The sequence below is a fragment of the Akebia trifoliata genome, chromosome 8, assembly GCF_017979445.1.
Source record: "Akebia trifoliata isolate Shusen 1 chromosome 8, ASM1797944v1, whole genome shotgun sequence".
Lineage (NCBI taxonomy): Eukaryota > Viridiplantae > Streptophyta > Magnoliopsida > Ranunculales > Lardizabalaceae > Akebia > Akebia trifoliata.
Window position 1 is genome coordinate 14,901,963 of NC_141382.1, and position 72,089 is coordinate 14,974,051.

General features: G+C 35.2%; 1 protein-coding gene across 3 annotated transcripts; it reads left to right on the forward strand.

Moving 5' to 3' along the window:
* Nucleotides 1-14,050: 14,050 nt before the first annotated feature.
* Nucleotides 14,051-27,363, forward strand: LOC147396249 (hydroxyproline-rich glycoprotein family protein). Of its 3 annotated transcripts, XM_086450903.1 has the most exons (10): nt 14,051-14,158; nt 14,262-14,311; nt 17,558-17,627; nt 21,632-22,235; nt 23,067-23,483; nt 23,574-23,705; nt 24,707-24,888; nt 24,998-25,109; nt 26,083-26,226; nt 26,984-27,360. In XM_086450903.1, exons 4-10 carry the CDS (start codon nt 21,663-21,665, stop codon nt 27,095-27,097), a joined length of 1,674 nt encoding a protein of 557 aa, XP_086307029.1. In that variant the 5' UTR covers nt 14,051-14,158; nt 14,262-14,311; nt 17,558-17,627; nt 21,632-21,662; the 3' UTR covers nt 27,098-27,360. The 3 variants fall into 3 exon arrangements, with proteins under 3 accessions (XP_086307029.1, XP_086307030.1, XP_086307031.1); XM_086450904.1 differs by lacking the exons at nt 14,051-14,158; nt 14,262-14,311 and having other exon boundaries at nt 17,558-17,661; XM_086450905.1 differs by lacking the exons at nt 14,051-14,158; nt 14,262-14,311; nt 17,558-17,627 and having other exon boundaries at nt 21,215-22,235; nt 23,070-23,483; nt 26,984-27,363.
* The last annotated feature ends 44,726 nt before the right edge of the window (nt 27,364-72,089 follow it).

Sequence of the window (72,089 nt, forward strand, 5' to 3'; positions counted from 1 at the left end):
GTCTCATTTGATTAACTTTAAGATTTTGACTTTAGTCTTACTTGATTAACTTTAATTTTCTTTGGAGAACCCCCCTTTATTATGTTTTTAATTCTTTGGGGCCCTAGATGGAGGGGTCCTTTAATAAATATCTAGGCAACCATCAACAATTTTGCCTGAGAGCCTAATTGATCGATTTTTTTGGTTCAAAATTTTAAATTAATTTTATTAATGTTTCACTTTAAATTATTTAACGTTTTATTTATTAATTTTAGAATTATAAAAAAAAAATTAATTGGAAAATTACCGTTTTGCCCCCTAAAAAGAACTTTTGGGTTTCAAGTCGGTTTTTGATGTTCCAAGATGTTTTAGAATCGAATTTTCGTAAGGAATTCAATAGGAATATTGGTTTGTATCATTTATGAAATTTTTTGTGCGAAATGGTCGTGAACTTTATGAAGGGTATTTTCATAATTTTATCAAATTTTGTGAAAATTGACAAAATAATTTATTTGGTTTCGATTTGTTATTTTATGTGTTTGAATGGATTTTCCTAAGTGTAACGTAGGCTCTAGGGATGTTTTAAGGTTAGGGGTATTTTGATAATTTGGTAATTCTTTTAGTGATTTTTATCATGAAGCTTCTTTTTGTCTGAAACATAATGATTTCTAAGCTTTTGGGGTTATATTTTCCTAGTGTAGCGTGATTTCTATAGTTTTGTCAATTCGAGATACCTCATCCAGATTTCTGAAACATATCTAGTAACAAATAAAGCATTGGAATAAACATCCATCATTGGGAACCGTTGCGATCGGGTTGATGAGTTCATTAATCAAGCAAATGCGTAAATGGGGTGTCTACACTTATGTAGAAAAAAACAAGGTATTAAAGATGCACCGGTAATCATATATGTCATCGACACATTCAATTTGGGATATGAACTTACCAAGGACAAGATAAATGCAAAAAGGCAAGGACACTCCACAGATCTGATGAAAATGAAACCTTATCATAAGACCCTTAATGGATATTTCGTGAAAGTAGGAGAAGTTTTTTCTTTTTATAATTTCCTAGAGCCATTCATTTATCACATCACAGGTATTCATCTGCTAGGGTTTGAAATCTTCTTTGGTATGGACTGGCCTGAAAAGGAAGTAAGTAGAGAAGCTAAAGAAAGAGAAACTGAAGACTGACAACTCAACGTAGACTCTCTCAGTATTGATCAGTTGTTCATTAAAGATCATAGTGTCTTAGTGTTGTCAGTTAGGAAAGAGATCCCGAACCCTCAATCTATAATCAAACCTGCGGTTGACGTTTCTTTCTAATTATCATATAGTGAGTCATGTGCTTCATGTTGAAACTGGTCCTGTCAGTCCTGCTATATCTGTTGAGTCAGATGTGTCTGATGAGTTTGTTATTTCTATTGAGTCATATGAGTCTATTAAGTCTGCAGTGAGTCCTGTTACCCCATCTCTTTATAATGAAATAAAAGAAATTTTTGATTACCTAAGCGCCATAATAATTTAACTGATAATCTGACTTTGGAGGAAGAATCTTTTGATGAAGAACCTCCTTCTGAACTAATTAAATTACTAGAACAAGGAAATAAAGATCGGACTCAACCACTAATGGAGAGGTTATCAACCTTAGAACAAAAGAAAATCCTCAAGAGATTCGCATCGATGTCACCTTATCTCTCGATGAACACAAATGGATAATAGGTTTGCTCAAAAAGTTCAAGGACATGTTCGCATGGTCTTACGAGGACATGTTGGGAGTAAGTACGAACATTGTTCAACATCGGATTCTATTGCATCATGATGCTCGACCACTTAAGCGAAAACTTTAAAGTATGAAGCTAGAATGGACTCTGAAAATCAAAGAAGAAGTTACAAAACAAATTAATGCTGGACTTTTAGAAGTAGTAGAGTACCCTAAGTGGATTGCTAATGTGGTCTCAGTTTTTAAAAATGATGGAAAGGTCAGAATGCGCGTGGATTTTAGAGACCTAAACAAGACAAGTCCAAAAGATAATTTTCCTCTACCACACATAGATGTTCTAGTAGATAGTACGGCATGACACGCTTTACTATTTTTATGGATGGATTTTCAGGGTACAATCAGATAAAGATGGACCCTTGTGATATGCAAAAGACGTCGTTCATTAGACAATGATGAACTTTTTATTACAAAGTCATGCCTTTCAGTTTGAAGAACGTTGGGACCATCTACCAAAGAGCAACTACGACTTTTTTGCATGACATGATATACAAGGAAGTCAAGGTTTATGGCGATGATATGATAATAAAATCAAGAAACGACTAGGACACGTCGTTGCACTAAAAAAAAATTTCACAAGAATTCAAAAGTACTTATTACGTCTCAACCTGTAGAAATACGTATTTGGAATGACTTTTGAAAAAATGTTGGGATTCGTGGTTAGTCAAAGAGGAATTGAAATAAACCCTGGAAAAATTAAAAGCTATCCAAGAAATGGCACCTCCTAAGACTGGAAAACAGATTCGAGGGTTTCTAAGTAGAATGCAGTATGTTAGCAGATTCATTGCTCAGCTCACCAATGTTTGTGAACCCATTTTCAAGTTTTTCAAGAAGAATGAATCGATAGTTTGAAATGAACAATATCAAAAGGCTTTTGATCAAGTCAAGGAATACCTTTTGAACGTGCCTATCTTAGTTCCACCAACCCCGGGTGAACCTCTTCTTCTTTATCTTTTAGTCACAGATGAAGCTATGGGATGTATGCTAGCACAGTATGACAAAGACAATCTCGAAGAAAAGGCCATCTACTACATCAACAAAAAGATGTTGGAGTATTAAAGAAAATATTTAGCCCTCGAAAAAACTTGCCTAACACTAGTGTGGGCTACTCAAAGACTTCAACATTACATGCTCTCTCATTAGTTATCCTATTATCTCGGATGGATCCTCTCAAATATCTCTTCGAAAATAGATATTGATAGGAAGAACCGCACGATGGATGTTGTTGTTATCAGAATTTGACATCACTTACATTACTCAAAAGTCTATTAAGAGAAGAGTTGTGGCAGAATACTTAGTAGATCACCTAATGGTAGAAGGAATAAGACATATAGACCAATTCCTAGATGAGAATATCCTACATGTTGAGAAAGAGCCGTAGAATCAAACATGGTAGTTATACTTTGATGGAGCCGCAAATCAGAATGGATATGGAATAGGGGTAGCTCTATTTTCTCTTAGAGGATGCCACATTCCAATCGTTATTAAGTTAGTCTTCTGTAATGCCAATAATAAAGTTGAATATGAAGCGTGCACCATCGGGCTCAAAGTCGCTCTGAATCTAGGCATCACAGAGATTGAAATATTCAAGGATTCAGTCTTGGTCATACATCAATCCTTGGACTAATGGAAAATTAGAGACGAGAAGTTAAAACCATATCATGAATATCAGTTAAATTTGGTGGGAAAGTTCAAAACCATCCTATTCCAACATCTACCAAGGGAAGATAGCAGATTCGCTGACACTCTGGCCACTCTCTCATCAATGATCCATTTGCCTCCGGACATGGAGTTAAGGCCTATCACTATCTAAGCCTACATATTGTTATCAGATAGACATTACTGCTCGATTCCTTGATGGAAAATCGTGGTATACAGATATCAAAAGAGGTTTGAAAAAATAAGAATTCTCAAAAGAAGCATTGAGGATTCTGCCACAACTCATCCCAATTCATCCTATGTACAAGAAACTTATACAGAAGGTCTTATGATGGGATTCATTTATCATATGTTAATGAAAATCAAGTTGAACAAATAAGGGTTGAACTACATTCAGGAGACTATGACCCTCTCATGAGTGGGAAGATGTTAGCCAGGATAATTATGAGACAAGAATATTACTGGCCTACGATGGAAACAGACTGTCATCGTATGGTCAAGACCTGACATAAATGTCAAATACAATCAATCTCATACATGTGCCCCCGTCCCAATTAGTTGGTCTGACTTCACCATGGCTATTTTCTATTTGGGGAATTTATATTATTGGTAAAGTCACACCTAAGGCATCAAATAGGCATGAGTATATTCTAGTTGCCTTTAACTACTTCACTAAGTAGGTCGAAACTGCCTTTTATGATGTCCTCACTGCATCTCGAGTTGAAAAATTCATTTAAGTAAATATCATCAATCGATACGAGGTACATTCAGAATTGATCTCTGATAACGGGTCATACTTCAAAGATGAAGTCATTATGTTATATTCAAGTTCAAGATCACACATCATAAATCATCTCCTTACCGTCCTCAAAACAATGGAGCAATTGAAACAGCCAATATGACTCTCAAAACAATCATCAGAAAAATTTGTCAATCACACAGGGATTGGTCAGATAAGTTACCATTCGCGTTATGGGTATATCACACTTCAATACGGTCTTTCATAGGAGCTACTCTCTACTCTCTAGTATATGGTATGGAAGCAGTATTACTAGTTGAAATGAAAATCCCGTCTCTCAGGGTCTTGTTGGAAAATCAATTATCAGAGGTAGATTGAGTTCGTCAACGATATGAAGAACTAAACTTGATCGAAGAATAATGACTTAGAGCTCTATACCATGTGCAAATTATCTGAAAAGAGTCGCCTATGCATTTGACAAGAAGGTCAAAGTTCGTCACTTGCAAGTTAGGGATTTGGTACTCAAAGAGAATCAAACACCTATTTTTGACCCTAAAGGGAAGTTTAAACCTAATTGGGAAAGTCTTTTCATCATCAAAGAAATATTGCCTGAAAAATCAAGCGGTACTACATTTAAGGATGCCATATTCGATTGACTCAATTTCCTATTACTCAGTTCAATATCTCATTTCTTAGTCCTTTACAACTTTTTTATGAAAAATATTTTTTTTCTTTCTCAGCCCGATCACCTGATCCCAAAATTTTGAGGTATGTAGGCAACTTGAGAAGTTACTTTAGGCCCGACCATGTCAAAATAAAAAAATATATATTCTCCTACAAAGAATCTAACATAGAAATATTGTCAAAATGGGGAAGAAAATTCAAAGAAATAGAAAAAAAATTTAAAAGAAATGAAATACAAGGGGCATTCGGATTTTTAAGTCTCAAATTTCCTTTTTTTTTATGACTAATCTTAAGCTTACCCACGAAAGTCCTCTTAAGTATCATGCGGAAAAGTCAAGGAAGGTAGCAAAGCATTCTTAGATAGTAACTCCAAAAGTTCAAAAGAAAAGAAATAGAAAAAATGGGGCCTACTAGGTTAAAAACCTAAAAGGACGACTTAGGCAAAAATTAAGGCAAGTTCACAAGGTTGAAAATTCCGAAAGGACGGGCTTGACAACAATTAGAGCAAAGAAAAAAAGCATGTTAAGTTGAAAACTCGAAATGGCGACTTAGGCAAAAATTAAGGCAAGCTCACAATGTTGAAAATCCAAAAAAACGACCTTGACAACAATTAGAGCAAAGAAAATATAAAAAGTAAAAAAATTGTAAGCTCGCTAGATAAAAAACCTAAAAAGACGATCTAGGCAAAAGTTAAAGCACACTCGCTAAATTGAAAACCTGAAAAAGTAATCTAAGCAAAAGTTAGAGCAACCAAAAATCAAAAGAAAATCTCTGCTGAGTTAAAAAGCTAAAAGGTGATCCGAGCCGAAACATCAAGAGTCTGAATGACCATGTGTCAATTCCCAACTTAAACAAGTATCTTCTACGATTAATCTGAAAATTTTTGCTTCCTTAAGTGAACCAAGAGGGAGAAGGGTAGATTCTACGATAAATCTCAAAAGAAAATATTTTGTTCTCTTGAGCCTAATGTAAAATCTTTAATATAAAAAGTCAAAATTAAATGTTGAATCTTTATTGCGTTTGTGGTTATCAAATATTTTAAAATTTCATAACAATGAGACACTTTCTTTTTCTATAGCATATAGTTTTTCCCTTTACACTAAGGGCATTTGATTTTTTCAAACTATGTTCAATTATCTCCAATGCAATGTTTCTTCTCAAACTAAGGGTATTTTGTTCTCAAACTTGATCAATGTTGATCCTAAAGGATAATGGGAACCTCGAATTTAAGATTACCCTCTTGATAGCAATATTTTGAAAACTCCTGAAGTTCAAAGGAAGTTAAAATTTGGGTTTAAAATTCATAAATTTTTTTCAAAATCTTGATATTCAAACAGAAACGTTTCTAATCTTATATTTGGTTTTGCCCATAGAATAACTCATCACCCTTTCACCTAGAATAGTAGATAGGGCATTCATTCTTTCCAAGATTTATTCATCATTTCTCAGATTTATTCATTCTTACTCAGATTCATTCAATTATTTTCTCTCTTATCAGATTTTGCTCAGACCCGTTGAGATTTATCTTAGACTAACTCAGACCTTACTCAGATTTATCATCTTCAATTTTCCATTTTAAAGTTCATCATCCTCTCATCATGAAAGCACAAAATGGAGACGTCTTTTTCAAAATCATCATTACACAAGTGCACACACGTGCAAATTTATTTCATTAGTCAAGGATAATTTTCTAAAATTCAAGGATTTGATGCTGTCATTAAGAGCTCGCGCTTGAGGACATGACAACTTTTAGTTTGGGGAGAGTTTTACCCTGAAAGATCTAAATATCCCGACGAATTATTGAATCAGATTGCAAAATAAATTGTCACTATCACTAGCTTTGGCATTCGGATATCACACTATCTACCCAAAGTAGATTTACTATCTAGCTTACTTTAACCCTCTACCAAAGAGGAGCATCTGTAGACACCCCATTTTCACACTCGTTCGATTAATCAACTCGTCAATCCGATTGCGACGATTCCCAATGATGGATGAATATTATAATATTTTTTATTGTTACTAAATGTGTTTTCAAAATTCATATGAGATATTTCAAACAAGCAAACTTTAGAAACTACGTTACACTAGGAAAATATGACCTAAAATATAGAAATCATCATTCTTCAGACTAAAAGAAGCTTTACAAGAAAAATTACTAAAAAATTATCAAATTATCAAATTACCCTTAACATCAAAACATCCTTAGAGCCTATATTATGCTTAGAAAAATTCTTTCGAACAAATAAAACAAAAAATTAAAATCAAATAAACTATTTCCCTAATCTTCACAAAATTTGACAAAATTACGGAAACACCCTCATAGGATACACAATCATTTCTTGTAAAAAACCCATAAGTAACATAAACTGATACTCACATCAAGTTCCTTACAAAAAATTGATTTCAAAATATCTCAAAACGTCGAAAATCAACATCTCAACGCAAAAACCCTCTTTGACGGTAAAACGATAATTTTTTTATCTTTAAAAATAAAAAATTGAAAGTTAATAATTAAAACATTAATTAACGTAAAGTGTAAGTGGTGGTCTATTTTTTTAAGTAAGGCCCATATGATATTTATTAAAGAACCTTCCATCGAGGGTCCCAAAAAAATTAAAAATACAATTTAATAAAAAACCCTCCATTAGGGGGTTCTCCAAAAACTAAATTTTTTTTCTCATTTTACGTAAGATTCAAAATCCTAATTCAAAACCCTAACCCTAATTAAATAACTTAATCTTATCAAGAAAAGACCTAAAAAACCCTAATTTCTCAAAAAGCTCTATAAAAAGGAGCATTCACCACCTAAATTCGCAGGTCAAGAAAAATCCTAGAAAAGAGAGGCCAAAAATTCTCCTAAGACTTTTCAAAACCATAAATCTGAAGTCCCATGTCCATACCTAATACCCAAATCTTATTTTTCACCTAAAAACACCTAAACATTCTCAAAACACCTCGAAAACCAAAAAATATTCAGATCTCGGAGGAAAATACCTCATCTCAGATATCAGAAGTAGATCTAGTGATGGAGACTAAAGTAGAAAGATTCACACAAGGAACGCTTTCTATCAATTCTGAGGGAATCAACCATTGCGATCACCCAAGTAAAGATATTTTTTTATTTTTTATTTTTAGGTCATTTTTTCGTGCAATGTAAAACTTTTGGAAAAAGTAGAGATCATCGTTCACCGGGTGGAATTGGTGCTTAACACCTTCCAATCTCATAATATGATCTCCAGGCCCATTTTTTTTGTAATTTAGTACTTTTTATTCGGTTAGAGTCATGTTTCAGTTCCTAGATCATAAAACTAGGTGGCGATTTCCAAAAAACCAAAAACGGATCTGCACCCGCAAATCGATGCACTTTTAGTCTGACATTGATATCAAAACCCTCCCCAAGGGTATATTTCCACTTATTACACACATTACTTCTAACATGTACCCACATGCATTTTTAATACTCTTTTTAAGTTTCTTTTTCAAAATATTGACCAAGTTTCAAAGGTAACCACTTTTGGTAGAGAAGATGGGGTATCTAACACTTTCCCGATCTTCTAACTAAATCTCCTTACTTAGATCTTAGGTAGACCATGCCCTTTCCATAAACGAAAAATCACTATAATGATACAATCAAATTTTAAAAATCATTTCAAGTACCCATTCACACCCATTTTCAAAAAAGAATGGTGGGATTCCAATCTATGTAGAAATTAGGTTTTCAATGAAAATCTCTTATCTACAATTATTTTATAAAGTGACATATTTGTGATGTTCAAAAATCTAATCGTATTTGATTATCACCGCCTATTTATGAAGCCTATCAATGTTGCATCCCACACGTTTTTGTCTATTGATTCTTGTGATTTACTAGAATAAGTCTATTATGATTTTCCTAGGAGCATAAAAAATAGTATCATTCAACTTAAATAATTTTAAATAAAAATAAAATAGAGATCGTGAGACATAAATATGTGTAAACTAGTATAGAGGTTTGTAGAAATTTAGAGGAATGTGTGATTTTATTAAAAGAAAGGTAATACAATAGTAAGGGAGAAAAAAATTGAGGTTCAATGATGGAGAGAAGAAAGAAAAAAATGAATTCAGGTCCAATGATGGGGAGAAGAACAAAAAAAGAATTCAAGTTCAACGGTATTGCCAAAGAATAACTAACAAGATTGTGTTGTAATATAACTTAGCCTCTGATATCATATAAAAAATTAAACTTTATTAAGGATTCTTAGATGATATGTGATGTCATACATCATGTTAATGATATAGATATAGTGCATCCCATTCACATTTTTATAATGCATACACCTTATCTCTGTTGTGGACACCGTAATTTATCTAGACCGAACCTGAAAACTATCGAAATCCAATAAAAGAAAACCCAATTCAAGTCTTCAAAGTGGATCAAGTGGGGCCCAACTCTCCAAATCAATTTAATTATTTAATTTAAGCTAGGTCATGGGGTACCCATAGCGTAGAAAAATTTTCTTTAAGGTCATAGGTCACCCACAGCTCTATGTATTTTGCTCACATAACCATCAAGAGATCATCATTTCAAGCAATTTTTTCACTTTGGTATTCTCACCTAAGACCTATTCGATTGAGTTTGTAGAGAACATGTGCCCACAAGATTTCTTAAAGGAAATGACTCCTTAAGCTCTTCTAATTGGTTTATTTTTCAAGAAAATCCTCCCAAATCACTTCAATACCCATGCATTAATTCCTTCCTAATTTTCCTACCAAGGTCTTTTTGTAAACTTCACATTCTTCTATCATTAACTCCAAGTCACCTTTGGTCTTCACTTAAGTTGAATTACTTCTCTAATCTTGATTTGTTGAAACTCATTAAGAGTGTTTTACTTTAGTACCCCTAACCTTACTCATCTCTCAAAGAGGATTCAATATAAATTGACTATGTTCAGGAGGTTATGACAATTTTTCCCACCCAAGATAATGTTCTAAAACCTCAAGGGATTTGACTCTTTTATCCCTAGTTTGTTAGAGAATCTTCCAAAGAGAGTGACTAAAATGTCTAAAAATCAAGCATTAATTTACATGCTATTTGGCCTAGTTATTTTAAGTTCACTCAAAGTCTAGGGTCAAGGATCATTTTAGCCTCCCTCAATAATTTTCGAGCAACTAGTGGACTTTTACTATTCTATCCCTTGATTATTATGATTTCTTAGATTCACAAGTGTGTAAAAGACTATCAAGGCCAATTTGATGAGAGATAAATGAGGTCATTTTATGTGATTTTATTGAGAATATTGGGAACTCTAAGATTTTGAACATGTTTATCCTCAACGGTCTCTTAATAGCCTATAAATAAGACCTCCATCTAAGGCAAAGAGGGTGAGAAAAATTTAAGCTCCAAAACTCTATTAAAAGTCCTTCTCTCTAAATTTTCCAATCCTCCCAAAATTCTGTCTAAATAATTTTTCTCATTTATAAAAACCAAACTAGAAGAAGAAGGCACCAAGGTGGGGTGTTATATTTAAATTTCTATTTTGAAGTTAATTTCCCCTCAAATTCCCTTTTATATCACCTCCATTTTTTTTACGTACATTTAATTCCAAGCAATATAGTTTACTTCCTTTTACTCTTTTGAATTTAGTTGGCAAGGTTGTGTTAAGAGTTAATCCCCTAGTGGGGGGATCCTTACCATCTATAAGTCCAACCTTATTTTATTTTGTTTCTAGTACTAATAAATGGTTCCATGACATGCTTGGGTTGAGAGTTAATCCCCTAATGGGAGGTTCCTTACCACTATAATTCCCTAATGGGAGGATCCTTACCACTATAAGTCCATGAGAACTTTCAATTCCTAATTAGTAGTTTTAAATTCTTTTAATCCTACGTAATTTAATTTCCTAGAATAAACGCTTTCTTTTCTTACTTTTCTTATGTTATAAGAGCTAGAGAGTAAACTCCCTTTGGAAGTAATCTTCTCTTTGGAAGGCCATACATGCATACACTACAATGCACACACACACTTTCAAAGACAGTAAGAGTTGATGCTTGGTTCCTTTGGTCCTATGTCTAACCTTTAAAACCAACAAAAGTAGTCTTCCAAAGGATAAAACTCTCATGCATAAGGTTTTGGCTCTAACAAAGTATTGTCCAACTCATGAACATTACTTATAGATCAAACTGGCAAATAAAGGCTCATAAGGGAGTATATATGTAAGAATTAGAGTTTGGGGATTCAAAATGATGAAATCCAAGTGAATTTTCATAAAAGTCCCAAGCTCATAAAAAAATCCAACAAGCACCTACTTTTAGTAGGGACTTGCTACATTATCTCCTTTTGTCCAATTTACAAAATTAGTCTACAGCTCTTTTCCTTTAATCTCTATAAGATACTCTATCTTCAAAAAATCACAAAAAAATAGTTTTGCACTTCATTTAATGGCCATCTTTCAATGGATGAGAGGGATAATGTGTAACACCTTCCCTGTCCCTTAATTGAACCTCCTTACCTAGTTTTTTAAGCAAACCTTTCTCTTATCCATTGAAAGTAAATCATTACAAGCCTAATGGTATTTCAAAAATCATTTTAATGGTGTTCATTCACGCCCAAACTTTTTGAATGGTGGTAACTACAAACCTTTATAGATGAGATCAAACTCAAAAATGTCTTAAATCCGCACGTACCTACATCTGTTATCAATGACTATCTCTATCAAAAGGTCTAAAGAGTAAGTGATTTCTACTCAAACTTGATGATATTACACAGAACTCTAGTTGGGTTCAAATAAAAGAATACATCTCTAGTAAGACATCAGAAGTGTAGAGGATGCAATTGGGAGATTGATGAAATAGCATCAAGTGGCTTTTGCCTGATAGAGTCTTAAGATAGAGGCATAGCTTCTATTGTTGAGAGTAAGAAATCAAAGGCGTTGGTGCCTTCACATCTGAAGTGAACTTGGCAACCACTTTTCACTATTTTCAAACAACCTTAAATGAGTGCAAGTTACTCATCAACTACCCATGTATACAAGTCAGGCCAACTTCCACATTTCAAGTCTTCCCTATATTAATATCCCTTTGCAGCCTCTCTCTCAACATCAACCTAAGATTATGTGGACAACAAATTAAGGGACAGACATTACGGTTAAACCATTATTAATTAGTGTTATTTCATCTTATAAAAGATACAATTATTGTCTATCGGTTGTCTATGATGATGGCGATCATCATACCGATCTCTCTGCCAACCCATGATCTGACCCACCACCAATCACAAGCCTAATAAAATGTGCTACAACCCATATATTTTACTATCAAGAATATTATGATGGAACCATTGTCACCTACTTTATTAACAGCCTTGAGGAGTCATAAAGTTCTCGAAGTGAAAAAACAAAAAAACAAAAAACACAAAATAAAGGAAATAAAGCCAAAGAGAAGGGAAAGGTTAATGAACAGAAGATGGAGATTGACATGCACCACCACCTACAACCCACTCCTCGAAACACTTGCGGAATTGTTCAAGGAAAAAGTATGAACTCGATATATATTTGTTGGTATAACACAAGGAGGTAATATGAGTACAACTTACTCTTTAGATCATTATTATATATATATTTTGAATGTGGGAGTTGTTGTTAAAGAAAAGAATTAAGTGAAAGGTACTCAATGGATGCTTATTGTCATTGTCTCACATTGTGTTTTATTAGGGTGATTACCCATAATTTTAATTAATATTTACGTTTTTTCAAGAATGGCTCCTTGATCTAATCTTACTCAGGATCTTTCAATTCTAAGGGGACGTTTGGTTTGGATTCTATAGTCCAATTCTTGTCCATAATCTGATTTTATAATCTGATGTTGCGTTTGATTTGGATTATAAAAGTTATTCTCTCATACCTAAAATCAGAAATCAGGTAAAACTAGAAATCAGACAGAACCCATAGCTTATGATTTTGAAATTTGTTTCTCAGGTTTTGCATGAAGTAACATTTTTACCCTTTGGATATATTACAGTTTGCATCACAAGGAGATTTTGATTCTAGATTTTAAAACCAATTTCTAGAAATGGTGCTGCCAAACTAGATTTTGAATTCTTGAAATTAATTTCTATAATTTTATTATAACAACCAGAAATCTAGCATTGGACATCATTACATTTGATCTTGATATATCATACCAAGAAATTCACGACCTAATTACATGAATTTTTGTTAGACTGATGGGCTATTAATTTCTAGCCCTTGGATGAAAGCAATTTTTTTTCTTTTCATCAAAAGGTTTACTCGCACCATTTTGAGATGGGACAAGTCCCCATGGTTGCATGCCCTGACCTCATAGAAGTTCCCAGTTAAACTTGTAATAAGAAAAGTCAAGAGACCATGCAGTTTGAAACAAATATTTAGAGAAAGCAAACTCTTATTGCTAGTTTTTGGTTAGTTGTTGATCAGACTTCTAAGTCTTTGGGGGGAGTTGAAAGCTCATTTCTTCGGAGTTGTCTTTGAAGTGCTCCAAACTACGAAGCTTTAGATCATGAAAATTTTATGATTTTATTATTTAAAAAGATAATAAATTTCCACTTTATCCATTATCAAACAAAATCCTACCCTGTCCATATCCAACATAAAATAGGATCATAAAATTAAAAATGGGTACCACGATCCCATTTAGGGAATCTTTTACATTGATAGGACATACATACATGATCTTGTACTTACATTCGGTGGATGTGAAGGTTAAGTCCCTTGACATCCCCTGGCGCATGTAAGAACAATATATAAGACTTATATATCAAGAATCCTTCTGGACTGACGTTAAATGTTACATCATTTCACACAACATTACTGACGTGGAGGTGCTATATATTCATCGATGCTTTTCTCTCTTATCTCGATGAAAAGCGTCCATGGTTCTGTATACGTCCACGTCAGCAATGTGTGAAACGTTGTAAATTTCAATGTCACTTGAGCATTTTCCATATATTTCAATTGTATTATTTATTTATTTTGAAAAAGACCGTTAAAGATGTTATCGAGTTCATACGAAATGAAAGAAGCTCTCTACCTTCTTCTTTTCTTTTCTTTGTAGAATTATAAATAGAATAACACAAGATACTCTCTCTCCGTCGTCACTCTGAAACTATTTTTTTTTTCTTGTTTCTTTTTTCTTTCTCTCTTTAATTTAAAAGTCAATAACGAAGAAGCTTTCAAGGAATACTTTAGTTTCTTTCGTATCGAAATCGAGCTTTTCTGGGTATCGATTCTTCTTTCATATACAACCTCTTTCACAAAGCAGGGAAGGAAAAAATAATGAAGTTTCTTTCATATATTGATTGAGGTAATTAATAATTAATATATATAGTTGAATTTGCTGTTTCTTTCCGATTAATTCCATTAATTGCTTTAGTTACGAACATCTCTTTGTAATCAATTTGTTTCAGATTCGGTTTTATACGTTTCGAAGACGATTGTGGATCTCTGTTTTGTTCAGGTATATATTCGCCTTCTTATTAATTTCCTTTATTTTTACGAATTTTCTCCTGAGACAACGTGTGGATCGGCTGAGTTTTAGTGAGTTGGCTTGGCTGAGATTTGTCCAAGTCATCTCTTTCTCAAATGAGACAACGTGCGACCTTCAATAATATCAGTTTGGGTGTAATGTTGAACGATACTGAGATGACTCGGGCGGCATCTGCAGATTTGAACGTATACACTTGTGAGATTTATCCATCTAATGTCTTATATATCGTTCTTGAAGATTAAGATAGAATACAATTAGATTATATTAAATCGGTAAGTTTTTCTTGTATTAGAATTTGTTTCTATTAATTATTAAGATTGTTCTGTATTTTCTATATAAATATTCTTAATTATTTGTGTTTCATATTAAATCAATTAAGAGAATCAATCCAATTTTTCTTCCCCCCCCCCCCCCCCCCCCCGACATTTTGTCATGGGCAGTAGTAATAAAAAAAATCTGAACAAGAATTTGATGCACCCATTAATTACTCAAAATGTTTTGTCATTTTCTAATTAAAAATATATGCTTTGTACTGCATTTCTTTGTTTAATTTGCTTACACCATACACACACCAAAATTCAGCTTATATAGTTTGTTATATTTGAGTATTTTAATTGGGTGATGATGAAATGTTACCTATTAGATTTGGAGATTCTATACTTGTAGACCTACCAATTAATTTCCATCTACACTTTATTCCGAAAGACCAACAAACTGATCAGACCATTTTCAGTGGGTAGGTCCACCAAGAGGTGAGCCATGTTGTCACAAGGCTAACACATGACTTATATTGTGCCACTAAAGGACAAGGGATTCACGGTACTCTACTCCATCTACATAGGAATAAGGTAGCGGATCCTCTAATTTTATCCATTTTTGGGGGGAATCAATACTAATATCTTATTGGCTTGTTTGGAGTGATTAAATTAAGTATCCAAACCTCATTCGAAAAACACAATATGTGCCCTTGCCACAGTCCAAATATTTGCACATTATATCCCTCCTTTAATACTCCAACCATCCCATGAATTAGTTATTCCTAAACAAGTCATGAAACGCATAACGAAGTTATCTTATATCAATCTCTTTTCGTCCTATGAACATTAAGGTGTATGAAGTTTCATATTTTACTCTTTGAACAAAGCAATAGAGGCTCCATTTACTTATATTGGTCTAGAGTGGTGTTTTGCTCACAAAATTTTTCATCATTCTTTTTTATATTGGGAGTGCCATCAATACATGTTGGAACATGTGATTGATGGATCCCAGATTTTGTGAACAGTATGAGCAAAAAAAATTCATTGATCTAATTGACTCTAAAATGGGCCAGACCAATGTCAACTCTGAGTCTATTCATATTCAGATCCAGATAAAAATATATTTAAATTCAGACCTAGATCTAGATCCGATTCGAATCATACTGACTAAGACCATATACAAACCTATCAGGTCGTCAAACAGTCGAGTCAAGTTAGGTTGAATTGCATTTCACATTAAAAACACTCCTAGATTCAAAGAAATCTTTTTATATACTGATTAGCTGGGTAATATCAAGTCAAGGGACATTAAATAATATTTGACTTACTTTTTATTTGTACCTACTCCAACCATCCAAGCCTACTAAATTCAATTTTTGGATCATTCGGATTTTAGGTCAAGTCCAACCCATTTTATGCCCTAGTATTGTTGTTGGGGTTTAAATCAATGTACAAAATTTCTCCATTTAGATTTGGAGTTCAATGACCGTCTATTTTCAAAGCCTTGGATCATGTCAAAAAGAGTTCTGTTACATCTGATTTAGGCCATGGCGTAGCAACCTCTCGTGATTATGGAAAAAGCGCTACAGAGGAATGAAGATGCTAGTCCATCTTTACGACTAGTTTAATTTTGAATTTTAGCAATTGGACAATGAAGAAAGCCATCGATCTAGGGGTGGAACTATGTAAAGACAATTTTGGAGGGGGGGGAGGGGTAAAATATTGAGATTTTTTTTCTCAGTCAAACAATGAGTTGACATGTGGCAAAAATGACGTAAGCAATAGAGAGAAAATTTCTCTCTCCTGCCCACATGTTCTTTGCCCACAAATTTTTATTTTAAGATTTTAAATCTTAAAAAGTGTCGTTTGATCCACATGGATTATCACATTAGAAATCTAGTACCATAGGCTTCTAAATTTCATGAAAAAACTCATATTAAAAAAAACAAAATCATTTTTCGAGCTTGATCCAAAGAGATGAAAATGGACGGCTACTAAGGTCCCAAATTTAAAATTAAATTTTAATAATAAATCACCAAAGGTGCTGTTAGTAAAAGTTGGTGTGACAATATAAGCTCTTTATTTTTATATAGGAAAACACTTTCCTTACTAAGGATCATTGAGCTCAATGAATTGCCAAATTGGCAATCTAACACCACAACTCTCTAGATTTCTTGGAAAAACTCAGATCCAATTTGATCCAAGGTTTTTAGAATGGACCACTATTGAATCCCACTGAACTCTCAAATTTAAAATAAAAATTTAAGAATTAAATAACCTTATTTTATTTTTTATTTTAAAATTCATAGAATTTTGTCCTCGACTTCACTATTGCATCAGATCATGTTTTTTATGCAACAAGATGAGCTCAACAACCCTTAGTAAGATTTGAAATCATAATAAGTTAGTACGGCTTGAGACTTCTTGCATGGATGGCAGAGTGAATGCTGCGTAACCTGTATGATAACAATTTTTCACAGTTCCGCCAATCTGCTATGTGCTTCAACAAATAGTAACTTTAAAACTGACCAAGTCAAGTAAATTTTACTTGGCAATTTTAGGGATTTTTTTTTTTCAAAATAAAGGTTATTTTGGTCAAAATGGCATGGGACTAATTATTAGGGTTTGTACTCAGTTTGTCTTCTCCACTTCACTATGAAAGTTTGAATAGCAAAAAAGCTAAGAAACCATTATTTCTCCTTTTTAAGAATTTTTTTCTAAATAATTTTTCTAATTTCATGTTTATACTATTGGTTCAATCCCCCTCTTCCCCTTCCCTCAAGTGAAATTCTCTGGCTCCGCCCTACATTAACAGTTAGATTAATTGCAAATAAATATATAAATAAAAATATCGATTGTATTGCTAAAGCTAACCATAGTTCCACATGCACATTAATGATCTCCCCCTTCCATGCACAAAAATAATATAAGCACTCACGGGAAATAAGTTTTTCTACAGTGGGAGGCTATGCACAATCACCTGGACAAGAATCTAATCTCTGGCTAAAAGTTTGATGGAGCCTACAAAGGTGAATAATTGACTGATTCAGTATCATAGTAATGGTATGACTATGATGACTCCTTCCTTCTATAGTTCTTGTTACTTTATATATGGACTGAATCTCACTTTTCAATAATGAACAGGCATTGAGAATATATGGTAGAGTTGTGAACTTGCTTTTTAGATATCATTCACTTTGGCTATGCTGTGGGCCATGTGATTAATTGAGTGCTAATATGAGCTTTTGCCCTTTTTATTTTCTTGTTCCCCTTCAATGTTTGAGTGCTTAGGTTTTGGAGATTGTGTAGGAGTAAAGAAAAAAAAGCAGCTTTGACTCCATTAAGGTGGTTTAGTGGTAAGGAAAATCCATTAACATTTATTTATAAAATATTAATGGAAATCCACTTTAACTTATTATATTGGTATAGATGGGTCAGGGTCGGTGACTCGTGAAGAATCACTCATGGAAAAAGCACATGATTCATGACATATAAAGACAAAATCCAATTATTAGGATATATCCTCGAGGTAAGTATAATTGAGCTTTATATATATCTCCGTATTCACACATTTGTCATGAAATTTCTCCTTAAGTAATTAGAACTTGACCCATTATATAATGTTATTAATGGAGAAATATGTAGGAATAATGAAGCCTTTTGAAATCAGAGGCAGAAATGATTCTAACCAACGTAAGATGTTGAATGCTAGGGAAATATCTTTGATTTTATGGTGAATTAGAGAGGAATCCATATGGATGCCTTTAAAATCAGAGCAATCATTCCTCTTAGTACATGCGGTAGAGATTAAAACCACTCACTTACCCATCTTTCTCTCTTCTCTTTTTTCTCTCTCTCTCTCTCTCTCTCTCTCTCTTGTTTTTTTTTCCTCCATCACTCTTCTCTTTTTCTCTCTCTCTCTCTTGTTTTTTTTTCCTCCATCAGGAGATAAAGTAGTCTTAGGTACCCTACTTACCATGGTTGAACAATCCAAGGAAGGCCTTTAAATTCCTTTTGTATTTCTTAGACCACTACCAAACTTTTTTTACATTTTTCAAGTGTGGTCACAACTCCGTGTGATTTGTTATTGCTTCAAAACAAAACACAGTTTTTTTTCTTAGAAATAAAATCAGATTTTCTTTCTTTAATTTATTATATGTTGTTGCTTTTTTTTATTGATAATAAATGTCTAAAAATTAGGAGTGAACACTCGTTCGGATAAATCTAATAATCGAACCAATTCAAATCCTTTTGGATTGGATTGGTTCAGATTGAGCATGATTTGCTTCGAGTACGGATTGTAAAAAAGATTGATTGATTTGATTTGATTCTAGATTAGGAGTATAATAGAATAAAACTAATTTTTATTTATTTATTATAATATATATAATCTTAAAAGACAAAAAGTAAAAACATTCAAACAATACTCAAAGTCTCAAATTCCTTTCTTAGTTTTTTTTTTCATCTATTCTCTCTTTTTCAAGTTTTTTTACGTGTTATTTTCTAATTTTTCTTACTTTATTTTTTAATTTTTTCATAATTTTTATTTTTAATGTGTTATGCGTGATACTTTATTTAATATTTATTTTACTTAATTTTAAATTTTAATTATTTTAATTTTGCTAATAAAAATAATAAGTATGAGAACCAATCCGAACCAAAGTTGGTTTGGATTGGTTCGGTTCTAGAGGATAATTGGATTGGCTCGATTCTAAATTTGCAAAATCAATCATATTTGGTTTGATTCTGATTTTTCCACAAATTCGAACCATGTGCACCCCTACTAAAAATCATTGAAAACGGTACAGCATTGCTACCCCTTTTTAGCTGTTAAAACCAATTACAAAAAGAAATGGGGCAGCATCTTTGTTTTTTTTCCATTGCCAACTGTACTAAACAATTATTATTTTTTTGTACACATCTCTTCACCGTTTATTTTGACTTAAAATTAGAACAAGAAAACTAGCTGTTTGGAGAGTATGGTATTGGGGAAGAATGTTTGTTGGTCTCCTGAACAGTGAATGTGTGAAGGAATTGTGCGGACATCAATATATTTCACATTCAATAAGTAGTTTGTTGATGACTCGTGTTTGCTGGGTTAAAAGTGAGAAACACTGAAACCCATGATGTCCACCACCCAACCACGTATCTTTTTTCCTAAATAAAAAGAAAAAAGAAAGTGATTTCTAAGCATTTAATTGCCTGTTTTGATTCTCTGAGAAAATGATTTTCCTCTGTGACCTCTTTTGGAAACCATTTTCTCGTCTGTAGGGAAGTTCTATGTTGTCTTTATTTCCATAACTATCCCCACGCCCAAAACCCACGGCAATCATACACCAAGATATATCCTTGCCGATAAATACATTTTCATCAATTATGAAGATATGACTTTGTCTTAAAAAATGTTATTAGGCCATACAAATCCTCCGTGTGAATGTCATTTTTTTTTTCTATTTGGAGTAATTTGATTTCATGGTCCATGGAGCAGTTGGATTGACGTTTATAGCATGCATATTGCCATCATTCTATTTAGTTGGTTAAGTCATTCTCAACAAATTATAATAATCAAACCAATACATATGACCCACTAATTCATTGATCGGAACTGTTGGTTTGATATGCTTTACACCTAGCTGATCACTTATGCATCACAATCATATTATGTTTGTAAAAAATAAAATAGTAAAGACAACATAATCACACAAAATACAAGGATTTGCATAGTTCAATAGTGTGTCTATGTTCACGAAACAGAACAAGAAGAATCACTATTTTTTTATAAGTTTTATAATCTTAGAGATTTCTATTTATATAATCGAAAGTTATAAAAAAATATGTAAAATTCTTCAAAATAGAAGTCCTAAAAAAAATTAAAAAATTATTAAGAAAATATTAACGATTGCCCATTTCACACCTCTTAAAAATTCGGGTCAAGGATACTGCTTCTTATACCCCTCAATCATGTAGAACACAATAGAATACAAGATATTTACACAACAATGTGAATGCTTTTGTGTCATGCTCAAGATGGAGTGGCTTTTGAATTCTCATATTACAACATATGGTCACATGTGCCGGTTGGCTTGATTTGATAAAATTTTTGAATTGGATTACAAAATTATAGATTTGGATTCAATTTCGGATAATCCAACTTAAAAAAAAAAAAAAAAAAAAAAAAGGGGCACGATAAAGAGCACAGATTTCACATAGGATTATTTGATTTGATCTGGATTAGGGAATCATCAGTTGGTGGGCTTTATATACTTCTTTTTCACGACAAAGGGTTATGGTACGCCGCACAGTAATTTAAAAATAGGAAGTGGGGACATAACTTGGCGTGGAACCAATGACGAGCAACCCACCAACACTTGGAACAATTAGGAAGAGAATTCACTTAAAAACTGATATTCCATCCACATCAAACATGTCCCACTAATCACCGTCTGAGCATCCTCTGGAGGTCTTGTGTTCGAATCCCCCTACCCTTTAGGAGCCATTAAATTAAACGACAATGATCAGTCAAATGGTCCCCAACATGACTTTGTCATTTAATGAGTTCCTGAAAATCATAAATACCACCCCCTATCATCATTCATCAATGACAACGGTTAGTAAAATTGGAAAAATAAGATCTGAAAAAGAAAAAAAATTTACTGTTTTTGACAGATATAACAAAACATGATTACCGGATTATTAAAAGTTACAGTTGGTCCCTAAACAGAAGTAGAAGTATAATGGAATTTGTGTTCTGTAGTTGGTGGAGTCCCCACTGATGATCAATGATAAGCTTTGTCTCTTTTTGATCTCATTATATATAACATTAACAGTAAAGAAAAAAGCCTAGTTGCAGTTTGATACTACTGTATTTAGTCAACACCTGAGGGAAGCAAATCAGACCTCAAAGACCCATCAGACTACCATCTCTGCTTTTCACAAGATCTCTCACAAACCCCATCGACCTCTTCCTTCTTCTCTGCAACTAGATATCTATGTACAAAACATCTTACAATTTATTTTGCTTGTCTGTTTGTAGTGATTCTTGTGTCTGAATAAAAGTAGAAGCCATGAAGCAAGAGATTGCATCAACTACAAGTGAAAACAAGGTTAACTTCTCACCATCTACAACACCCTCTCGTCTTAGATCCTCCACTAAATCCAAAGAATCTCTTAAACCAGAAGTTGTTAATGGGGGCCTCAAACCAAGGTCAAGGTCAGTTCTTCCTTCAGACCCAATTAACAATCAAAAGGTTAGGAGATCTCTTGGGCTGAACAAGCTTCCTAAATATGGTGAGGAAACTGTGGGAACTCAAAAGGGTAAAGAAGTAGAAGAAGTGAAAGTTGTGGGTCGTACTGGAAATCGTCCAGCTGAGCAAATTGTTAGGCTGAGGCATCGTGTTCATACAAGTTGTAAAATAAATGAAGATGACCCAGATGGGAAGAAGAAGAAGGAATTGCAGGAAAAGCTTGATGCTAGTGAGAATTTGGCTAAGGATTTGCAGTCTGAAATAGTGGCTTTGAAGACCCAATTGGAGAAATTGCAGTACTTAAATATCGAGCTTGAGTCACAGAACAGAAAGTTTGCTGAGGATCTCGCCGCAGCGGAGATGAAGATCTCAACTCTTTCTAGGTGTGATCAGGTGAGAATTGAAGTTCAATTGTTCATTTTTTATTTTTTTTTTAATTATTTGCAACTGGGTACTTACTGAATTTTGGGGGTTGGGTGTCTGAATTGGTGGGTCCTTTTCAAGAGTTTTTTGGATTTTTTTAAGTTCTGTTTGAGAATTATGACATACCCATTTATGAATCACCATTGAGTTCGGGTTTCATGAGTCCTCGTGTAAGAATCAACAAAGATTACAGGGTGCTTGAAACCAAAGTGGCTAAATATACTAGTTTTGTATGAACTTCTATGATTTTACCTTACTGAAGAGAAATTGATCCAAGAACAATAAATAAAGAAAATAAATCAAGATGAATCACACACAGAAAACACATAAATTTTTACATGGTTCTCTCAAGATTGAGGTACGTCCAAGGATGACACTAATTCCACTATGAAGAGAACATTCTCGGTTATAGATTATACCCTTTCATTGAAAAGAGAAATATGTAGCCCCAGGAAAAACATAACTATAGTTTTACATATTACCAGTGAGATTTAAAAAAATACCCTTGGGAAAATTTCTTCTGAACCCCCTAGAGGGCTCAGCACCGAGCCCAACGGGAAAACACTGTGTCAAATGATGAAGAGTCCTCCTTTATGACCAGTACCATCAGATTCCACAAACCATAAAACTTACAACATAAGTAAACAGTCTTCTTGATATCCAAGGTGATTTTACAAAGTATTCCAAGACAGTGCTATAACCATTTTGAATCTAGAATCTAGCATTCATCAGATGAAACCTTTCTGCTATATTAGTGATTTTGTTTTTAATAAAATTTTCCATTTGGAATTTTGAATGAAGAAGAGGGAGTCAGTTGCAGAGAAGAAGCAGAGTCCCAATTTCAAAGATGTCCAAAAACTCATCGCCAACAAATTAGAACACATGGGAGCAAAGAAGGATACTTTTAAGCAAGGGAGTATGTCTCATATGCCATCTGCAGCAATGGTGAACCAAGTTACTAAAGATTTGGAAATGCAACCAAAGCTACCACCACATTTGGCTCCTCCACCTCCACCACCACCTCCCTTGCCTCGGGTTCCTTCCAGAGCAACTACAGCAAAAAAAGCTCCGACGCTAGTGGAATTCTATCACACATTAACGAAGCGTGAGGAAAAGAAGGATGCTTTGGGACCTGGGAATCGCAGTAATCTTGTTGTTAGTAATGCACACAGCAGCATAGTTGGAGAAATTCAAAATCGTTCTGCTCATTTGTTAGCTGTAAGTGTGTGAATCTTTATATATAATTTGTTTGCTTGTACTAATGGTTCATCGACTGTTTCAACTCTTATAGTGGAATACTTCTTGTAGATAAGATCGGACGTGGAAACTAAAGGAGAGTTCATAAAATCTCTTATTGAGAAAATTCAGGCTGCGGCTTATGCAGATATAGAAGACGTTTTGAACTTTGTTGATTGGCTTGATGACAAGCTCTCTTCATTGGTAATCTTGAAAACTTTACTGGGAATGATTATTCTGTTAATATATTGGCAAAGAAGCAGTTATTTCTTTTTCAAAAAGAAGAGGCATCCATGATGATGGTATCACATTTTGGTTGTGTTATATTGGAAATGATACTAGACTAACATGTAGTCATGCATAGTAAATAGATGGTGGTGATGTTATATTATATATCCAAATGTAGCTCATTCATTCATCAATTTGAACATTTTGTATAGGTTGTACCACCTGTAAAATTAAAAAATCTCAGGGATATTTGCAACTCTGCTGAAGTTTGAGCTTTACATCAGTCCTGGTTAATTAAGATGATCTGATCAATTTTCTGGGATATACCCATGAAGAGCTGAAATTGTCACTCTTGATGCATAGGGGATACAATGTTGTAGTGTGAAGCTATCACCAGCTTCTATTATCCCAGAGATCACCATATATTGGGTTTGCATTCTTAATGAAATCCAATAGGAGTGGATTTTTTTTCTATATTAGCATCATAATGCCCACATATGAACACCAGTTGGCTGATGCACAATACACTCAAGCAGACTTAATATGTATGTGTTGCTACAGAGGACTAAATTTCACTTCTTTCGTCGGGTGCTCTAAGATACCTTGCTTCCCCAAAAAAACCATTTTTAAGCCTAAAATTCCATCCATTTCTAACAAAGCATTAAGATTTTAAGAAAGGAGTTATCACCTATTTTACAGAAATATGTTTAAAGTTATGAAAGGGAGATTATATTGTTTTCGTAATGATTACTGGAAAGGTCAGGTTTTTTTGGATAACTCTTAAGGTTTCTACCTCAGCTGAGTTTGTACATCTAATGAGTATTGGAAGAAGAGAGGACACGTAGTCCCAATAAATGAGAATATGCTAGCTCATTGGAACTATCTGTTTTATTTGTGCGAGAGAATTGTTATTTAACAAACTCAGATTACTCTAACATGCCTGTATTTATCAGATTTGCTCATCTTATGTTGTACAGGCTGATGAGAGAGCAGTGCTAAAGCATTTCAATTGGCCTGAGAAGAAAGCTGATGCCATGCGAGAAGCTGCTATTGAGTATCGTGATCTTAAAAGGTTAGAAGAAGAAGTTTCTTCTCATAAGGATGAATCCACCGTGCCATGTGAAGCTGCCTTGAAGAAGATATCTACCTTACTAGATAAGTATGTAGCCAAAAATAAAAAACATCTTCATCTGCTTCCATTGTCCAAAGTATGTTTTCTTGGTTAGATAGAATTTTGATTATGACGTTCTGCCATCACATGGTGTAAGGTCTGAGCGGAGCATACAAAGGCTAATTAAACTGCGAGATTCAACTATGCTTTCTTATCGAGACTGTAAAATTCCGACTGATTGGATGCTCGATTCGGGGATGGTTAGTAAGGTATGTTCTGTTTTATGCTTTTCTTATTTATTTTTACATGATAATTATTGGATTTTGGATCACAAGTGATCTGATAGCTGATTATATCTGTTCAACCGATAGATTTCTCTGGTGGGTCATTCATGTACTTAATACGACCATCTAAAAGAATGTAATTTGTCTTGGTAGATCTTTTAGGTTGGACATAATGTTCAGTGGATATGAACCTATATTTCCCATTTGACTCGTGTAGTTGTCATTTTCTAGACCCATGGACTAATATAATATTGCATGAAAACATGTCTTGATATTATTTAAGAACTGTATTTATAAGGAAACATGGTTGGTTTTCAGACTTCGTGCCAGAAATCTATAGAAGCCCGGATGGCTCTGTGTCTGAGTTACATTGACCTCTATATCCCATCCAATGACCAAATTCACTTACTTTATTTGGAAATTGATGCATGATCTTAAAATACACGTTTAGTGCACAAAGCAAAACGTTTACAAACTTTGTTATTTGGCCACTTTTGCTTGGTGCTTGACTACAGTTATAACTAGAGCTTGATCACTTCTTATTTAGTTTGCCTCTCAAAAATAAAAATTACAAACTAGATTCCCATAGCCAGTTGGTGATAAGCCGTGTAATTGGGTTTGTTCATTTATTCTTAACTTTGGAAAACTTAGCAAAAGAATGGTATAGAAATCACCAAATTAAGAATGACTTCCAAGATTGCAATAGCCTGTCTCCATAGATGCATGACAGCAGCCAGTACCTCAATAAAGTGCTTGAATTCATCTTTCTTCTTTGCTACTTTTGATCAGATTCATTTACTTATATTTCTATAAATTTGACAGTTGTGACTGTCTACTTAATATTATATTCATTAATTCCATCACTAATGCCTTTTGCCCTCATCTGAGAGCTCTTTTCAACTCTTGTCCATATTACAATGGTGAATATGTCTAACTTAGCGTCGAGTTATTTATACAGATAAAGCAGGCATCTATGAAATTGGCTAAAACGTTCATGAAGAGAGTGTCGATGGAGCTTGAATCGATTCGGAGTTCAGAAAAGGAATCCATACAAGAAGCTCTACTACTTCAGGGTGTGCGTTTTGCTTACAGAGCTCACCAGGTAATTCATGAGTGATTTGTTTCACTAACTCATCCAGTAATAAGATATCCAGGAAAGGCACCTGTAAGCCAAACCCTTGGGACAGTCTACCAATATTACGGTGAATATGGTTCACATGTGAGGGTTGAACCACCACTGTGCCTTACCCGGAGGATTTTCTAGCTTGGCAAATGACCTGATTTCATGATCTTAATCTTCCAATCAATTGTATTATTGAGGATCCTCAACTGTAAAAATAAAAAAAAATTTACTGGAACAGATTGGATCATTCAATTGGGTTGGCATTTGGCCTAGGAGATCTAGCATAATTGGCCCGATTCCTTGCATTCCTTCTATAGCATTCAATGGTGGACAATCTTTTTCTTTTTGTCTAGAATCTAGATAACGGGTGCCTTGGATTAAGGCAGGTAAACAGTCTACCTTGATTTGTTTAACCATGTCAGGACAGCATCCAAGTTTCCACATGCAAACAAACCTTAAAAACAGAAGAAATTCTACAGACTCATGGTGGTTCAACTTAAGAGTCAATGCAGAGCATTGTAGAGCTCTCAATGGAACTTTTATCTTTAAAAAGAAGCTTAATTTATAGTTTGACTTCCCTCAACTTGCATATAAAAACTAATACTTCCTTCTACTTGGCTGGAGTCTTAGTAGAGTCGAACCAATTTTGTTTCAATTATTGTGCATCGAAACAAGGGCTTTCCTATATGCATATATGCAAGTATGTATTCCTAATTCAGTTTTCTACTTCCTGCAGTTTGCTGGAGGACTTGATTCAGAAACAATGTGTGCATTCGAGGAGATAAGGAATCGTGTTCCAGTGCATGTGGGAGGATCTCGAGAATTGCTGGCAGGCATTGCATCTTCATAAGAGATCTTCTACTGGCCTAAGTAATGCTACTTTCAAGCGATCCTTGTTTAATTACATGGTTCATTTAATCTGAAAGATATGTAGAGAAACAGATCAGAGATGATTAACGAATGAGATGGAGAAACAATTTTCATGATAAATTAGAAAGAATACCATATTGTGGAAACTATGTGAAAAAGTATTGTATTGCCTCTGCAGGTCTGCCATCAAGCGGTGGACCGTGCATTGAGGTCCAAATTCACCCAGTTTTAACTAATTCATGTTCCCAAAACTTAAAGTGAACCTGCCAAAATTCAGTCTGCTTGGCAAAATACCCTTAGTTTTGAGCAGAGAAATATTTGCCAAACTTGGACGCTAAGGGTCCTTAGGCTCAACTTGTGGCATCCAAAAACATGATCCAATTCTTCAGGGCTGTAAAGGATAAAATTCTATGAACTCGAAAAAAAAAATAAATAAATAAAAATTCCCCAAACGATTATTTTTCACTGTTGAAATTCAATTTTAAGTTTGGGAGTTATGTGGAAGTTCAATAGCCGTACATTTTCAAAACCTTGGATCAAGTGAAAAAAAAAACGATTTTTTTTATCCGAGTTTTTCCAAGCAACGTGGGCTGTGTTGTTGGATTGCCGAGGTGGTAATCCATTTAAGCAAAATGACCCTTGGTAAGGCTCAATTCTTTGCTAAGTTAGGAAATTGTTTAAATAGATAGTTGTGAGGAAGTAATAGAATTTAGGAAATTTCAGTTTTACCTAACCCTCGAAATGAGTGATATTAGGGATACCTCACAAAATGCAAGATGTGGTCTACCCTTGATCAAAAGTGAGTCTTGTTGACTTACAACGAATTAATGATGTAATTTGATTTTATTGAAAAAATCTAAGACATTAAAATGCAAGTAGATATTTTAAAAAAAAATTAAAAATGGATCCGAACTATGTGTAGAGGTTGTCTTCCTAATTAACTAGTTCAAATTTTAGGATTTTGTTCATCAATTTGGCTTCCTCACTGAATCAGATCATCTTTTAAGAATTTCTTGTAAAATCGAGCTTAACAATTTTCATTTCATGCAATAGTAAATTCCTATGCATATTTTTAACTCAAAATCTTAATGTTCCGACAAAAATAAGAAAACATTAATATAATTAGTTGTGCGCATAAGTTGTCTTAATTAGGCCTTCCTGTCTAGGGGTGCGCCTAGGCTTGGGTGATTGGCACTGACCAACTCGTAAATAAGCTCAAAATTTGTGGGCTTGGCTTTGACGTAGGCTTTTCATTGTGTGGCCCGACCCATTGATAGCCCTAGGATGAATGATTAACATGTGCAGGTTGTCCACACCTTACAATCACACATACTTATATGTAACCATATTAGCCCATGCCCATGTGTCACGATTATGTTCTTTCGAAGTAAGGTCTTGCAGTTCAAGGGGTGTTAATCTATAAGCAAGCCTGTAAAAATAATATCCACACACATAATACGTAGATAGCAAGTAAGAGAATGGGGGCAACACAAGACAAGGCCCGGAGACAACTTTATTAATATAAGATTGATTACACGGTGTAACCGTTACAAAAGCAAATAGGTGTGTTACAAGAAATTGATGATCTATGACATGCGGAACTCCACGTAGCTTGGCGCGAGGACTTAAAGTCAACGTAGGTGTAGGCCAGGGATTGGGAAGCACTAGACACCCTTCCTACAAAGTGTATGCTAAGTCTTTCCTAGGTTTCCATAAGGAAACATCAAAAGTAGATGCCAGTCATACTCCCTTATTACTAAAATATCATTAAGCTAATAGATATGCCCTGGTACGAGGCTGATATGGCTTCATATGTGAATCTTACATAGTGTTACATGGGTGCTCCAAGATGACTCCGAGGTGACGTACGCATAACTTTAGGTGTTAGAATGTGTGGTTTTTACAGTCTCTCCCACTATTTTGCAAACGTCCTCGTCGCATTGTCCCTGACAAACTCTTCAATCTTCTACTTGAAAGGTTGTACGTTCTCTGCACTTTCCCAGGTAGCTTTCACATTTTGGCATGTTCTTCTTCCATGTGACGAAGTACTCCATGTGTTGGTGCTTGCTTGAACTGCTGCTAACTTGACGTTCTGCAAGAACTTTTTCAACAACACGCTCTGGCTGGATTGCTGAATGAGAAAGTGTACGTGTTGGAATGCTACGCGCGGGATCTACTAGATTTGCATGAAATGACTTGAGACAGCTGGCATGGAAGACAAGGTGAATGTTGCGTAACCAGTGCGATAACTTTAGCTTATAGGAAACCTTACCGACTTGAAAAAGGATGAGCATTGGACCTTCATAACATTGTATTAGGCCTCTGTGTGCTCACTGAACTCGGTTGAACCTTTTCAACTGATCTGTCTTGAGTAGAACTAAGTCACCAACTTTGAAACGATTTGGTCGACGATATTCATTAGCCCATTTCTTTATCCCCTTAAACATTTTTTCAACGTAAGATCTGGCAATTTCATTGTTGTCTTGCCAAAACTTTGCAAACCTATATGCCCTTGGACACTGTCCCTAATAGCCTGAAACAATAGTATGAGGAGTTAAAGGTTGTTGACCAGTGATAAGTTCAAAAAAACTCTTGTTAGAAGAAAAGCTCTTTTAAAGATTGAAACAGAACTCCGCGACATCAAGAAGATTCACCTAATCCTTCTGGTTGGCAATGACAAAATGCCTTAGATACTCCTCCAACATGGCATTAAATATTTTTATCTGCCCATCTGTTTAAGGATGTCTATTGGTCAAAAAGTTAAGTTGAGACCCAAGTTATCTTAATAATTCGATCCAGAACTTTCCTGTGAATCTTGAATCTAGAAATAGAGACAAAAGCAAGAACACTCACACGAGAAATGTTTTATATCAGTCTGAGGGAATCAACCGGCACAATCACCCAAGTAACAAAGGTAATATTTTTGTTTTGATTTTTAAGTCGTTACTTTTGCAATGTAATTTTTTTGAGAAAGTAAAGACCAGCATTCGCTTGGTAGGATTGTTGCCTAACACCTTCCAATCCCGTAACGTGATCCCCAGAGCCATTTTTTCGTAGATTAGTACATTTTTTTATCCATTTTGAGTCATGTTTCAGTTCCTAGACCGTAAAACTAGGTGGTGACTCCCAAAACATCAAAAAAACGGATCCACACTTGTGGATTGAGGACGCTTTCACTTACCCTTTAAAAAATGCATGCTTGAATACCCCCCCCCCTCAAGTCATCTCTCTCAATCTTTAATGCTCTCAAACCCCCTCAAGTCTTATCTCTCTAATCTCATCTTATCTCAATTTCACTCTAAAAACCCATAAAAATCCTTACTAATCTCTTCACACTCTCTTCTCCTTAAAAAAAAAAAGAATTTTACATATTATGACTAAGGACCTAAGAAGAAAAAGAAAAAGAAGAATACAAAGAAGACTTAAGCTTCAAGGTGGATGTGGGATAGTATTTTAATATTCTATCTTCCTTCCTCACTTCTTTAATTATTGTTTAGATAGCCCTAAGATATACTATCAACCCTCCCCTACCTCTAGTAGATCGAACTTTGCTTTGATTGGAAGTATAGGGGTTGAAGCCCTTTTAAAATAAAACTTAACCATCTTTAATCCCTACTCACAAGTGTATACACCACAAAAACGTTTTGAAGATATCGATAGTTAGGCCATTTTTATTCCACGAGAATGGGTCCATAATCACAAAGCCCATACTTTTCCTAAAATTATGTGAGTTTGAGGCAAAAAACATGGTGAGGTCTCTTCTCTCGATGAGATGAGCCTCTTAGTTTAAGTCAACATTAAAAGTCCTTTCGTTCGAGGGCACAAAATCGTCGTTCAACCAATTTTTTTTTATGTTCTTTTATTTCTCTAAAATGACCACGTTTTTAAGGTTACCCACCTTTCGGTGGAAAGAGGGGGGTGCCTAACACATTCCCCCCTCTTTAATTGAACCTTTACCTAGATCTTAGGTTGATCAATGTTCAAATCCGTACGAGAGTAACTACAATGGCAAAATGACAATTTTTCGAAAAATACCTTCCGGGTGACCATTCATGTGACGCCCCGCCAAACGCTAACACAAATCCCAAGGCCAAATCCCAAGGTACTAGGTGGCACCTCGAAATTTCGGCATGGTCTCCTCTGTTTATGTTAGCGTTTCACGGAACTCAAACCTGATAAACCAATTTATAACAAAACCTGTATATAAAAATGTAGATACAGGAAAATAATAGCGGAAGACTAATTACATCTAACATGTAAGTAGATCAGAGTGCGGAAGATTTATCAATATACAGGCTTACCAAAACACTCTCACTCTAACAGAGGCCTAAAACTCTCAAATCCAAAAATTACATACATCCTAGATGAAACTGACAACACTAAGGGATGTGGCCCTAGTGCTCACCAGGCAATAAAATCTGATCGTCGATCTGATCGACCAGATACTCCTCAATTACTGCCTCTACGCCTGCCTCGACAGCTGCAAGTGCTGAAACTAAAAAAATAGGAAGGAAAGGGTGAGTAACAATGATTACCCAGTAAGTCCACAGCCAATTCCTACTAATAACCCTTCCTAAGCATGATCGAATAAAGCATACTGAGTATTTTTAATACATGCAAGGTTTTACAAGATAAAATACGATCAACTGGTACATATAGCCAGGGATGAGCAACTAAACAGTTTAAAGATTACACATGGCATCAATCATCCATACTCATTATACATTTTCCATTCTATGCAAATACCGTTAATAACATTAAAACGATAGACATGCTTTTCAGTTTATAATTCGAAATATAACAACAGATACATAATACAAGTGGTGGAGTATTGGAATTAAAGAGTTGGGAGTCACGACTGGATCGCTCCCAGTCAGGACATGATATTCCCCAATAACATCGTAGTTCCTGATTTTGTGGCTGGTCGTGTCTACCACGCTTGCGGAACCATTTATCCGGCTCAGGCTGGCCATTTGACGTGACCGTAAGCAATGGGTCTCTTTTCGATGTGTCAGAACGTTCGACTACTACTAGATTGTTAGTGATCACTGACTAATCATCTTCGTCTATGCCTATCAGGCGTGCATGTGATTCCCAAATGACACTCCACTCGTATACGACCACCTTTACAATACACGTTCACTAGTAAAGATAAGAAAGGAATGGACCCGGATTCCAGTTGTGACTCCACTCTCATACGCTTCCCATACCACGTATGAGTTTAGTGGTCCCTACCGTACATTCCAGGATAGTGTACCCCTCCGGATGATGTGACACACTATCCCTTCAGGCATTCACAAACCCTTTAACAGCTCACAAAATAGCTACGTACATATATGATTTTTCATTTAAAACAAAAGAGAAATTAACAGAACAGGGTTGAGAACGGATATCCAGTTCCTACCATGCAACCGTGGCCAATCGGCCTAAAATAAATAACAGTACTCAGCGCAAGCGCTAACATAATCGGAAATAAACATGCAACCCTTTCATTAATAACCTGGATACCCTTTCACCAACCTACACACAACATACAATGTAAAATGCAGACATCACCCCTCGGGTGTGATTCTGACATTTTACCGTTCATTCCCTTTTTCCATTCTCTCAACATTCTCATTTTTCATCCTTTCAAATCAACCATTCATTTTCAATCTTTCAAAGTCATTCTTTTGGTCTTTCCATTGAAAACCACCGAAGTTTATTCAAAAACAAGGTCCCAGCGATGCTCGGGACCAAAACTGTTAAAAATAGAGAAAGCTGGTGAAAATTTGGCTAAGTGTTAGAAACTCAATTTTTCAAAGTTCTCAAAATTGAAAACGGATTTTTCGAAATGAAAGTCTCGATCATGAGATTCGACACCATATAGTTTTTGTAATCTAATTCAAAGAAACGCGAAAGTTATTTCATTTTGAAAACTTGCCGAAAACGTCGAAAAATACGTTTTGTTCTTGAAACCAAAATTCGGATTTTGATCCTTTGAGATTTGGATCTTGAAACCATTCCCATTGTTCCGAAATGGGGGGTAAAACCTTAATTTCATTAAAGAACTTAAAGTAAATGGAAAGTAAAAATTAAATGGAAAGTAAAAATTAAAGAGGACATTTACTTAAATGTTTTTAATGAAATAAAGGGTGAGAAATAGTGTATAAGGTGTGAGGAAGTCAGGCCAAGAATCAGAGTCTGTTTCTGACTCAGAACAGTGCTGTCGGCAGCAGAACCTTGTTCTGTCGGTGGAACCGATGGTTCCTGCCGACGGAAGAAAATTTTCGGTGGCAGAAACTTCATTCTGTCGGTGGAACCGACAGAATGCCTTCGGCAGGTGCCGGTGGCACCGACCCTTCCCGCCGACAGCCTGAACCTCACTCGCGATTTTTGGGTTTTTCGATCAATTCTTTGGATCTTTGTTCCATTCTTCAAATCCCTCAATCCACCCACGAATTCAACATTTAAAATATAGATTAAACACATCAAATCCTTATTTCTAGCATGAATTTCAATTCAAATAAAGATTTCTATGATTTAAAACAAGCAACACATTTTTAACAAAATCCCTAAATGCAAATTTCAGAAATCTAAAGCTACCAATAAGAATTGGAAGTCCCTTACTTGGTTGTGGACGCCAAGGGTACAAGCTAGCACTACAACTCAAGGTTGGATGGCTCAAGAGTCGAGGTTGGGCTGACTTGGATGCGAAACGAACGAGGGTTTGCAAGGTATCCGACAATGACGCTTTCCTTCTCCTCTAAAATGAAGTATAGACCTAGCTCCTAACTCGATGAAGCCCTCGAATGGAATGTGTTGAGGTTTACTCGAGCTACCAGGCTGGTTTTGATGGAGGATGGAGAAAACGAACAAGAATGAACAACCAAAGGTGGTGAAGTTGTAGCCCTCGTCGTGGCCGACAACTTTGCCTTCTTCGTCGAGGTTCAACTCGGCTTCGTTCGCGCACAAACTTGACAGAAATGGGTCGAAACCCTAGGGTGGAGAAGTGGCTGTCGTTTGGGGTTTTCTTAGAGAAGAAGAGGAAAGAATGAAATAAAAGAAATCAGATTCCTTTTTATAATAAAGTTGAGGGGCATACTTGTAATTTCCCCCTTATTTCTAGTTTCGATCGTAACTTAACTATTCGGACTCGGAAAGCGACAAACGAATATACCATTTCGAATAATTTTTCGATTCGGATCTAATTGTGTCATCAAATCTTTTCGATTCTCGCTCTAACGAAATTTCACTATTTTGAGTCCCACTTAACACAAAATTCGAGGATTCTATAACTTCTCTATCCGAATTCGAATTCGGACTTGCTTACAGGCTAATGTATATATTTCGATCCTTTTGAATCTAATGGCGAAGTTGATTTTCCTCGAAATTAATCATAACAAGATCCGAGTATTTTACTCTAAGTCTCTCCTTCGATATTTACTTCCAAATCTCACCATTTAATTTCCTCGAGATATGAGTTGAAAATCCGGGGTGTTACAATTCACACCCTTTTTCTAAAAAAAAATGATGGTGACTTCAAATCCATATGGCGGTGATCTTCGCACTCGAAAATCATGTAGCTACAAATATAATAAAAATTTGTGTTGGGCTATTCAAATTTGAATAAATTAAATATAATTTTAAGATTTTATCGAATTTTCTGACTTGACTTGGTATTTCCCTATTTGGTATTGTGTGTCGGCACCCCAATTTAGTTGTAACATTGGTGGTTTAAAGAATTATAGTGCATACTTTTGAACTATTTTTACATTACTTTTTTTGTTGAGCTCGGAGCAAATTATATATTGAATCAAAAATATTTTGATTGTCCTAAATATTATAAAACTCCATGAAATATTTTAATTAAGATCATCTTAATTATATTTTCTCTTGACCAAAATATTGTGATGGACAATTTAAACTATACTTTGATTAATAATTTATTTATTGGCAACTGAGTGAGAGTCATGTGAATTGTCTAAAATTTGAATTTCTTTGATAAAAGTACATTAAGATGCCTATGTCATGGATTATGTTAACCAAAACAACACCATAGCAACTCTCTACATTTTATACCATAATAGCTTTCATGACATCCAAATTTTCCCGTTGTTTCATAACCCGATAAATGACCGTATGCTGGGAAATCATGTATAGCCTATAATAAAATTATTCTCATTGTAAACATATGTTTAGTGCTAGCATTATATGTTTTAATTCCTGTAGACCACAACTCATTTAGTTTTACAATCAGTAGCTGCAAGTATACGTTAATGTCATGTCCTGGATTATTTCTCCTAGGAATGAAAAGTGTCAACATCATAAACTCCTTCTACATGCATAAAGATGGTGGTAAATTATAAGGAACAACCATAACAAGCCAACAACTGTATGACTTTTTTTTCATCCCAAATGAATTAAATCCATATGTTGCAAGTCCTAACCAAATGTTGAGTGGGTCAATAGCAAAATCTAATCATTTACTTGTAGACACCCCATTTTTTCACTCGCCTGATTAATCAACTCGTCAACTCGATTGCGACTGTTCCCAATGATGGATGATTATTCAAATGCTCTATTTTATTACTAGTGATGTTTCAAAAATTCGGATGAGGTATCTCAAGCAAACAAAACTGTAAAAATCACGCTACGCTAGGAAAATGTTTCCCAAAAACATAGAAATCATCATTTTTCATACAAAAAGAAGTTTCACGATAAAAATTACTAAAAAATGATCAAATTATCAAAATAACCCTAACATCAAAACATCCCTAGAGCCTACATTATGCTTAGGAAAGTCATTTCAAATACATAAAACAACAAATCGAAACCAAATAAACCATTTTGCCAATTTTCACAAAATTTGACAAAATTATGAAAATGCCCATCATAAAGTTCACGACCATTTTGCACAAAAAAATTCATAAAAGACACAAACCAATATTCTCATTGAATTCCTTATGAAAAATCGATTCCAAAACATCCTGGAACATTGAAAAACGACTTAAAACGCAAAAAATCTTCTCCGAGGGCAAAATGGTAATTTTATAATTTTAATAATTAAAAATTCTGAAATTAATAATTAAAATATTAATTAATGTAAATTAAAATCCTAATTAAAAATAAATTTTTTTAAAAAATTAAGTCAATCAAGTAAGACTCAAGTCAAAATCCTAAAATCTAGTCAATTAAGTGAGACTTAAGTCAAAACCCTAAAATCAAGTCAATCAAGTAAGACTTAAGTCAAAACCCTAAATTCTAGTCAATCAAGTGAGACTTAAGTCAAAACCCTAATCAATCTAATAAGATCAAAGTCAAACCATAACCCTAATAGAATTCTAATTAAACTCTAAAACTATCTAAAAGAAATATAATCTAACTCTAACTCTATCTAAAAAGTTCTAAAAAATCTATAAATAGGGATCTCTACACCCTAATCTCGTAGGTCAAAATAAATCCTAAGAAAAGTAGGTCAAAAAGCTTCCCTAGCCTCCTCCAAACTCTAATTTTGAAGCCCTAACTCCTTACCTAACATCCATCCCCTACTTTAGCTCAAAAAATACCCAGAAACCCTTCAAAAACACCCAGAAATCCATAAACAAATCAGAAAGATTAAGATCTAAGAAGGAGGTACTTTGTCTTGGAGATCTGAAGCGAATCCGGTGACAGAATGAAGCAAGAAATATTAATCAAGGGGATCTCTCCGCCAGCTCTGAGGGAACCACCGTTGCGATCGTCAAGGTAAATATTTTTTATTTTTTATTTAAGTCTTTTTAGCAATGTAGTCTTCTTGGAAAATAGTAAAAATCGGTGTTTGCCAGGCGGGGTGGTACCTAACACCTTCCAACCCCGTAATTTGATCCCCGGACTTAGTTTTTTTTTTTAGATTAATTGTTTTATCCTTTTAGAGTCGATGTTCGGTTCCTAGACCATAATAATTAGGTGGCGACTCCACTGGGGATTATTGAGGATCAGACTTGAAAAATCTCAAGTATGAGAGCATTGCCAGGATGACCTAATTTTTTTTTATTATTTAGTTCGATTTATTTTATTTGTTTATTTTTTTTATGGCTTGATTGTGGATCATTTATTTGGATTTTGGATATTATATATATATATCTTATCTAATTGAGGGTCACTTTTTGCTAACCCTAAATAATGAAAGATTCAAATTGACATATGAATTGATGATGGGATGATGCTGAAATTGGTTATAAAAGTTTGGAGAGCATATTCTTGGATGTTTTTTTTTTGTGATCCCAATTAAAGATTGATTTGGGAGACTCCCAAATAATCTAATGATTTAAAGGAAAATAATGAGGTAAAATGGAATGAAGATTGTTGGATCATAAAGATTTTTTTTTAAATAAATTTTTTTTTTTATTATTTATTTTTATTTTTTATTTTTTATTTTTTTATTTAATTTTTTTATGGTACATGCTGTTGTCTAAATTTACGCACGCAAGTACATGTATCGAAACAAGTAATAAAGTGATAAAAAAGTATCGTTCCCAAGGAGACTAAATACTAATCTATTGCTAATTACCAATTTATCTCACTCTAATTTTATCCAAATGAAAATAAAAGAAAGATTTAATAACAAAGAAGGAAACAATGCAGAGAATAAATTTGCAGATTTAAAATCAATGAGTGATAAAATCTAGGTTTATAATTTCCACCAAACAATCTACTTGATTAAATTATCTTTCCTTGTGTGATAAATTAATCCACTATAATTGTCACCCAAGAACACTAAATTCTCTACAAGCCTCTGTCTATGGTCATGTAAAAATACCCTTCTAAACTAACTCCCTATATGTCTATGAGAATTAAATCAAGAAGAATTCATTAAGAATAAACTCTCATAAGGGATGCACACGCAACGTGAGTATATGTCTATCTCAAATTAGCGTATGTTATTCTATCTAGATCATGAACACAAAATAACTTTGTCGATATTATTAAGGTTCACCGATTCAATTCAATCAATGACCAGTTAATTAAATCGCATTAAACATAGGATAAAATAAACAATCACATATGGAATCATAGAAGAAATAAATAAAACTAATCAAATATCATGAATGTGTTCCATTATAACCCTAGAATAGAAATTAGTTCATCATTGAAAAGAAAACAAAATCACAAATGTATTTAGCCATTCTTAGAGATTATAAACATCAAGAGAAGAGATAAAGTTCAGAAAGATAAAACTCAAAAGTCGAATCTCCAGCTCTCGTCCTCCTTCTCGATCTTGTGCCTCCAAAAAAAACCCAGAACTTCTCTCTTCCTAGAATAAGGGTTAATCGTTCCCATTTATAGGTATGGAGTCATTAGAGTTTAAGAGTCCCAAAATCCATCTCTAATTCAGTCCCAAAAAATTAACGTGTAAAGCTGGAAATGTAAGCAAGCTATGGCCTCAAAACATGTCATGCCGCGGCTTGTATTTTTATATTTCTGTTGTGCAATTCTTGAATTCCCGCCGCGGCTTCGTTTTCTATAAGCTGCGGCTTGAAGGCTTTTTTTAACTTGTATGCTTAGTTTCCTTCTTCCGAGAGTGAACCAATTTGGATCCAGAATTTCTCCTAAACGTATGCAAACATCCCAATGTTCCATATTGTTCATAATCTGTAAAATAAGCATAAAAATAAAATAAAAACACATAATTACATAAAAAGTATAAAATAAACTAAACTTAACTAAAAACAACTAAAAGACTCTAAAATTAATAAAATATTATATTTAAAAGTGGTTAATTTGTAGGTATAAAATCCACTCATCACATGCGTTAATCTTCGATAGTAAATTTTTTTAAAAAAAATGTTAAGAAAAAAAAATTCTCTTTGTTTCAAAATTTTTTATTTTAAACAATATTCGGTTTTTCTCTTTAAAAAAAAAAAAGGAACAATTTTTTTTTAAAACTGAATTCAGTTTTTCTTTATTTCTTAAAAAAAATGTTTTTTTTTATAAAACAGAATTCAGTTTTTCTGAATATGCTATTGTGTGTTGTTGTTGTGTTGTTGTTACTGTTGTGCTGTTGTGTTGTTGCTGTTGTGCGTTGCTGGCAGTAACATATACAAAAAAAAAAAATTCAATTTCTTCAAATAAGAGAGAATTTTTTTGGTGTTGCTTAGCAAAATAAAAATCAATTTGTTTTCTTAAAAGAAATAATAAATAATTTTTTCAAAAAAAAAAAATGATCATAATTTACTATCTCGACAATTATCATTACATTCTTAACTTAATATATTCTTTGAAATCTCAACTTGTTTAAGGTTGCCCAAAATGATCTTTGATTGGACCATAAAGATAAAACAAAAAAAAAATTATTTTGATCCATTTTATGCCAGGTTCAATGTTAAATCTGATTGAATATTCTGTGATTACCCATTTGATATGCCATGATCTGATATATCTTTAGGATGTGTATGCGTTGATTTTGAATTGAATATTATAGATGTTGTTTGTATTTTGTTTAATATTTGAAATCCATATTGTGATAATCTGATCTTGCCCATAGGCCCATTCATCTGAAAATGCTCCGGGCACACCCCACCCTACTTTGCACATACCACTAACACGTTTATTTTGTTGCATTGCACACTTGCATGTCCCTTCTAGCCAACATGGCACTAGTGCGTGGCCCGGTCTCTTCGGAGATGCGACGTCATTCATCAAAATCACAACTCCACTCACGTACCTTAGGGTATATAAAACTTTGGCATCGGTATCGTTTGATCAGGTGACTCTGAAAGGTATATCGATGCACCCATGCTAGGACGACCTGAACCTTTTGTCCTATTATAAGTCGCACAGTCACATGTCTCGATTGTCAATATAGTACTAGTACGTGGTCAGGCCCCTTGTGGGATACTAAATTATTTATAAAAGCTACAACCCTAGACTTGTACCTATACGGTATATCAAAGATAATCCAAGTTCACCAATTGCACTTCTTGGTCAAAATTAGTGCCTAAGCAAGATCCTGTCCCATTGTACCTTATATACAAGGGGGATAGATTACGTCTATTCTAGACAAAAGGTATTTAAGAGGGCCCTTGCTCAGCATTGTACGCCACCTCTCAACTGGGGATTAAACTAGTTGCTTTTGACTTCAGAGAAGTGGGTTGAAATTTTAGATTATCACTTATACAGTATATCAAACCAAGTCACCACGTATCGTCTGATTGAGTATGTTCGAGAGCAAGGGTGGCCAGATAAATTGCATTATACGTAGTAAACCTAAAGTTTAGGAACCTTCCTATAAGTCACGACCAGAACCGACTATGGGTGATCCCGGGTTACTCTAATCAATCCAACCAACAGGTAAGTGGGCGGACCGATCCAGACCATTCAAACTAGACCCGCAATATCGGTCCGATCCAATATGTGAAATGTAAGTCAATTAGCCCCATCAACAAATAGATCAAACTGATCAACATCAAACCGGTTGGACTAATTGATTTTACTTTCAAAGATTCAGACCATTCCAAATAGATGCGATCCTAGGGTCAAAATTATTTCGTCTAATCAAAGGTTCTATCCCAATCAAAGGCAGACCCATGACTAACCTTTTTCACCTTCTTGGTCACTATAGACTTATAGTGCAATTGGATTCAATATTTCCCACCAGACTTAAGTTAATCTCAAAATTTTAATCATGTGGTTAAGAATCAAACTTTCAGAATCAATGGTTAATCTTGGTGTACTTCCACTCAGGTGATAATTGGTCTTAAACGTTGTAAACCTACATCTGTACCATTTTGGATCCTTGAAAATAGTCGTATTTCCAGAGTACCATTGCCAAGTAGTCAGTCTTTGCCACAAGAAGAAACAAGTACCATGGATGAAGTTACGCTCCGTCAGATTTTAGAATCTTTTCAAGCACAGATTATTGCTTCTGTCCAAACACAAATTGAATCCCTGAAAATTGAAAAGAAAAAAGATAAAACTATAAAACCTCAGGCTGTGTTTAACCTCGTCGACGATCAAGAAGATAATGAATTACTTGTTGACCCTATCTTAACTCATCGAATAACTCAGGTTGAAACTGTTTTGAAGAATATCAAAGACCCCGACGATCTTGCTCTTGGATTAGGGGCAATGACCTTGTTTCCCACGGTCCGTCTGTCAAAGAAGTTCACAATGCCAGATATGGAGAAGTTTGACGGGATTGGATGCCCTAGGACTCACTTGAAAGTATATGTCGGCATAATGCAATCTTAGGGTCTGAGTGAAGAATAGATGGCTCAACTTTTTCAAAGAACCCTTACAGGTCCTACCCTACACTGGTCAATGTCTCAGGTAAGAACATGACATGAATTGATGAAAGAGTTTATTGATCAGTATTCATTTAACACGGATATTGAACTCACAAGAAGAAATTTAGAAACTATCAAACAGAAGCCTGGGAAAATCTTCACTAAATTCATTGCTCAATGGAGAGCTAAAGCTGCTCAATTGTGGGACTGACCTCAATAGAAGGAACAAGTCAAGATCATCCTCAGGAATCTCACTCCAAATTATGCCAAGTACTTGATACCTCAATACCTTCCCACTTTTTAGTCCCTCTTTGAGGCTAGAAATCAAGTTGAGGATGCCTACTCTTCTGGACTTTTTGGTAACTCGTCTGAGTTAAAACCCAAACATTTCAAACCCAGTGTCAATTCCTTACAAGTGGCCAACACCTCTTTCGCACTATTTCCTTAAGTCGCTCAGTCCTCACAAATTAAGCTGAGGAGACAATTTTCCAATCTTTGAATGTCCCTTAGTGTTGCCTATAAAAAATTAATGAAAATGGGATTGTTGACACCACTGCAACCTAAGACTTTACCTAATCCCCTCCCTCTAAACTTGGACAATGGGCAATTTTCTGAATTTCATCAAATGCCCGGTCATGTTCTTAATAGGTGCATTATCCTCCGTCATGCTATCCAAGACCTTATTGAGCAAAACAAAGTCACCATACCCGCTCTTACTACTCCCAATGTTAAGACTAACCATTTGCTACCTTTCAAAATCAACCCCCTCCTACATTGAACCTAATATCCATATCCAAATCCGAATCAGTTGACCCAGTTTCCTTCATTCACCCAATTGATCCTAATAGTGCGTTCACTCTATGCTAGAATGAGCTCAATTACCCTAAGGTAGTGGCAGAACTAAAGAACATAAAAATTATTGAAGCAATGAGTTGTTCAGCATATGACAAGTTCAAATCAGAACATGAAGAGGTAGCAAAAGCGGACAAGTTCAAGTCACACATCAAAGATATCTAAAGTAGTAGAGACCTTAGAATTGTGTCCTTCCATACAGAATGATGTCCTCGCTTTAAGTCTTCTTTTTTAGCTTTAGTTTTCTTCAATCTTTAAATTCAGTTGGTTACTTCAGTTACGTTAGTTTTTTCTTAATTTTGGGCTTTAATCAAGTGAGTCATTCTATGTTTTTTTATTTTCAATATATAAAGAAGCTTTTGATTATCATGCGTGCAATAATGATGTGAACATAAAATCTAACATGAGGAATGACTCAAAGCTCACTAATCAAACTTGATAATATGGGAGTTAAAGAGTACACTCAAGAAGTACAGATCGGTATTACATTATCCTCAAGGGAACATGAGAGAATAATAAACTTACTTGAGAAATTCAACAATGTTCTTTCATGGTCTTATGAAGATATATTGATAGATTGCACCCAAATAATCAAGACATAAAGTCAATGGTGATTTTCAAAATTAAAGATTATCGATTAAGAATCATGCAGTTGAAACCATCGATAAAGGTGCTAAGACCTACAAGTGGATTTACCATATTTTTTACTCAAGAGATGAGAGTTCTCATTTATAAAAGAATAAAAGATTTTCTCAAGTTCTAGAAGAATTGAATAGTAGAATACAGAAACTCGATCATACTCGATTTCACAAAAGAAGACTGAAGAATATTCATTCGCAAAAGAATATCGTTCTCAACAGAGCAATCAAGACATCAAGTTCCTAGAATCTTGACCAAATTAATTAGCATTTTGTAGACACCCCATTTTTGCATCCGCCTGATTAATCAACTCGTCAACCCGATCGCAATGATTCCCAATGATGGATGTGTATTCTATTGCTTTATTTTGTTACCAGATGTGTTTCAGAAATCCGGATGAGATATCTCGAACTGACAAAACCTTAGAAACCATGCTACGCTAGGAAAATACGACCCCAGAAACATAGAAATCATCATCTTGCAGACCAAAAAGAAGCTTTACGATAAAAATCACTAAAAATTGACCAAATTACCAAAATACCCCAACCTCAAGACAACCCTAGAGCCTACGTTACGCTTAGGAAAACTCTCTCGAACACATAAAATAAAAAATTGGAACCAAATAAATCATTTCACCAATTTTAACAGAATTTGACAAAATTACGAAAATGCCCTCATAAAGTTCACAACCATTCACATAAAAATTTTCATAGATGACACAAACCAACATTCTCATTGAATTCCTTACGAAAAACCGATTCTAAAACATCCTAGAACATTAAAAACCGACTTACAACGTGAAAAGTCCTCTCTGGGGGCAAAACGGTAATTTCATAATTTTTATAATTAAAAAATTCGAAATTAATAAATAAAACATTAGATAATTAAAGTGAAACATTAATGAAATTAATTTAAAATTTTTAACCTAAAAAATCGATCAATCGGACTCTCAGGCAAAATTGTTGAGGGTTCGTGGGATATTTCTTTAAGGACCCCTCCATTTGGGGGTCCAAAGAATTAAAGAAATAATGGAAGGGGGTTCTCCAAAAATTAAAAGTAAATCAAGCAAGACTAAAGTCAAGGTATTAAAGTCAATCAAGTGAGACTGAAGTCAAAATTAAAGTCAATTAAGCAAGACTGAAGTCAAGTCAATCAATTAAGACTAAAGTCAAAACATTAAAAGTCAATCAAATAAGACCAAAAGTCATAATAGAATTCTAATTAAATAATAACTCTATCTAATAGAGTTCTAACTTAAAATAATTCTACCTAAAACAATTTGAATTAAAACACAATTCTACCTAAAACAATTCTAATTAAAATACAATTCTACCTAAAACAAGTCAAATTAAAACACAACTCTAATTAAAAGATCTCTAATTAAACACTAACTCTATCCAAATCAACCCCTAAAAACATCTATAAATAGAGGTGCTCACACCCTATTTTCGTATCAAATCATAAACCCTAAGAGAAGTAGGTCTAGAAGCTCCCCTAGCCCCCCATAAACCCTAGTTTTGGAGCCCCAACTCCTTAGCTAACATCCCTCCTTCAATTTTAGTTTAGAAAATACCCAAAATCCTTCTAAAAACACCCCCAAATCCGCAACGAAATTGAAGAGTTCAGATTCAAAAACAAGGAGATACCTTGCCTCGGAGATCCGAAGTCAAATCCGAAAACAGAACGAAGTAAGGGAGCACGGTACAAGGAGTTCTTTTTGTCAGATCTGAGGGAACCAAGTCCTTGCCATCAGAAAGGTAAACCTTTTATTTTTATTTATTTTCTTATCTAGGTTTTTAGCAATGTAATTTACTTGGGAATTTAGTAGAGACCGGCTTTGGCCGGGCGGGGTTGGTGCCTAAAACCTTCCAACCCCGTAACTTGATCCCCGAATTCAGTTTTTTTGGTTTTAGATTAGTTTTTATCCGTTTAGAGTCATTGATCGGTTCCTAGACCGTAATAACTAGGTGGCGACTCCCAAACCTCAAGGGTCAAAAGCGGATCCGCGCACCCCGCGGATCGAGGGCGCTTTCACATTTCACCAAAGGAAGCCTCCTTTGGTCAAACTATTTTTTTGTCTTACTAAGAATAAGATAACATTTTTTGGCCCCTCGCAGCCTTTAAAAAAAATCAATAGCCTATTTTTTCTAAACCACACCGACCAATCTTGGGAGGGAATCTTAGTATGAACTACGCTTTGACCTGATCCCAAAAGAAAAACAAATATTTTGATTACATAAGTAACCTGAGAAGTTACTTCAGGCCCAGTTAAGCAAAAAAATGTATTCTCTTAAGAAAAGTGTCATCCAAAAGGAAAATCCCCTATTGAAAGGTTCAAAAGAAGAGAATGCCAAACTAAGGGCATTAAAACAAAATTGACAGAAAAAAAGAATGCCAAATTAGGGGCATTAGAAAAAAAGAGTAAGAATTTACAGAAAAGAATAACAAAAAAAGATAATATTAGACTAGGGGCATTTTGGGAAGTCGAGCCTTTTACCATTTCTTTCTAAATCATGTCCTAAGCCCACCTATTAAGTCCTTCTAAATGCTAATTTACTCGGTTAAGGTGTAGGGAACCAAGAAGTTGTCGAGTTGAATATTCAAGATCATCGAGAAAAAAGAGAAGTCCGTTAAGTCAAAAACCCGAAAAGGCGACTTAGGCAAAAGTTAGGGCATAACCATAAAAAAGAAAGTCTGCTAGGTTGAAAACCTAAAAAAACGACTTAGGCAAAAATCAAGGCATCTTTAGAAAAAAAAAAAACCTGCTAGGTTGGAAACCTGAAAAGATGACCTAGGCAAAAATCAAGGTATCTTTAGAAAAAGAAAAGAAAAATTCGTTAGGTTGGAAACCTAGAAAGGCAACCTAAGAAAAAATTAGGGCATCATCAAATGGGAGGAAAGGTCTCATCAAGAAGAAAAATTCAGAAGGAAGCTTGAGTAGAAACTAGGAAATGCATAACCATTCAAGCCACAACATTCATTTTTCAGCCAAGAACTCACATCCGACGAAGACAATGTTGAAGTCGAAAAAATCAGAAGTCATTGTAAGATCTTCAAGAGTATGTTTACTTGTTCAAGTGTTGGCTAGTGGAAGATGTAGAATCATCAACCACTTTGAAGAGAAAGATCTTCTATTCTAATATTTATCAAGATTTTTTACGTCCAACTCAAGCATTTTTCAAAAGAAATTCGAAAGAAAATGATCAATCCCTTATTGCACATATGATAATCTTAAGAGTCTTACATTTAAGAAAATGTCAGTTCTTCTATCTGTCATATATCAGAGTCCATATTTTTCAAGCGTAATCCATTCCATAAGTCTCGTAGTCAAGTTCTAGTTAAAGCCAACCTTGAAACTAGGGGCATTTTTGAAAGTCATTTAATTCCAAAGTTTTGTTCTTAATCACATGATAAAAAGGAAAATCTTACTTAAAAGTTTGATGAAATCCAATGATAATTATGAATTTAGATACATGATAAGTCAATAAAGGCCCGATCTTTCAAACTTTGAGCTCAATTTTGAATCATAGAATGAATTAATAGAATTGTTTCAGTTTCTATAAATCTAAGCCCAAGAAACGTGGCTTAGTAAGTTCGAGTCCGAGAAAGGAGACTCCAACTTTTTTTGAATCATAGAATGAATTAATAAGATTGTTTAAGTTCCTATAAATCTGAGCTCGAGAAACGTGACTTAGTGAGTTCGAGTCCGAGAAATGAGACTCCAACTTTTTTTGAATCATAAAATGAATTAATATGATTGTTTAAATTCCTATAAGTCTGAGCCCGAGAAACGTGGCTTAGTAAGTTCGAGTCCGAGAAACGAGACTCTAACTTTTTTTGAATCATATAATGCATTAATAGGATTGTTTAAGTTCCTATAAATCTAAGTCCGAGAAACGTGACTTAGTAAGTTCGAGTCCGAGAAACGAAAATCCAACTTTTTTTGAATCAGAGAATGAATAAACAGGATTGTTTAAGTTCCTGTAAACCTTAGTCCGAGAAGCATGGCTCTAATAAGTTCGAGTCCAAGAAACGAGAAACTTTTTTGAATCATAAAATGAATTAACATAATTGTTTAAGTTCCTTAGTCCGAGAAGCATGGCAACAATAGGCTCGAATCCGATAAACGAGACTCAAACTTTTTCGAACTCTACAAAAAAATTTCAAATAGGATTTAACGAAGTTCCTACAATGTTATAACTCCAATTACCTCATTGTTCAACATTTCCATGATTGCTTTCGTTGCATAAGCACATTTTAATTTTGAATCATTATTGTCAATGAGAGAAGATCTCTAGGACCTGACACATTTTTACTCAGTAAGCATCACACCATTGCACACACGTGCACTTTTGCATTAGTCAGGGATAATTTTGTAAAATTTGAGGATCTGACATCGTCAGTGAGAGTTCAAGCTCGAGGACCTGACAAACTTGTTCGGGAGAGTTTCACCCTCAAGGATCTGAACGTCCCGACGAATTGTTAAATTAGGCTGCAAAATGAACTATCACTAGCTTTGGCATTCGGATATCGTACTATATACCAAAATAGATTTGCTATCTAGTTTGCTTCAATCCACTGCTAAAGAGGGGCATCTATAGACACTCCATTTTTCCACTCGCCTGATTAATCAACTCATCTACCAGATTGTTACGGTTCCCAATGATGGATGATTATTTCAATGCTCTATTTTATTACTGGTGATGTTTCAGAAATTCGAATGAGGTATCTCAAGCAAATAAAATTGTAGAAACCACGCTACGTTAGGAAAATGTGCCCCAAAAACATAGAAATCATCATTTTTCAGACAAAAAGAAGTTTTACGATAAAAATTACTAAAAAATGATCAAATTACCAAAATACCCATAACATCAAAACATCCCTAGAGCCTACATTACGCTTAGAAAATCCTTTCAAACACATAAAAAAATAAATCGAAATCAAATAAACCATTTCACCAATTTTCACAAAATTTGATAAAATTACGAAAATGCCCCTCATAAAGTTCACGATCATTTCGCACGAAAAATTTCATAAATGACACAAACCAATATTTTCATTGAAATTCTTATGAAAAATCGATTTCAAAACATCCCAAAACATTGAAAAATGACTAAAAATGCAAAACATCCTCTCCGATGGCAAAATGGTAATTTTACAATTTTAATAATTAAAAATTCTGAAATTAATAATTAAAATATTAATTAATCTAAAGTGAAATCTTAATTAAAAATAGTTTTTTTTTAAAGTCAAGTCAATTAAGTAAGATTTAAGTCGAAATCTTAAAATTTAGTTAATCAAGTGAGAGTTAAGTCAAAATCCTAAAATCTAGTCAATTAAGTGAGACTTAAGTCAAAACTCTCAAATTAAGTCAATCAAGTGAGACTTAAGTCAAAACCCTAATTAATCTAATAAGACCAAATTCAAACCCTAACCCTATTAGAATTCTAATTAAACTCTAAAACTATCTAAAAGAAACATAATCTAACTCTAACTATATCTAAAAAGCTCTTAAAAAAATCTATAAATAGGGGTCTCCACACCCTAATCTTGTAGGTCAAAATAAACCCTAAGAAAAGTAGGTCAAAAAACTTTCCTAACCTCATCCAAACCCTAATTTTGAAGTCCTAACTCCTTACCTAACATCCATACCCCAACTTTAGCTCAAAAAATACCTAGAAACCCTTCAAAAATACCTAGAAATCCATAAACAAATCAGAAAGATTTAGATCTAAGAAGAAAGTACTTTGTCTTAGAGATCTGAAATGAATTCGGTGACAGAATGAAGCAAGGAATATTAATCAAGGGGATCTCTCCGCCAGCTCTGAGGGAACCACCGTTGCGATCATCAAGGTAAATATTTTTTATTTTTTATTTAGCTCTTTTTAGCAATGTAGTCTTCTTCGCAAATAGTAGAGACTGACGTTTGCCGGGCGGGGTGGTGCCTAACAGCTTCCAACCCCGTAACTTGATCCCTGGACTTAGTTTTTTTTGGTAGATTAGTTGTTTTATCCTTTTAGAGTCGATGTTGGGTTCCTGAACAGAAATAACTAGGTGGTGACTCCCAAACCTCAAAAATCAAAAGCGAATTCGCGTACCTCGCGGATCGAGGGCGCTTTCATTACTATCCACTTATCTCCAACAGGATGAATCCACTGGATGGCACATAAACTATTTTCGTTGTTAACCTCCTTTAGAATGTCTTTTTATGTTCTCCGTAATCCATGACACACTATACATTCGTTTCAACCTTCGCGTTAGTGGAAAATACCTCAATTTTTTTAACGGTAAAAGTTTTTTCTCCACTTCTTTTCATTAACCAGTTTCCATTTACTCTCGTCACATTTTGGACTATTATCTTTATCTTCATTCTCTTTCTAATACAATATACAATCATTAGGATATGCATGAATAATCTCGCACTTCATCCGTAAAGTCTTGATCATTTTTTTCGTGGGGTAGGTATTTTCGGCTAAAGAGTTATCATGTGACAATATATTTTTAATCATTTGCAATAATTCATTAAAACTCTTCTGAGACCATTGATGTCTAGTCTTCATACTCAACAACTCAACTATAACTGGCAATTTTGTATCATCTTTTCGACATGACTAATATAAGGGTTGCATCGCTTCCTCTATCATTTGGCGATATTGAGCATCATAAACTTGGTCATCGTTTCTATCAGGACACTCATCCATACAAGTAACTTCATCTTCTTTGTTGGAAAAATGTTCAAGTGCATCATTCAACTTGTCTGTCATTCTTGGGATCATATCTTCATCACACTGACAAATAGACTGTGGTGCCCCGCCAAACGTTAACGCAAATCCCAAGGCCACCTTGAAATTTGGACATGGCTCCCCCTATTCATGTTAGCGTTCCACGGAATTCGAAAGCATCCCAAATCCAATATACCACAAATTCTGACTATATAGAAAAAAATAACATGGAAATAACAGCGGAAGACTGAAAATATCTAACACATAAGTATATCAGAGTGCGGGAATTTACAATATATAAGATTACAAAAAGGCTTTCACTCTAACATGAATCTAATTACTTAACTCAAAAATTATATACATCTCCCAGGATGAATAGACTCCTAATGGATGTAGTCCCAATGCTCACCAGATAACGGATTCTGGTCGTTGGTATGACCCACCAGATGATCCTCACTCGATGGCTCTACGATTACTTCTCCGATTGCAGGCTCTGAAGCTAAAAAGAATGGAAGTAAAGGGTGAGTAAAGATGGTTACCCAGTAAGTCCACAACCAATTCCTACTAATAACCTCTCTTAGGCATGATCGAGTAAGCATATTAAACATTTTAATACATGCAAATCTTTACAAATAAAATACGATTAACTGGTAGATATAGCCAAGGATGAGCAGCTAAGCATTTTAAAATAATCACATACGATCAATCGTCAGTACTCATTATACATTTTCGTTTTTATACCAATCTAAATAACAACATTGAAAAAGTAGACATGATTTTCAGTTTATAATTCAAAATAGAGTGATAGGTACATAATACATAATGGTAGAGCAGTAGAATTAGAGAATTGGGATTCACGACTGAATCGCTCCCAGTCGGGACATGATATTCCTCAATAAAATCGTAGTTCCTGATTTTGTGGCTGGTCATTGTTTACCACGCTTGTGGGACCATTTATTCGGTTTAGATTGGTCATTTGACGTGACCATAAGCAATAGGTCTCTTTTCGATGTGTCAGAAAGTTAGACTACTACTAGATTGTTAGTGATTGTTGACTAATCATCTTCGTCTATGCCTATCAGGCGTGCATGTGATTCCCAAAATAAACACTCCATTCGTATATAACCACCTGTACAATACACATTCACTAGTAAAGATAGAAGGGAATGAACTTGGATCCCAGTTGAAACTCCACTCTCATAAACATCCCATACCACGTATGAGCTTGGTGGTCCCTGTAGACACCCCATTTTTGTACTCGCCTGATTAATCAACTCGTTAACCCGATCGCAACGGTTCCCAATGATGGATGTCTATTCCAATACTTTATTTTGTTACCAGATATGTTTCAGAAATCCGGATGAGGTATCTCGAACTGAAAAAACTTAGAAATCACGCTATGCTAGGAAAATACGACCCTAGAAACATAGAAATCATCATCTTGCAGACAAAAAGAAGCTTCACGATAAAAATCACTAAAAATGACCAAATTATCAAAATACCCCTAACTTTAAAACAACCTTAGAGCCTACGTTACGATTAGAAAAACTCATTCAAACACATAAAATAACAAATCGAAACCAAATAAATTATTTCGCCAATTTTCACAAAATTTGATAAAATTACGAAAATACCCCTCATAAAGTTCACGACCATTTCATACAAAAAACTTCATAAATGACAAAAACCAACATTCCCATTGAATTCCTTATGAAAAACTGATTCCAAAACATTCTGAAACGTTGAAAAACGACTTAAAACGTAAGAAATCCTTTCTGAGGGTAAAACGGTAATTTCACAAATTTAATAATTAAAAATTTCAAAATTAATAAATAAAACATTAAATAATGTAAAGTAAAATATTAATAAAATTAATTTAAAAATTTTAACTAAAAAATCGACCAATCAGGCTTTCAGGCAAAATTATTGATGGTTGCTAGGATATTTATTCAAGGACCCCTCTATCTGGGGGACCCAAAGAATTAAAGATATAATAAAAGGGGTTCTCCAAAATCTAGTCAATCAAGTAAGACTAAAGTTAACCTTAAAGTCAATCAAGTAAGACTAAAGTCAAGATATTAAAAGCCAACCAAGAAAGACTAAAGTCAAAGTATTAAAGTCAATCTCATAAGACTAAAGTCAAAACCCTAAATCAAAACACTAATCTAAACTAATTAAGTCAATCTCATAAGACTAAAATCAAAACCCTAATCTAAACTAATCAAGTCAATCTCATAAGACTAAAGTCAAAACCCAAAATTAAAACCCTAAAGACTAAGTCAATCTCATGAGACCAAAGTTTAAACCCTAATTGAAACCCTAAAAGAAATCCTAATCAAATCCTAATTCTCCTAAAAAAACTTTATAAATAGGAGCCCCCACACCCTATTTTAGTATCAAAGAAAAAATCCTAGGAAAAGTAGGCGAAGAAGCCTCCACAACCTCTCAAAAACCCTAATTTTGGAGTCCCAACTCCTTACCTAACAACCCTACTTCGATTTTAGCCTGAAAAACACCTAGAAACCTCTCCAAAACACCCCAAAAATCCATAATAAATTCGAAGCACCCAGATCCAAGAAGGAGATACCTTACCTCGGAGATCAGAAATCAAATCCGGAGACAGAACGAAGCAAGGAGTACGGTACAAGGAGCAGTTTCACCAGATCTGAGGGAATAGCACCTTTGCAGATCGAAGGTAAGATTTTCGTTAATTTTTTTATCTAGGTTTTGTCATTAGCGATGTAGTTTTATTTGGGATAAGTAGAGATCGGCATTGGCCGGTCGGGGTTGGTGCCTAACACCTTCCAACCCAGTAATATGATCGTCGGATTCGATTTTTCTGTAGTAGATTAGTTTTTTATCCGTTTTAGAGTCAGTTTGGTTCCTAGACAGTAATAACTAGGTGGCGACTCCCAAATCTCAAGGGTCAAAAGCGAATTTGCGCACCCCGTAGATCGAGGGCGCTTTCAGTGGCGACTCCACTGGGGAAATTGAGGATCAGACTTGAAAAACTCCAAGCATGTGAGCATTGCTAAAGCGATCTAGTTTTTTTTAGTTGATTAGCTTATCTGTTTATTTATTTATTCTTGTTTCTTTTTTTTTTTATCATCCTATTGTTCAATGTTTGATCATGTGTTTGGATCCTGAATATTCTGCCCTTGTATGTTCGTTTTATTTTATTATCGTGGCTCAATCGAAAGGTATTTAGAATGATCCTAAATAATTAAAAAAATCAAGAAGTTTAATTGAGGATGGAGTGATGATTAGTGAACCACGTAGGTTTGATTTTTTTTTTCATTTTTTTTTAAGTAGAGTTTTTTGGTGGATGATATATCCTTCGATATTTTTTTTATTATTCTTTTATTTTGTTTTATTTTTATTGTTATTTTGTTAAAAAAAAAATTTGTTAGTTTCCATTAAAAATGATAATGGGCTGAGGGTGTTGATGTGTAAAAATAAAAGCTAATCCTTTTAGCACCTCCCATTTTCTATTTTTTTTTTTTTTTTAAAAAGGTGCTGTCTACAGCAATGAGGGGCTAGTGTGTAATAAAAATAAAATCGAATTTTTTTTTTTTTAAATTTCGTTTTTTAAGTTCTGTTGACAACAATTTTAAGTGGGTGTGTAACAAGCAAAAATCATTTTTTTAAAGCCGCACATCATCTTCTTAGAACATCCTTCTCTCATGTTCATTGTCTCTAACAGAGAGACCAGTACTTCATCGTCTCTAGCAAGAGAGACCATTGTTTTCATTGTCTCTAACAAGAGAGACCATGGTACCAAGTCGTTGGTTACCTGGTTTCGTTGTTTTCCAAGAGAGACCGATATGAGCTCCAACCGATCGGCTAAAATCTCAGTCCAATCGAAGTCGTCGTTTTCCCTCTGTAAAAATTAGACCTTAACGATTCAGTTTCTCTCAAAGATCGAGGTGATCTTGGGTTCTGTTGGTTGTCGAAGAACGAATTGGAGGTTGCTGATTGTGACGAGTTGGATGTCATCCTTCCTCGATGTTTATCATCAAGATCGTGGGTTTGAGCCGATTATGAAGATGGAGAGGATGACGTTTCATCCTTAAGATACTGACCACATTATTGGCAGATTTATGACATTTTGCTCTCAATCTCTCATCTATTTTTGCAAAAAAAAATAATAATAGATCGTCGTTCTCCATCTTTGCGTTATCAGGATTATAAAAAAAAAAAGATTTGTTTTCTTTACTTGGAGTTCTTATTTCCCTCGATCTGATCTCAAATTGAGTATGGCAATGGCAGGATAAATCGACCACCAATTAACGCTGTAAACCGAAGTTTTGTTTTTAGTTTTTTTTTTTTTTTTCTTTCTTTTTCCTTTTTTCCGATCTAATTTAAGATTGAATGCTGTCGTGATAGCGCACATTAGTCGGATATAGATCAGTCTAGCTTAGAAACATTTATCGTAGAAATAAATAGGTTTTGATTTTTTTTTAGGTCGGTTTCATTAAGTTTTTTTTTTTTTTTAGATCTCCTAGAGCCGATCATTTATGTTCTGTTTTGGGTTTGATTTAGAATTTTTTTAAAGTAATTATCACGCTGATTTTTGTTTTATAGAGCACATCATATCATGATGTTAATCAATATTTCCTTTCTTTGATTGCAAACAAGTTGGTGTGATAATATATTTTTTTGATTTTTTTTTTTAGATAGTTTTTTTTTTTTTTTTGTTTTGAAATCATTTTTTTAAATAAATAAAAAGAGGGAGAGTTTTTTGGTATTCCTTGGCAAAATAAAAAAATTCAATTTGTTAAAAAGAGAACCATTGTTCCTTACCTCAACAATCATCATTTCGCCCTTAATTTAATATTTTTTTTGAGGTTTTAAATTATTTTGGATCGCCCCAAAATAACCTTGATTGGACCATTTAAATTTGAGACTTGGAACTATGGGCTTATTTCAATGATTCGGACCATATCATTTATGTTAATTGCCTATCTAACATGCCATAATCTTGTTTGAGATACATGTTTGATGTTGATCATAATGTTGATGGGATGGAATGAGATCGGATTGGTATTTAATGTCCATGTGATATCAATGTTGTAATGATATGATCAGGCCAACGGGCCCATTTGTTTGTAAAAGGCCCCGAGCACACCCCACCCTGTTTTACACACACCACATGCACGTTTACTATTTTTGCACACTTACACGTCCTATATAGCCATCGTGGCACTAGTGCGTGGCCCGATCTATTTGAAAATGCGAAGTCATTCATGAAAACCACAACTTCAGTCACGTACCTTAGGGTATATCAAACTGGGGCATCAATATTGTCTGATCAGGTGATTCTGAGAGGTATATTGATGTACCCAAGCTTGAGCGACCTGAGCCTTTGACCTATTGTGAGCCACACAGTCACATGTCCCGATTGCCAACGTAGTACTTATACGTGGTCGGTCCCCTCGTGGGATGCCAAACCATTTATGAAAGCTACAACTCTTGACTCGTACCCGTAGGTATAAAAGATAATCTAAGTATATCAATTGCACTTCTTGGTCAAAATCGATGCCTAAGAAAGATCTTGCCCCACTGTACCCTACTGTACGAGGGGGATAGACTACGTCTATTCTAGACGAGAGGTATTTAAGTGGGCCATTGCTCAGCATTGTGCGCCACCTCTCAACTGGAGATCAAACTGGTTGTTTTTGACTTCAGAGAAGTGAATTGAGGTTTTAGATTATCACCTATACGGTATATCAAACCAAGTCATCACGTATCGAGAGGTATATAGGTGTGCTTGGACAAGGGTGGCCAGATAAAAACGCATTGTACGTAGTAAGCTTAGAGTTTAGAAACCTTCCCTGTAGGTCACGACTCGAACTTATAATGGGTGTTCCCGGGTTGTTCATTGAATGGAATCTTATGAGACTTTGTGATTGATGTGAATGATGTGGATGATGAGATCAGAGTGTATGATTGTCCTCAAGAATCATAAATTTTATTTTTGAAAATTAAAATGGGTGCACCAACCCGATAAAGAATCCATTTCTTGCAAAAATTCAATAATGACCCAGTCCATCTCGATCCAACAATCATGATGGACCAGGCCATTTAAATTCAAATGGAAATAAAATTTTCAAAGAAAAAATAGTTTATAGAAAGAAAATATTTTTCAGAGAAGAATGTTTTCTAAAAGAAGTATTCTTTGGAAAAAATGTTTTCCAAGAAAAAATATTTTCCAAAAATGTTTTCCATAAGAATAAGATTTTCTGAAAGGAAAATATTTTCTAAAAGAAAATAAGGATAAAATTGATATTTTACGCGGACCTTGGAAGAGTACTAAAATACCCTTTTGTGTTAAACCAAGATGCTAGTCGCAGGCGATAACCCAATCGATCAGTTAGTCAAAACAACCGTCGTAGGGATGCACCCTGTAGAGAAGATCAATTTTGGGAGATTCATGTTGAGGAGTGCTCTTCACTTCCTCGAGTTTGAGATAGACTGGAACCTATTACGCGCTATGGCTAAGCGATGGAACCCCCATCTTCATATATTCCATATGGGGTATATGCATTTGTGCCCCACTCACGAGGATTATTGTGGCATCATGGGGATATCCACTTCAGGACCTCTAGTCAGGCCCTCATTGAAGATCGGATATTCTGGTGACCTCGCCACATGACTGAATATTTCCAAGGAAGAAGCCAATGACTTAATTCATAATGGGAGATTGGACTTAGTACCTTTATTGGGCCCGTATCGCTCTCGCAGTCACCCTATCAATATAAAACCTGAAGCCTGGCGAGCTACTAGAGATTATCGATTGTGCTTAAGAATCTTAGTCCAATACATACTGACCTCCAATAGTGATGGTCAAACTATCCCTGAGTCCTTCATCGATATAGCTTCTCAATTCTCAAGGAAAGCCAATCCAGTACCTCTCATCCTAGCTGAAACTTTCTCAGGTTTAGATGCCATAAAAAATGATGAACGGGAAAGCTTCAAAGAAAGCCCCTACTTACTCTATATGTGGCTTTGTGATCATCTCAAAATCGTAGATATTTCCTCAAACCTCAATATGGGCCAGAACACTTTTCCAAGAGAAACCTGTTAGTGCGTCACAACTCAATCAAAGCTTGGAGCAAATAGTTAGACTCTCGCCTTGCCTGTCATATCGGTTTTAGGTGCCCTTGGTGGATGGCTGATCCCCATGTTCTACGAACCAAAGGATCCTACTATGTCCGTCTAATTGATTTGGAAGAAATATCTTTTTACCATCCTAATCTGATCCCAGAACAATACGATATACCTATAGAGTTATCTTTACCTCAGCACAAAGCTTTCTTTTCCACCGAGCTGTTGACTGAAAAGTTAGTACACCTCATTGAAAAAGCTTGGAACAAGCGCACCTTAGGGTATCCAGACGGACCAGCATAATTCAAAGAGCCAGTTGTTAGAGCCAAGAGAGTCAAGCCTGACAGCAATCCTGATGACCATCAAGACAAAGCCAAGCGTCCATGTAAAAATAGTTCAAATCAAATTTGTTGAAAGATGTTTTTAATAAGAACATTTATTTGTCAATCATTTCCAATAAAGCTATTTTTCTTTCAAATAAATATTGATTTCTTCTTTGAATGTTCATTATGTGAATGGATTAATTAATGGATTGGTGTACAAACCTCAATGAAATGATTCCTTAAAATGTTGTCAAGAAGGTAATACTGAAATTGACTAAATTTACCTTTGACGGGGTCATATAGGATTATCATTGCGTCCAAACTTAAGCGTCTACTTCCTAGTTGGAGTCGTAAGTCCAGTCGGTTAGAACGAGCTACGGTACCAAGTCAACAAGCAGTGATAGCTTCAGAATCTGAACTTACAGAGATCCGTAAGATCTTGGCAGCCATTGCCAACGATATCAACAGTATAAAAGGCAAAGTGAAAGTACTAGAACAGACATCGGAATCAACAGGCAATCCCCTAAATGATCCAAAAGGAAAGAAGTTAGAAGAGAGACGTCCACGTGAAGTTTTCGACCTCAACGAAAATGAAGAATATGTTGATGAAAATCTGATGTTGAAGTTTTCGACCTCAACGAAAATGAAGAATATGTTGATGAAAATCTGATGTTAGCTAACAGAATGTCTCAATTAGAGTTGGCTATGAAAAGTATAAAAGGCATTGATGAAATTGCAGCAGGTATTGAAGCTCTGAACCGCATCCCTATAATCCATTTGTCCGAGAAGTTTGTGATGCCAGAAATAGACAAGTTTAGTGGTATAAGGTGTGCAAAAACACATCTTAAGGTGTATGTTACTAACATGCGCACTATGGGGCTCAGCGACGAACATATGACGTTGTTGTTTCAGAGAACTTTATCAGGGTCAGCACTACGTTGGCTAATGTCTCAAGATCCAGTTATTGTGGGTACATGGGAGAACATGTCAAAGGCTTTCTGGAATCAGTATAAGTACAGTACCAAGATTGAGACCTCAAGAAGGGATTTGGAAGCAACTAAATAGAAGAATGGGGAAATATTCACTGATTTCATTGGTCGCTGGAGGGCCAAGGCTGCCCAAATATGGGATAGACCGTCAGAGAAAGAATAAGTAGCGATTATCCTAAAAAACTCTCATAAGGATATGCTCAACACCTAGTAGCCCAATATCTACCTACTTTCAAGTCTTTGTTATAAGCCGGAAGCCAACTCGAGGATGCTTTTGCCTCTGAGGTTCTCTATAATCCCTCGGATAACAAGCTTAAAAAATCCTATGTTTCTAAACCTAGCACCAACCATGTCTACATAGCCAACATGTTAGCTACCCCAGCTCAACCCCCAGTCCGAACTAATAACCAAGCTCACCCAAGTCAACCTCGAACTCCGTGTCAATTTACCAATCTAGGGATGAGTCTCACGGTAGCTTTTCACAAATTGGTGAAAAAATGACTTCTTACCCCTATCCAACCCCGACCTTTACCTAATCCCTTACCAGCTGGACATAATTCGAACTTGTTCTGCGAGTTCCATCAAAACCCTGGCCATCACACGGATTGATGTATTACCTTACGCCATGCCATTCAAAACCTGATTGACAACAAAAAGGTCACAATCCCTAGCCCACCGAATGTCACCACTAATCCACTACCTACCTATCAACCTCCACCAACCCTGAACATGGTTTCTCACACACCATTGCCATTCGATCCTGTTTCTCTTATCCATCCCATCCAAGTCAAACCACCTAGTTACCCCCTTGTCAGGATACCCTTCACTGATGAGGTTTTCACCACAAATTATGAACTATTTGATTTAACCTTAGATGATACGTATTGTTTATCCCCACCTCGATACAGTAGTCCCGCATTCACTAGTTACTTGTTGGCTCAGATGAACTTGAAAAGCCCTGTACTTGCTGACTGAAGAGGATGAGCCCTACTCTCTCTCCTACGATGAAGTTAGACATATGATTCGAGGGGGAAGAGTTTTTAAGCCACAAGAACTTTGTGTTGATAATCTGGCAGCCCTGGCAAGAAAAGAAAGAGAAGATCCTATCAAAAAAAATGTTGAAGAAGATAACTCTGTGATCAAGCAATTGAAGAAATCAGGAGCTAATATCTCAGTTTGGGATTTACTTATGGCTTCCACTGCCCATAGGGAGGCTGTTCTCAAAGAATTAAGTACAACCCAAGTCACCCTTGATACTTCTCCAGATAAGCTGGCCAACATAGTAGAGGCGACTTATGTGGAGAATATCTTATCCTTCTCAGACTCCGATCTTCCAAAGGAAGGAGCAAGCCACACTAAGCCATTGCACATCACAGTTGACTGTAATGGGATGAGGGTACCTCTGGTATTGATTGATAATGGGAGTACATTAAATGTTTTCCCTTTGAAGACCGCCACCTGCCTTGGTTTTAAAACTGAAGATCTCAAGCCCACTAATCAAGGAGTGAGGGTCTATGACAACACCAAAAGGGATGTACTGGGGATTTTTCACCTTCCACTGTCCACAAGCATAGCTGAATTTCCTGTGGAATTTCAGGTTATCGATATCCAGTCCTCTTTCAATTTACTGTTAAGGAGGCCATGGTTACACCAGATCAAAGCTATCCCTTCCACGCTGCACCAGAAGGTCAAGTTTATCAAGGATGGGCTAGTGATTACTCTCCATGGAGATGCTGAAATTGTAGAGATTATAAACAGTACTGAAGCTAAGGATGAGCCGTTGCTTGAGATTCAGCCAGAACAATAAGGAGTAGAGCTCAGTGGGTTCGAGTTTGAAAAGATATACTCAGTCTAATGGGATCAAGCCATGAAAGAATATTTTCCAATGGAAAATACTTCTAACTGCAACATGGCCAATATATTCAAGAAAATGAGATTTTTCCCTGGTATGGGCTTAGGTCGCAAGCAGCAAGGTATTAAAGAGGCACCAGTGATTAAAGAGGTCATCGGCACATTCGTACTAGGATATAAGCCTACTAATGAAGATTGGGCCAAATACTAGAAAATAAAGCGAGACAAGACAATTGCAAAAAGGCAAAGACGCACCATGGATCTCATCAAAATGAAGCCCTATCATAAGACCCTTAATGACTATTTTGTGAAGGAAGGAGAAGATTTCCGTTATTGTGGGTTCCCCGAGCCATTCATTGACCATATCACAGGTACTCGTCTGCCGGGGTTTGAGATCTTCTTTGGTATGGATTGGCCTGAAAAGGAAGCAAGCATAGAAGCTAAAGAAAAGAAAATTGAAGACTGACAGCTCGATCTGGACTCCCTCAACATTGATCAACTATTCATTGAAGATCACAGTGTCCTGGTGTTTTCAACTGAGAAGGGGATCCCAAATCCTCAGTCTGTAATCAAACCCGCTGTAGGGCGTCTCTCTAGCTATCATGTAGTTAGTACTGTGTTGCATGTCAAGACTGGGTCTGTCAGTCCCCTTAGTCCTGTTCAGTCTGACATGCCAGATGAGTCATTTGTTTCTACTGAGTCAAGTAAGTCCTTTATTTTTGCTAAGTTAAGTGAGTCTATCAAGTCGGCAATGAGTCCTGTTACCCCATCTCCTTTTAATGAAATGAAAGAAATTTTTGATTACCCCGAGCGCAATAATAATGTAACTAATAATCTGACTTCGGAGGGAGAATCTTCTGACGAATAACCTCCCCCTGAAATAATCAAATTACTTGAATAAGAAAATGAACGTCAGGCTCAACCTCCAATGGAGGAAGTAGAGGTTATCAATCTCGGAACAAAATAAAGTCCTCAAGATATTCGGATTGGGATCACATTATCTCTCGATGAACGCAAAGGGATAGTAGCCTTGCCCAGAAAATTCAAAGACGTGTTCGCGTGGCCTTACAAGGATATGCCGGGAATAAGCACAGACATTGTTCAACATCAGATTCTGTTATATCCGGATGCTCGACCCATCAAACAAAAACTTAGACGTATGAAGTCGGAATGGAGTAGACACCCGATTTTTGCACTCGCCTGATTAATCAACTCGTCAACCCGATCACAACGATTCCCAATGATGGATGATTATTCCAATGCTTTATTTTGTTACCTGATATGTTTCAGAAATCCGGATGAGGTATCTCGAACTGACAAAACTGTAGAAATCGTGCTACGCTAGGAAAATATAACCCCAAAAGCTTAGAAATCATCATTTTTCGGATAAAAAGAAGTTTTACGATAAAAATCACTAAAAAATGACCAAATTACCAAAATACCCCTAACATCAAAACAACCCTAGAGCCTACGTTACGATTAGGAAAAAATCCTCTCGAACACATAAAACAACAAATCGAAATTAAATAAATCATTTTACCAATTTTAACAGAATTCGACAAAATTATGAAAATGTCCCTCATAAAGTTCATGATCATTTCACACAAAAATTTCATAAATGACACAAAATAATATTTTCATTGAATTCCTTATAAAAAATCGATTCTAAAACATCTTAGAACATCAAAAACTGACTTAAAACGCGAAAAGTCCTCTCTAGGGGCAAAACGGTAATTTCTCAATTTTCATAATTAAAATTTTTGAAATTAATAAATAAAATATTAAATAATTAAAGTGAAATATTAATGAAATTAATTTAAAATTTTGAATTAAAAAAATCGATCAATCGGAATCTCAAGTAAAATTGTTGAGGGTTCGCAAGATGTTTCTTTATGGACCCCTCCATTTGGGGGTCCAAAGAATTAAAGATATAATAAAAGGGGGTTCTCCAAAAATTTAAAGTCAATCAAGCAAGACTAAAGTCAAGTAATTAAAGTCAATCCAATAAGACTAAAGTCAAAATTAAAGTCAATTAAGCAAGACTAAAGTCAAGATATTAAAAGTCAATCAATTAAGACTAAAGTCAAAATATTAAAAGTCAATCAAATAAGACCAAAAGTCAAAATCATAATAGAGTTCTAATTAAATAATAACTCTATTCAATAGAGTTCTAACTAAAATACAACTCTACCTAAAAAAATTTTAATTAAAATACAACTCTACCTAAAACAATTCTAATTAAAACACAACTCTACCTAAAATAATTCTAACTAAAATACAACTCTGACTAAAAGAACTCTAATTAAACACTAACTCTATCTAAATCAACTCTTAAAAAAATCTATAAATAGAGGTCCTCACACCCTATTTTCGTATCAAGTCATAAACCCCTAGAGAAGTAGGTCAAAAAGTCCCTCTAGCCTCCCACAAACCCTAGTTTTGAAGTCCCAACTCCTTACCTAACACCCATACTTCGATTTTAGCCTAAAAAATATCTAGAAGCCCTTCAAAAACATCCCAAAATCCTTTAAAAAGTTCGAAGAATCCAGATCTAAGAAAGAGATACTTTGCCTCGGAGATTAGAAATCAGATCCGGAGACAGAACGAAGCAAGGAGTACGGTACAAGGAACGATTTTATCAGATCTGAGGGAATAAAATCGTTGCGATCGAAAAAGGTGAGTATTTTTATTTTTTTATTATTATTTAGGTCTTGTTAGCAATGTAGTTTTATTTAGAAATTAGTAGAGACCGGCGTTTGCCGGGCGGGGTTGGTGCCTAACACCTTCCAACCCCGTAACGTGATCCCCGAACTCGTATTTTTCTTTCGTAGATTAGTTTATTTACCTTTTAGAGTCAAAATTCGGTTCCTAGACTGTAATAACTAGGTGACGACTCCCAAACCTCAAGGGTCAAAAGCGGATCCGCGCATCCCGCGAATCGAGGGCGCTTTCAAATGGACTCTGAAAATTAAAGAAGAAGTTATGAAGCAGATAAACGCTAGATTTTTGGAAGTAGTAGAATACCCTGAGTGGATTGCCAATGTCGTCCCAATGCCAAAAAAAGGATGGAAAAGTCAGAATGTGTGTAGACTTCCGAGACCTAAATAAAGCAAGCCCAAAAGACAGTAAATAGTACAGCGGGACACGCTTTATTATCCTTTGTGGATGGCTTTTCGGGGTACAATCAGATTAAAATGGATCATCGGGATATGCAAAAGACGTCATTTATCATACAGTGGGGAACCTTTTGCTACAAGGTTATGCCTTTTGGTCTGAAGAATGCCGGAGCCACTTATCAAAGAGTAGCCACGACTCTACTACATGACATAATACACAAGGAAGTTGAAGTCTATGTAGACGATATGATAGTCAAGTCCAAAGAACGACTGGGGCACGTTGTTGCGTTAGAAAAATTTCTCACAAGGATTCAAAAGTACAAACTCCGCCTCAACCCGCAGAAATGTGTGTTTGGAGTAACTTCTGAAAAATTGTTGGGATTTGTGGTCAGTGAAAGAGGGATCGAAGTAGAACCTGTGAAGATTAAAGCTATCCAAGAGATGCCACCGTCAAAAATTGAAAAGAAAATTCAAGGTTTTTTAGGCAGAATCCAGTATGTCAGCAGATTCATCGCTCAACTCACCAACGTCTGCAAACCTATTTTCAAGCTTCTCAAGAAAAATGAACCAACAGTTTGGAATGAGCAATGTCAAAAGGCATTCGACCAAGTCAAGGAGTATCTCTTGAACCCGCCTATTTTGGTTCCACCCACACCGGGTGAACCACTTCTTCTTTATCTGTCAGTCACAGAAGAAGCTATGGGACGCATGCTTGCACAGTATGACAAAGATACTCGCAAAGAAAGGGTTATCTACTATATCAGTAAGAAAATGTTAGAGTATGAACGACAGTATTCAGCCTTGGAAAAAACTTGCTTGGCACTAGTATGGGCTACTCAGAGATTTCGATACTATATGCTATCTCATTCAATTATCTTGTTATCTCGGATGCATCCTCTCAAGTATCTTTTCGAGAAACCGGTACTGACAGGGAGAACCGCACAATGGTTATTATTGTTATCAGAGTTTGACATCATGCCCGTTACACAGAAATCCATCAAGGGGAGAGCTGTAGCAGAATACTTGGCAGATCACCTAGTAGCAGAAGGAATAAGGCCTATTGATCAGTTCCCAGATGAGAACATCTTGCATGTTGAAGAAAAGCCTCAAAACCAAACATGGCAGTTGTATTTTGATGGAGCCGAAAATCAGAATGGGTATGGAATAGGGGCAATTCTGTTTTCTCCGGAAGGATGTCACATGCCAATCGCTATTAAGTTAGCCTTCTCTAACACCAATAACACAGCTGAATATAAGGCATGCATCGCCGGACTTGAAGCTACTTTGAATCTGGGCATTACAGAAATCGAAGTTTTTGGGGATTCAGCATTGGTCATACACCAGTCATTGGAAGAATGGAAGACTAGGGACAAAAAGTTGAAGCCTTATCATGAGTATTTGTTAAACCTAGTGAGTAAGTTTAAAGCTATTTTGTTCCAACACGTGTCAAGGGAAGATAATAGATTTGCTGACTTGTTAGCCACTCTATCTTCAATGATCCATTTACCTCTTGGCATGAAATTGAGGCTGATCACTGTCGAAGTCAAAGACAAACCTGCATATTACTGTCAAATCAATATTGCTACTTGACTACCTGATGGAAAGTCGTGGTACACAGACATTAAAAAGGTGTTGGAAAAACAAGAATTCCCAGAAGAAGCATCGAGGAAGGAACGACAAGCCTTACTAAGATTATCATCTCAATTCATCTTGTGCGCAGGAAGTTTATACAAAAGGTCTTATGATGGAATTCATTTGTCATGTGTCGATGAAGATCAAGCTGAACAGATAATGGTTGAACTACATTCAGGAGAATGCGGCCCTCACATGAATGGGAAAATGTTAGCTAAGAAAATTATGAGACAAGGGTACTACTGTCCTACGATGGAAACAGATTGTCATCACATGGTCAAGACCTGCCACAAATGCCAAATACATGCAAATCTCATACATGTGCCACCTTCTCGATTAGTTGGTCTGACGTCACCATGGCCATTCTCATTTTGGGGAATCGACATTATTAGTAAAATATAGACTAAAGCATCAAACGGGCATGAGTACATTTTAGTTGCTATCGATTATTTTACTAAGTGGGTCGAAGCTACCTCTTGTGCTGTCCTCACTGCGTCTTGAGTTGCAAAGTTTATCCAAACGAACATCATCAGCCGGCACGGGGTACCTTCGGAACTGATTTCTGATAACGGGTCACATTTCAAAGCTGAGGTTATTACTTTGTGTTCAAAGTTTAAAATCTCACATCACAAATCATCTCCTTACTGTCCTCAAACTAATGGAGCAGTCGAAGCAGTTAATAAGAATCTTAAGATTATCATAAGAAAAATTTGTCAATCACATCAAGATTTATCTGAAAAACTGCCATTTGCACTATGGGCATATCGAACTTCAATTCGATCCTCTACTGGAGCTACTCCCTACTCCTTAGTGTATGGCATGGAAGCGGTCTTGTCAGTTGAAATGGAAATTCCATCTCTCAGGGTCTTGTTGGAAAGTCAGTTATCAGAAATAGATTGGGTTCGCCAGCGGTATGAAGAATTGAATTTGATCAAAGAAAAACGACTGAGAGCTTTGTATCACGTGCAAGCTTATCAAAGAAGGGTCGTCCGTGCATTTGATAAAAAGACCAAAGCCCGTCACTTACAAGTCGGGGATTTAGTATTCAAAGAGAATCAGACACCTATCTTTGACCCTAGAGGGAAGTTCAAATCAAATTGGGGAGGTCTGTACATCATCAAGGAGATATTACTAGGAAAAGTTGTCAGGCTTCGAGATCATGATGGAATCGAATTACCAGAACCAACCAACTTTGACCAAATCAAACGGTACTACATTTAAAGAGGCCATTTTTGGCCGAATCAATTTTCCTACTACCCAGTTCATTATCTCCTTTCTCAACCCCTTTGCAGCCTATTCAAAAAGAGAAAAAATATGCATTTTACTTCTTAGCCTGATTACCTAACCCAGGGGAGGGAAAAATTTGAACTACGTTTTGGTCTGATCTCAAAAATCTGGGGTACGTAGGCAACCTAAGAAGTTACTTCAGGCCCGACCACATCAAAAAAAAAAAATATAGATTCCTCGACAAAAAAAAAAATTTAAAGAAAAAGAAATATCATCCAAAATGGGGAAGAAAATTCAAGAAAATTTTTTAAATGAAATGCCACACAAGGGACATTTGGGTTTTTGAACTTCAAAATTCTTTTCTTTTTATACCCAATCCTAAGCTTACCTATAAAAGTCCTCGTAAGTACCGTATGAAAAGTCAAGGAAGATAGTAAAGCATGATCAGACAGTAATTCTAGAAGTTCAAAGGAGAAGAGAAAGATAAAAAATGATGAAGCCTGCTAAGTTGAAAACCCAAAAAGGGCGACTTAGGCAAAAGTTAAGGCAAGCTCGCAAGGTTGAAAATCTGAAAGGACAACTTTGGCAACAATCAGAGCCAAGAAAAAAAAAGAAAAAAAAGGGGCTCGCTAGATCGAAAACTTGAAAAGGCGATCTAGGAAAAAGCTCGATAAATTGAAAACCTGAAAAGGCGATCTAGGCAAAAGTTAGAGCAACAAAGAAAAATAAAAGAAAATCCTAAGCTAAGAGCGGTCTAAGCTGAAACATCAGAAATCCGAATAATCAAGTTCAATACTTAGCTTAAATCAGACACAGACTCAGAAGTCACAAGTATCTTGTCTACGATCAATCTGAAAATGTTTACTTCCCCAAGTGAACTAAGGGAGAGAATAGTGAATTTTATGATGAGTCTCAAAAGGAAAATAATTTTGTTCTTTTGAGCCTGACCCAAAACCTTCAATAAAATTAATCAAAATTAAAAGTTGGATCTTTATTGCGCTTGTGGTAATCAAATTTTTTAAACCTTCATACAAGGGGCATTTTTCTTTAATATGTAGCTTCCCCTTATACTAGGAGCATTTTTTTTGCATGATGTATTCAATTATTTTCAATGTCATATTTATTGTCAAAATAGGGGCATTTTATTTTTGAACAATGTTAATCCTAAAAGATAATGAGAACCCCAAACATAAAGTTACCCTCTTGATAACAGTTTTTCGAAAAACTCGTGAGATTCAAACTCAGGTTTTAAATTCATAAAACTTTTGGATAAAACCTTGAGGTTCAAACAAATGCATTTTGGATCTCACATAGGAGATAGGGCATTCATTCTGTCCCAGATCTATTCATTCCCAGATTCAACCCCTCTTTTTCAGATTTCATTTTCAATCGTTTTTTCCCAGATTTATTCCTTCATTATCAGTTTTACTCAGCTAGATGTCGTCGAGGGTTTTCTCGGAATTATGTTCAGATGCCGTCGAGGGTTTTCTTGAAACTATGCTAAGATGTCGCCAAGGGTTTTCTTGAAATTATGCTCAGATGCTGTCAAGGATTTTCTTGGAATTATGCTCAAATACCACCAAGGATTTTCTTGGAATTATGCTCAGATGCCGCCAAGGGTTTTCTTGGAACTATGCTCAGTTACCGCCGAGGGTTTTCTCAGAATTATGCTCAGATGCCGCTAAGGGATTTCTTGGAATTATGCTCAGATGCCGCAGAGGGTTTTCTCGAAACTATGCTCAGATACCGCCAAGGATTTTCTTGGAAATATGCTCAGATACCGCCAAGGGTTTTTTTGGAATTATGCTCAGATGCCGCCGAGGGTTTTCTCGGAACTATACTCAGATGCCGCCGAGGGTTTTCTTGGAATTATGCTCTGTTTATATTCACTTCATGCTCAGATTTGACTCATTTTCAACTCAAACTCTTTGAAATCTATCTTAGATTTTGAGTCCACACACTTGCACAGTTGTTACATCAGTCAAGGAGAATTTTCTAAAATTCAAGGATCTGACACTGCCAGTGAGAGCTCGCGCTCAAGGACCTGACATTTTTCTAGTTCGGAGAGAGTTTTACCCTCAAGGATCCGAACACCTCGACGAATTGCTAAATCAGGCTACAAAATGAACTATCACTAGCTTTGGCATTCGGATATCGCATTATCTACCAAAATAGATTTTCCATCTAGTTTGCTTCAACCCTCTGCCAAAGAGGGGCATCTGTAGACATCCCATTTTTGCACTCGCCTGATTAATCAACTCGTCAACCCGATCGCAACGGTTTCCAATGATGGATGTATATTCCAATGCTTTATTTTGTTACCAGATATGTTTAAAAAATCCGGATGAGGTATCTCGAACTGACAAAACCTAGAAACCACGCTACGCTAGAAAATACGACCCTAGAAACATAGAAATCATCATCTTGTAGACAAAAAGAAGCTTCACGATAAAAATCACTAAAAATGATCAAATTATCAAAATACCCCTAACATCAAAACAACCTTAGAGCTTACGTTACGATTAGGAAAACTCATTCAAACACATAAAATAACAAATCGAAACCAAATAAATCATTTCGCCAATTTTCACAAAATTTGACAAAATTACAAAAATGCCCTTCATAAAGTTCACGACCATTTCATACAAAAAACTTCATAAATGACAAAAGCCAACATTCCCATTGAATTCATTATGAAAAACTGATTCCAAAACATCCTGAAACGTTGAAAAACGACTTAAAACGTAAAAAATCCTCTCCGAGGGTAAAACGATAATTTCACAAATTTAATAATTAAAATTTTCAAAATTAATAAATAAAACATTAAATAATGTAATGTGAAACATTAATAAAATTAATTTAAAAATTTTAACTAAAAAATCGACCAATCAGGCTTTCAGGCAAAATTGTTGATGGTTACTAGGATATTTATTCAAGGACCCCTCCATCTGGGGGCCCAAAGAATTAAAGATATAATAAAAGAGGTTCTCCAAAATCTAGTCAATCAAATAAGACTAAAGTCAACCTTAAAGTCAATCAAGTAGGACTAAAGTCAAGATATTAAAAGCCAACCAAAAAAGATTAAAGTCAAAGTATTAAAGTTAATCTCATAAGACTAAAGTTAAAATCCTAAATCAAAACACTAATCTAAACTAATTAGGTCAATCTCATAAGACTAAAATCAAAACCCTAAATAAAAATCCTAATCTAAACTAATCAAGTCAATCTCATAAGACTAAAGTCAAAACCCTAAATTAAAACCCTAAAGACTAAGTCAATCTCATGAGACCAAAGTCTAAACCCTAATTGAAACCCTAAAAGAAACCTTAATCAAACCCTAATTCTCCTAAAAAAAACTTTATAAATAGGAGCCTCCACACCCTATTTTCGTATCACAGAAAAAATCCTAGAAAAAGTAGGTGAAGAAGCCTCCACAACTTCTCCAAAACCCTAATTTTAGAGTCCCAACTCCTTACCTAACACCCCTACTTCGATTTTAGCCTAAAAAACACCTAGAAACCTCTCCAAAACACCCCAAAAATCAACAACAAATTCAAAGCACCTAGATCCAAGAAGGAGATACCTTACCCCGGAGATCAAAAATCAGATCCGGAGACAGAACGAAGCAAGGAGTACGGTACAAGGAGCAGTTTCACCAAATCTGAGGGAATAGCACCTTTGCAGATCGAAGGTAAGATTTTCTTTATTTTTTTTATCTAGGTTTTGTTATTAGAGATGTAATTTTATTTGGGATAAGTAGAGACCGGCATTGGCCGGGCGGGGTTGGTGCCTAACACCTTTCAATCCCGTAATATGATCACCGGATTCGGTTTTTCTGTAGTAGATTAGTTTTTTATCCGTTTTAGAGTCAGTTTGGTTCCTAGACCGTAATAACTAGGTGGCGACTCCCAAACCTCAAGGGTCAAAAGCGGATCTGCGTACCCCGCGGATCGAGGGCGCTTTCAATCCCTACCAAATATCTTTGGATAGCACACCACTTCAGATGATATGATATACTATCCCTTTAAGACATTCACAAACTCTTTAACAACTCACAAAATAGCTACGTATATATATATATATATATATATATTTCAAAATAAAAGAGAAATTAACAATACTAGGTTGAGAATGGATATCCAGTTTCCTACCATGCAATTGTGGCCCCCCAACCTAAAATAAATTACAATACTTGAAGCTTCTACGCCTACAGAATTTAAATAAACATGCAACCATTCATTATTTCTGGATATCTTTTCACCAACGTACACACAACATGCAATGTAAAATGCAGCCATCATCCCTCAGATGTGATTTTGACATTTTATCGATTCATCCCTTTCTTATTCTGTCATGTTTTCACTTCTTGACTTTTCAAACCAAATCTTTCTTTTTCTAGTTTTCAAATTCACTTTGATCATTTAATCGAAAAACTATCAAATTTTTATTAAAACGGGGTCCCAATAAGCACCCAAAAACAAACTGTCAAAATAGGTAGAAATTTTGCTATGTGTTGGAAACTCAAATTTTCAAAGTTCTCAAAATTGAAAATAGGTTTATGTACTTGAAAGCCTTTAACATGAGATTTGACATCATATAAGTTTTATTTCATAATTCATAGAAACACAAAAGATATTCGCTTTTGAAAATTGGACAAAAACGTTAAAATTTATGTTTTTTTTCTTTAAGCCAATAATCAGATTTTGATCATTGGAGTTTTGGATTTTAAAATCATTCCCATTGTTCCGAAATAGGGGGTAAAATCTTAATTTCATTAAAGAACTTAAAGTAAATGGACATTTACTTAAATGTTTTTAATGAAATAAAGGGTTGGAATGTGTTTACACATGAAGAGGAGTTCAATGTAAGAATATGGCCCAATTTCTAAAAACAAAGTTTGAGCACAGTGGAACCGTGCTCTTTCACAGTAGAACCGTGGAAAAGGCACGGTGGCACCATGACTGTTCACAGTGGAACCGTCAGAACATTGAAACTCGTGAATTTTTTCATTTTTTCGTCGTTTCTTCGAGTTATTCACTCGTTTTCGATTATATTAGCCCACCCACGGATCCAATATTTAAATCATGATAAAATACATCTAATATATTAGTTCTAACATGAATTTGAAATAATTGAAATGACATTCTATAATTTTAAAACATACAACAAGTTTTGAAGAAAACCTAAATGCATATTTTCGAAATCTACGATTATTAATAAGAATCAAGAGTCCCTTACACTTGTGGTTGTTAGACATGATAAGCTAGCTTGAAAATCAAGGGTCAGCAGTCTGAAACTTCGAATTCGGTTGAACTTGAGTGCCAAACAAATCGGGTTGGTTGCGAAACCCTCGATGGAAATGTTCTTCCTTCTCTTACAACGATGGACAACCCTTCTTCTAAATGGGTGAGTCTCTAAGTGTGTAGAATCAAAACTTCTTTGCTGGTTTTTGGTGAAAATCCAAGAGAATAAAAAAGAGATTAAGGTTGGATAGGGTGAGAACGTGGAGCTCGACAACGTCGACGACTTTGCCTTCTTCGTCGAGGTTCAATTCAGACTTGATTACCAGGGATCTTGTCGAAAATGGGTTGAACCCTTGGTTTGGGAGAAAAAGTTGGTTCTTTATGAGTTAGAAAGAAGCAAATGAAATAAATGAAAGGTTTGGTTCTTTTATAACAAAAGCTAGAGGGTATTTTTGGCATTTTCCTTTAGTTTCTATTTTCGATGGTAAGCTGACCATTCGGGCTCGGAAAATGATAATTGAGTATTCTATTTCATTGAATTTTTCTGATTCTCACTCTAACGAAAATTTACTATTTTGGGTCCCATTTAACATGAAATTCGAAAATTTTATAACATTTTCATCCGAACTCGAATTTGAATTTGCTTACAGGCTAAAATATATACATCGACCTCTTTAAATCCAATGGCGGAGTCAGTTTTTGTTAAAAATGATTAGAACAATAGTCGAGTATTTTACTCTAAATTCCCCTTTTAAAAATTTTCTCAAAATATCACCATTTGGTTTCTTCGAGATATGAGTTAAAAACTCAGGGTATTACATAGACGTACTAGCCCCGATTGTTGCATGATCCCCGCTCCTCTAATGTTCTCTATAGAATGTCCATCTCATGTAAGAAGTATCTGTACCATCACAGACTAAGTGATCTACGATTGTTTCTATATTTTTCCTTGTCAATAAGATATTACGACATATGACAGAATGACAAAAATAATGATTATCATTATCAAAATTTTGCCTATTCAT

Bases quoted from the DNA above. Each gene is read 5' to 3' on its own strand.
- LOC147396249 (XM_086450903.1), top strand. From the start codon at position 21,663: ATGAAGCAAGAGATTGCATCAACTACAAGTGAAAACAAGGTTAACTTC. The intron at 24,889-24,997 runs GTATGTAGCCAA...ACATGGTGTAAG, and splicing joins ATATCTACCTTACTAGATAA to GTCTGAGCGGAGCATACAAA. The intron at 25,110-26,082 runs GTATGTTCTGTT...TTATTTATACAG, and splicing joins ATTCGGGGATGGTTAGTAAG to ATAAAGCAGGCATCTATGAA.